This window comes from Pinus tabuliformis, chromosome Q, assembly GCF_031772625.1.
Source record: "Pinus tabuliformis cultivar Carrire ecotype Pingquan chromosome Q, CPIR1, whole genome shotgun sequence".
Lineage (NCBI taxonomy): Eukaryota > Viridiplantae > Streptophyta > Pinopsida > Pinales > Pinaceae > Pinus > Pinus tabuliformis.
In genome coordinates, this window is record NC_142296.1 from 75,112,505 (window position 1) to 75,184,593 (window position 72,089).

The window sequence follows — 72,089 nt, forward strand, 5'->3', positions numbered from 1 at the left end:
TTGAATAAATGAATTTATTAAAAGAAAAAAAACCTTTTAAATTAAGTGCAAGAGTGATATGCATTGCATATCAAGTCCTGATCTTGTTCCCTATAAGTTAGTTGTCTCTAGTGTCATAGGATTCATTGTTGGATCTAAAGAAAATATGAGTTAAATTCAAAACATGCTTATGATTTGGTCGAAAGTAAGTTCCAAGTGCTACCTTGTCTAGGTTCGAATGGTAGTCTTCAACATCTTAAAAATATAATTTGAATAATCGAGGAATCCAAGAAGAAAAAGGTATTTTGACTTTATTGTTGGTATGTACACATAGCCTTTATTACTTCCAGCTCCATTGCAATCGATCTCTCTCCAAAAAAATGGAGAGAAACATTCTCGAAAATGGAAAAACATATTATTGATTTCCCCACATCATAAACATAAAAAATGTCCTTGAAAATTCCAAAACATTTTTCTTTAGTATGGCTCTATAGCCTTGCAAAAAATTGTGTTTGCATACACTGTTGTCGACCCCAATTCCTCCTAAATTCGTAAGAGCTAAAACCGTGACAATGAATATTGTAAATAAAAGTGAGAAAAATAATTGATTCCACAAAAATAAAAATAAAAACCAAATTATAAAAGAACCTAATTATATTTGGCAAGTCGCTCAGACCTACAAGGGGCACCTGTCTTGATTTGGCCCTGATGATGCAGACACACAACCCTTATAGATCAGAAGTGAATTTATACCTTAATTGCTTCATGATAATCGTAAACCTGCAATCCTCAAGTATATAACAAAACAAGGATTAAACACTCAACTCGACACTCGCTAAGGTTTCACATTTAACACATCTTGAACTCACTAATCTCTCTCCATAGCTTAAAGCAACCAAATACTGAAAAATGAACATTACCGTGGCCAAGCCCACTGTCAGATCTGCAATAAATGTGTCTCTTGTTTCACCACTGCATACACACAATGAGAGAAACATTAAAAAATACACATAAATATCACAGATCTCTCTCTCTTTCTACATTTTCCACTCCAGTGTTATTATTCTCCTCTTTTTTCAATTCATGCTTCTTACCATCAATACCGAGTTACTCTTCTAAAAATGAAAGAAGATACAATGAAGAGTATAAGACATGAAATCTGATGAACACTGGAATATAAAATAAATTAGACTATAAAGGATTTATACAATGTATACCTCAACATTAGCAATGTCAATGCCATTTCCCCCGGCAGAAAAACAAGAAACTTGAACATGTTTTCTCCAGTTGGGCGATAGTGGCCACTATGTGGCCAAATGACCTGTATAAACAAAGTAAATAAAATGTCATCATAAAAAATAACAACTTAGGAACTTAGTATTCAACCTTCAAGAAAAACTTATCCATAATCATGTCAACTAAGTTACATGCTAAAAATCTTAGGTTGTAGATAACTTGTGAAAACAAATGGAAAAAAAAAAGACAACATATAATAAATAATGTATGACAATTGGTTGGCAATTTGCATCATTGAAGAAAAAAATCCTCTATATGGTTACCCATACATGTGGGTGGGTAACATGCCCCAATATTCCATGATCCTTAGGGTCTAGAGGAAGTAAACCTCCTACTAACATAATGATTGATTGGTTACATCTTCGCCTTGCCTCTCCTTTGTGAGTCCAAAAAATAAAAATTCAAACCTCCTCAAAGAAATGTCTAAAAGCATGGGGTGTAATCTTCTCTTTTCCAGAAATTCAATCCACAATATGTTGACTAGGTCACCTCTTAAATAAGGTGCTCATGCTTTTAAATGTAGGCTAGAAATGTCAACCAATTAGCTGAAAAGAAAACAAAGGAAATGGAAAGCCTCTATCAAATTAATTTTGGATCTGAAAGTATGAAAAGGTGGAGGGTTGATCTGCTTCACAAGGTCTAGGAATAATATTGTTGTTGAGTGCCTTTCTTATGTCAATCTCACCCTACTATCATAGAGCATGTTTCATTTTTTGGACAGAGTTTGATCTCATTATTGTTTCTTCTTGTTCATTCATCAATTTGCCTCACTAATGGAATAAGTGACAATACAATGTCTTTGTGTTGCTGCTATAGGTGTACTTTCAAACTTGTGCTGGAAGAAATAGGCCTAAAACCAATAATAATTCTATAGTTGCTCCATTTTAGTCATGGTCTTCAAAGAACTCTGCAAACTGTGAGTTCCAACTACACTTCAGGGATTGAGTAATGCCACGAATCATCAATGTGGTGTATTTTTGCACTGAGGAGGCATCAAATGTGCCCAAACAAGCATATAAATGATTTCTATTTGGAATATGAAGAGGGTTCAACCCTAACATGGGTCTAGGAATAAGTCCACCCTAGAAATTCTTGGAAGAAATTGGCCCTTGATCAAATTCCTCCTTCAAAATAACACATTTAAGAGTGTAAAAACCTCCATTCTAGGCTAAATATAAGTGATGCACATGGTTTGTAGAAACTCCCATACAACCCTCAATGGATTGAGCCATTCTACTCATACGTACTCTAACATTGAAGTAGGATGGCTCTCCTTCACCTACAAAAGGCTTAATGATTTCAGAAACAAATGCACACTCAAAATATAAGGATATGGAAACAACTCTTTCCATCTATGTCATACTTCTTCAACTTCTGAATTTGCATGCAAGGCCATCTTGTAATCATTTGGTACTATTTTGAATTGTTTGTTTGCCACTTGAAAGGCTCCATTTGGGATATAATAGACCTTTCCCAATTCAAACTCATTCTAAAACTTCTCTGCAACTTCCTTAAACATAGTTCCCTGAATATGCTCAATTATTAGCCTAGAATTCTTGAAAAACAACAACCATAGGGACTGCATAAATCACCCTTTCCATACACCCCTTAACAAGTCTGATAATGTTGTAAATAATCTGGAGTATGTTGATTAATAATTAAGCAAAAAATGCAAAGAAAAACGTTGTCTTGATGTTGTCAATACAGATCTAAAAATATTCAATCAAGAAATGCACAAGGTACACACCAATAATGAGGATGTTCTAATCCAAATATGTTTATAAGAGAGAAGAAGAAATATGTCGATGATGTAATGTTATAGTTGAACTTTCCCTGTTTTCTTGAGTAGAGTAATGACCTCCTGGTATATATAGAGTGTCCCAGTGGTGGTCAGGCCAGAGAATATGGATGGAGGGACCATAGGAAATCTTACAACCTTTATATCATTCATCTCTACTACCAATACACTCCAATATCTTCTTGAATACAAATTCCTTTTGCATCTCCAAAATGTCATCAATTTGCATCTAGAATTTTCATATCATCTTACTCACAAAAATACTGAAATGTTTCTTTCACCTGTTGTCTTAACTTCTTGAAGCTTCTCAGTCTTAATTTTCAATCTTAGTGTTGTAGATGATGGTATTCCTATGGGTTTATGGGCTGCAATGTTCATTTACGATGTCTAAAGGTGTCTTCTTTAACTACTAGTATAAATGCTTCCACCAAGATGATCCTGAGAAATATATATTTTATAGAGTTGCTACTACATTTTCTGCACCTTATCATTTGTTTTATTATGAGTACCTCACATTAAATCTAGGAATGCCAGATGAATTTAACTTGTAAAAGTGTGAAAAAATATATGTAGATGTGGGATTATGAATATAGGGGAGAGACAACCATATAAGGTCACACCTTACCACTAAATGCCTAAGAAAAGTAAGAGCATGAATTACAGAATGAAGATTGGCATCAATTAATAATAACACCAGTCATCATTATGAAAACCTAGTATATCAAGGACATGAGAATCAAAACAACTAAAGACAAACTTAGGTGTTTGTCTTTAGGTGGAAGAAGAAGAAGGAAAAATACCAAAACAGTTCCAACTAGAGTATGTTTAGATTCTAGAATATTAAACTGGCAACTTAGAATTCCAATTTATTTTGTATTTACAAATTTGTGAAAGAAAAATAAGAAGGCATGAATGGAAATGAACAACTTGCAAAAATAAAAATATTATATAATAGAATATGTTTGCAAGACTAGAGGTTGGACTACTACATTATTTACAAAGAAAAATGTTGAATTTTGATTAAGAAATATTAAATAGAGTGACAATAATTTCAAAAAAAAACTCCCAAAAAAAACCACTTTGAAAAGTGAAATCAATTGTTCATTTTCAATACAATATTTAAAATAAATCAAATAAATTCACAATACGCAGAAACAATGTTCCAAAGACCAACCATGTTGTGGTGCCTTAAGAAGTCAAGAATGAAATTAAATAGGATCAAGAGACAATACACAAATACACAATCCACCAACAATATTATATCAACTTAAATGGACGAGAAGGGATGGTTATTGCCAATAAGTAATTTATTGAAAGTTATACCATGCAAAACATGTTGGAGCGTTGGTCATCTTGCATTGGAGCCCACCTTGAATCAAGTCCTTCTTATGGAGGTTCCTTAGACCACCTATAACAAAGAATTGGTTACATAATGTAGGTGTTAAATAGGGCGTTGTCTATTGAGCATCAATTTTGTTCAAAGAGCCAAAAATCTTCGAAATCCGACTAATTGTTTTCAAAAAATCTGACAATTGTGCTTGAATCATGTTTTTAATGATGGAAATGGATTTAGCACCATCAAAAACCCCTAGGGCACCCAAAATCTTGAAACTTGAGAATTGTAACCCGGATTTCCAAAAATTCCATTGAATTTTATCAAAATCATGTGGAATTTCCATTGTTTTCCGAGAAAAAATGATGCCTCGTTAGACTACAATGTTAAATATTAATGGAGCACGTAATTTTATCTTCATTGTAGCCCTGACCTTGGTTTTCATTAAAGTTTTTCAAGTGAGTTTCATAATAATTCTTTTTCAATAATATTAATAATTACATTTATACACTCTTTTTAGAGGTGTATATTTTGGAATGGGTATTTCATAATTAACTTGTGGATGGTAAGTATTTAATATTTACAAAATATTTTTAGTAATAGTTATAAATAGAGGATTGAGATCCATGGTATTGGCCCATGGTATTATAACAAATCCTTTTACAAGTTAAGAATCTCCATGTTAAAGGGGTATGCCTTTGATAATGCCTTGAGAACTCTTGCTCTAAAGAAGGTGATCTAGCACTTTTGTTAGCATCACAAAAAGGGAAAACAAAAGATGGAACCTTTGCAAATTTCCCTGAACAAGCTAATTTCCTCTAACCTAACCTAGTTAGTGGACAAGGAAATAACATCAATAAAAAAGGTTTCTGTCACTTTAAATTGAGAAAGGGAAAAACCCCAAGGCCTTCAACATAGAAAGAACAAATGGCCATCACATGATATCATGTGCCTTTTCAAAGTTAGTATTAATGAACATAGCTTCTAACCCAGTGTACTAGCCTTTTTAATTCCATGTTAAATTACAATGACATTGAGTATAATATAACACCCATTAGTGAAACTTGTTTGACCATGTCTAATGATCTTTGGAAAATATGTCTCAAACTCTGTGCCAATGCTTCGACTATGATTTTAAATGTGACATCGAATAACATTATCAAGTGCCCATTGGTGATTAACTCAAAATATTCAAGTGTTGGAATGAACATGATCAAACCTTTGTTGAAGGAACTCCTAAATGATTGTCACTAAAGTGCTTCATTATACCCCTGTCACGGGTCAGGTTTGAAAAAATCTCATGTAGCCTTCTAAAATTCACACGAGTAGTCATTAATCCCTCGAGACTTATCATTGGCCATTTTTCCAATGCAATGATTAACTCATTTAAAATTAAACCATGATCACATAGCCTTTGTTGTTCATTAGAAAACCATCAAGGAACTACACCAATAGACATTTGCATGGCCACTTTTCTTTTGTATATCAACTTGTGTTTGAAAAGTAATCTTATAATGATTTCAAACACTTTTTTGATATCTACTTCATTAACCCTCCCTTCAATATTGTTAATAACTTTGATCTGTTTCATTGCTTCCTTTGATACAAGGAATCTAAAGAAAGCTTTGGTTGGCCCATCTCCCATCTTTAGCTAGTGCAAGAAAGCTTGAATTTAAGCCTCTTAACCTATAGAATTTTTCAATTTTAAGAGAGTATCTCAACTTTGTTTCCCTAACTTGAGTCTATTAAAAGAGTTTCCTTGCAATTGTGTAAACCCTTGTTACAACTGCTTCATTATAGCCTTGTGCTTTTTTATTTTAAAAGTTAATATCAAACCTCACATAGCCTTGCACTCAAACAATGACTCTTGTCTTAACATCTATCTTAAGTGTATACAACTTTCGTTTTCTCTAGGTCAAGGCATCAAATTCCAAATACACTTAATAATGTCAAGAAGGTTGCTTCTTTTGAGATATATTCAACATAAGTCCTAAATTTTGAATCTTTTCCTTCATTAGAATCCAAGAAATGGGAAAAAAAATATTTTGGTGATTCGAAAGGGTGAGCTCACGTAAACCTTGCATCGGCTTTATATGCCCATGGTTGAAGAAGGAAAAAAAATTTCTTTGATAGTGTGGCTCTATCTAGCCTTTTCAAACTCTTTTAGACCAAGTGAACCATGTTGTAGGTGAGTCCTTATAACATTACAATCATACACGTTGAGTATAACCTTAAGGACATTATATGCCATATGTTCCCTTGGTGGCATGAAATTAGATAGTATATCATTTTTATGGTCTCTATTTTTCCACTAGTGTCTAAACATTATGGGGATCCCGAAGACAGTGCCATTCGACCTCTTGAAACTGTTGAATTTAAGGTGTTGTCTTGAGACTATCAGTACAGTTTCACACTTCTCTCAAACAACCACAAAATTCATATCTATGATGTTGCTTTCATCTCTTGAAAGTTGGTATCAGATACGTTGTATGTGTTTCTTGTGAGTTGTCCAAGTAATCGACCTCTAAATCATGATTCTATAACTTCATTTAAAAAGAAATACATTCATTGAGACAACATCATGCTTGTTTTGCAACAATTCAGATTGGGTGAGGTCAATTTTGAAGCCCTATATAAGTCACCAATTGATGATGAGGCATGATACTCTTTTGATAGAATCAGGGATCAGAATTATCATTATCATTGGATAGTAACAACCATAACTTTCCATAGAAATTAGGGTAGATTGTGGATAAAGGTGTAACAGGGTTCTTCATAATATGAATACCCTTGTTCTACATAATATGAATCACATTTTCGACTTTTATCGATCAATAATAATCTCCAAATTGGGATCCACCCCAAGAAGGACATTACTATTTAGAAAAAAACGCAAGAAAACTAGTGAACAAAGAAGCAAGTAAACACAGATCACCATTCTCCACACACCAAATGCCACCAACATGTTCATCGGTACTTTTATAAATCATTTTTAATAGAAGCTTATCGTGACAAAACACGCCTCAATAATAACACTAATTACCTGCATTGGTTCACCATCCTTATCACTAGATTTTGGGCCCTTTCCAAAGTACACAACACCATTAGCATATACAAATGTATTACCATCATCACTAGATACTATTTCAACTGTACTTGTAATATCTATTTCTTTTTTCCCTCTCATTTTGGCCATTGCTGATGTTGAAACAACATTGGTTTGAAACTTTGTAGTTGAGGTGGTTGTTGGAGGTGCCATTGGATGAGGATACTCAAACAATGAAGGTTTTGCATCAAATATAAATTCAAACTTTGGGGTCTTCAAGTCATAGTTAAGCCCAATAAAATAAGTTGGTGCAAAAGACAAGCTCAAAAAGTAGATGAGCCGATACCAATACCAAAACTGTGTGAAGACTGCCATTCCAATAACTGTAGTCATTCTATCATACTTATACCTAGAAAGTACTTTAATAGTTACATTCCTGCCACCTACATCTAAAATACTAGAAGCCAAAATTGCACCCATCTTACTCATGGTATCCTCATGCTTATCGAGAATTATTTTCTCCAGTTGAGACCTGAAACAATATCAAGGAATCATTTCAGCTTTGTTGAAATTGAATAAATATATATACCGGCATTTTGAAAAGAATTTGGTAAGCAATGGAAATGTTTGCTTTTAAAATTTCAACTTCCATGAAGTACTCCCAGGCCATTGTAAAGTCCAAGAGACAACATACCTGAAGTTACCTACACGTGATTCACATGATTCATTTGTTTGAACAAGAACCATAACCATTGTTATTAAATCTCCTGGAACAAAATAAACTACTTTTTATGTCAAAGGCTCTAGAAATGAAATGGATTCACTCAATCCTATACCAACACAATAAAAACCCACTGCTATAATTGTTCCATACCTAACATGTGGATTGTAAGACTTGGAAAAAAAAGATACAACCTGTGGTGTCTGTGAAAATACAGGAAAATTGTCAAATCAACACAGGAAAATAGAAACAATAGTAATGTTGCCGACATATTTATGCAAAACATTCCACTTATGATTCTGACCAAAAAAAGATAATTCTATCGAGATGCGTAGACAAAATTAACCTGCTCAGGTTCTGAGTATAAAACAAACCCAAGGGCCAACACTGCAGTTTTTCTCACATCATCACTGACATCTGAGACAACAAAGTGGAGAAGGCATCAGATAGCCTTGTTATTGGTTGTTCCACAGTATGCCAAGATGAGTGCATACATTCCACCATATCACAAAATAGGATCTTGATCCCATGTTATTTGTTCAATATGTGTCTATGCCTCCTCTTCTCTTCCATAAACACTAAGGGCTATTCCAAGTGACAAACCCCTATATGTCATTTCTAAATTGGAATCATATCTTCCAGGTAGACCGAGAAAAAATAAGAAAATTTAACAACTTCAAGTAAAAAAATTATTTGAAAGTAGAGTTCTTTGTTATATAAAAAAAATTAATACCCGATAATCTTCTCATGTTGTGTCATGTGCATATGCAAGCATTTTACTATATTTTTCACTTGCAGTCCCAACCATAAGGAGACCTATGCTAATACCTACAACTTCCCTAGTAACTACACTATCTAAATAGAGAATATTCTTGATATCCTCATAAATTTCTTCATTGGCAGTTCCTAAAGCTGCCAATCCCAAACCCAAGCATGCACCATGTTGAATTACCCGTAGAAATTATAGCACACATCTATAATGGCTCCCTTCAGAGAAAAACATGCTGGAAAAATAGGGTGAATCAACTTTTTTATTATAAAATAGTGCATATTTGCAATGGAATGAGATACTTCAATATTTGCACTACGTAAGCTTTCACGAAGAAAATGTTTGATCCCTTCTCCATGATTTGCATGTATAAGTCCCAAGGCATATAGGGCTCCACCCTCAAAAAAGGGACTTCCACCTCCACTAGCACCATTCTAAGGAAGATAAGAAGCCATCAAAGAACATCCTTGTTGAATATGACCCCTATGAATGACTCCCAAGCCATCCGTAGCACTAAATTTTTCCCAATTTGTGGCTTTGCTTACCCATTCCTGGTAACACGACAGGTCAAAACCATAAAATACCATAATATAAAAACAAAATTCTACAAGAAATAGTTAAATGTGAACACAAAATTATTGTAAATATAATAGCACAACAGTTGAGTCACCAAGTTTTCCCTGAGGAAAGTGTCTTCAGTTGTTCCAACATGCATGAATGCATTGACATAAATGGTTGCATTGTGGCATACACTATTGTACATTTCAATATATTGTTTTATGGTTTAAATTATGAGGAGATATTACGTGCACAAAATAAATATTGATTTGGGTTAGAAAAATATCTTTCATTTAGAAGTAGTAACATTGGCATATCTAAACTTTCAATTTTAATTTTAAATTTAAAAAAATAAATTAAAAAAAATGTAAATAATCCAAGTAGTAGTAAAAATAGAAACCTATCCATCAGTATCCCTTCCCTTGGAAAAATAAAATTACAAAACTAATTGGAGTATTTCCAATATCGAAGGTATTTAAACAACAGTGAACTATATTATATGATTTACAGAAGAAAATTGATTCACCAAGGCCAACAAGGATACAATACTTTGAGGTGGTATTTAAGTAAATGGGCTTGTTATTAAATAGCTAGTCACTTTAATCTAGAAGATGAAGTTCCCAACATGACATGATTACTTAAAGAGAATATCATCTCTCTTGTGTTGGCCTACAAGCGCTTGTAAGGGCTAAGGCCCACATTGAATTGTTGGCCTCTCTTATCTCTCATATAAATAGAGGAAGGAGAGTTTTTCCATTAAAATATGTTCATTCACACTGGTGCACATTGCACACAAGGAGCATCCTACAGGTATAGGGTTAAGTTTTATCCCTTGGAGATTGGAAATTAGGGTTTTGTAATCAAACTTTAGGGTGGAATTGTGAAGAAGAGAATGAAGAGAGGACCTCTTGATTCAGAGGATGTGTTAGAGTGATGCTTGCATATTGGATCTTCTTGGTTGCTAGGGTTTTATCGATTCACCCTAGCTAGGGTTTGGAGCATAGGGAGGGGATTTGTACCAAACTTGAGAGAAATCCATGATGTGTACATGTACTTCATCTTGAGCATGTTAATTAAGTTTGCAGTTGTCCAAAAACTTGTGCAATTTCCAAATTTGATTCAGTTACATATGTTCTTTATGCATTGTTATTTACAGCCATATATGTCTTGTTGATTTGACACAAGTAAAAGAATAACTGTGAAGTTATTTGACATCTGAGTGAAGAGTATAAGCTGCTTATTTTACTTTTTCCATGCTGCCATTATTACTGTTGTGAAAGGGTATTTTCAGATTTGGCTATTGGCATATGAGTTTCCTTAAAATGGATTGAAACTTAACCCTTTGATTTGGTATCTTTTCTCCTTGAATTTCCAAGAAGTTTGGGGTGTTCTAAAGTGAAACATTGTACTCTTTCCACTATTGTTTCATACAGGGTTGAGATCCGAGAAACCTTCTAGGATATAGGTAAAATTTTTTATTTACATTAAATTTTGAATTCCAAGAGATATCCAATTTCCAAAGGTGAGTTCCAAGTAATATCGATGTAACATTTGTAGACGTCCTCTCTAATGGCCCAATTCAAATATTTTGTAGTCTGCAAGGGATGGCTTGGCACATCTAGAGAGTACCTAAAGTGGGAAAGGTGCTCTAGGGAGAAGGTCATCCACTGGAGAAGTCAAGAGGCCTCTTAAAACCAATCTTGGGGATTTATAATTGATTGTGGATGCCATTAAAATACACCACTTTGTCCAAAATCATAGAATCAATAGGATAATAAAAAGGTGTCAATTCACCTTGTAAAAATTTTCAAGTATTGATATCAGACATGTGATGAGAAACGTAAAGATAAGATTATTTGAATTCTGCAACAGGTAAAATAATGTCCTCAGATCCACGTAGCAGTGGTATCTTTGGGTGGGTTAAATATCAAGACAATAATATATCAATGTTTGATGGAGCATCTAGAAGGAATTCCATCCCTTCTGAATCTGGAGTAATTTATGACACAGAAGAGTCCAAGTGTAAAGTTGCATGAAATGTAAGTATTCAATCAAGTAATATGGAAGAACCTCTGGCAGCCATGACAGGGCTTTAATTGTCAATTGATTACACAAGCAAGCAATAATTTTCATACAGTACTCAAATTGATTGTGGAAGCCATTTAAGTACACCATTTTGTCCAAAATCACAAGATCAACAGGATAATATAGATGTGCAAATTTACCATGGAGAAATTTTCAAACACTAAGTTAAACATCTGATAAGAAGCATGAAAAAAAGGTTCATGTGATGGAAAATTAGGCCATTGACCCAATGGGAGAACTAGATAACCATTTTCCTGATAATGATTTCAACATCTTAGTCTTGAGTATTCCCTAGCACCACAACCAAGATAAATTCTTTTCAAAAGTTGAGATTGGACTAGTGATGAGAAATAGTGAAAGCATATCAAATAGGTTGATAGGATGGAAAATGAGGTCATCGCTAACACCAATGGGGAAACTAGAGATCCATTTTCACCATAGTGACATCAATATCTCAGCTCCAAACATTCCTTAGTACCACAACCAATCCAAATGATTTACAGTAGATATCTTGTTACAAGCTGTATATGTATGCAATCCCAAAATTTCCAATAGCTACAGCTTCTAAATTCTCAGCTATTAGGTTGATTAGCTTTCATTCTTTTCAGAAGCTTAAAGGACAAGGGAAGCATGAATATCTAGCTATAGAGTTCTACTCTTGTTTCTTGGTTGTAAAGTTTAATAGTGGTATTTTTCATGTCCAAGTAAAGGGTGCTTCGTGTTTCCCTCAACTTATATATGTAATCTATAGTTACAGTATTAATATAAATCTTTGTCACTCTTAAGAGAAAAACAATATAAGAACTGTGACCATTTGAATTCAATGCTTAAGCTCCCCACTATGTTCCTAGCTATCTCTGTAATGATTCTTTTGGACAAAATCCTAATATAATATACTCACAACATTCATTGATAGAACTTAGAACAATATTATCTTCTCATTATTTTAACATGGTTGCATACTAGTTTCATTAAAAAATCCAACTACAAGTTAAAGCACACAAAAGTCATAAATGTAGATCAGGGAATACTAAATCAAATAGCAAAAAAAAAATTGACATTCAAAAACATTGCACAAGATGAGACTTCAAACTTGTTGTGACTATACAAAAATTGCAATATTAGAAGTATAGACATTTCGCCACACAAAATTCCTTTAATCTTTGTTATTCTTTCTGCATAAATGGCTTCTATTATATCCAATTCATTATTAGCTCCATCGGAATAGTAGCATCATCTATCATTTCGACACCATCAGAGGTATCCATTGCAATAGTTGTTTAAGCCAAAGTATTTTTGCAATTATTAGAAACATCAACTTGAACAACTGAAGATTCTCCAACATCTACACTTCTAGTGCCTTGCTACTTGAGCTCGGGAAGTTATTTTTTAACATTTATTAGGAAAGCCCGATCCTCATTTTCAAGTAAATCAAATGCTATCTAAAAGGCCAACAATGCATCATCATACAAAAAAGGGAGAAGAAATATTGGTTTCAATTCTAAACAATGAACATGCAACCCAATATAATTTTAAGTTCATCCATTATCAAAATTTCCTTAAACAGAGAAACATGCAACCACTATCAGTATTTCCTAAATAGTTACCTTCTACCCTCTTAGGAGTTTCTCCAATATACTTGCAACAATTCTAGGCTCCTTTAGAAGCATGAGACACTGACAAATGCTTAAATAATCACATGAGGGTAGTTTTGATATATTTTAGCAAGGAGTGAAAGAATCTACAAAACCAACATAGATTTTATAAGTCAAGTAACTTGTTTCATGTCCTATAGAGTGGTTATATGACTCTAGATAGTTAGGGGCAATGAGAACATTAAATTGACTTAACATATATGAGTCCAAAAATGGAATAACTTTAGATGATGAACATCAAAAGAAAAACATGACATTTACTCCAAATAAAGTGAATTTGTAGTGGCTAAGACTGAAATTATAAAATAAAATCCAAGCATGTTGATTCTTTCTAAACATGGGTTGTGATTTACCAATATAAAACGATAGATTTAAAATGGTGCCATAGGTTTTTGAATGTACCACCTTTCCATGTTTTTATAAATAAATTTCCTCTGCTAATTACCATAGGAAAACCGTGCAAATGTCATGGAAACTTCCCAATGCAAAAAATGCCAATAATTAACTAGGGATATTCATTTCTAGGTACCACCTTTACCTGTTTTATAAATAAAGTTTATTTGCTAATTACCATAGGAAAGCCATGCAAATAAGATAACTTCAAACAACAAAAAATGCCAATAATTCATTTCTTGAAAAATAGATACATGAAATGTTTAAAGACACTTGTAATTCTCTCTTAGTACTTTTCTTAATATTTGAGAAACAATAATATAGGAAGAAAGAAATACAGTGCAATAAGACTGCCTCTTCCAATCTTAACCAATATCTGGAGTATTCATCAATGCTTGTAAAAGTTTGTGTCCTAAATTCCTAATTACTAGTAAAGTCCCATGCAAATGATTATAGATTAGTGAAAAACACTAGAAGGTTTAACAATCAACTAAGAAAACATATAATTTCTTCGTAGATGCACAAAACTGTTAGATATATTTACCTCATGTCGACACTCTCTTCTACCAACAAATCCATGAGAAACATTAATGTAGTATGAAAGAATCTGAGAAACAATATCACAGTAGTAGGACCCAAATATAAAGGAATAGTATGTTTCCATTATCACAAGAGAAACCCAATAGCTACTTTCTCACACCATACATATTGTGCTCCAGTCTGAATTACATTCAAAACAAAATTGTTAGTACTAGTAGTTGTATTTGAACTAGAAATGATTGGGGGCTACAACAATTCTTATACAACTTGAGACAAGAGAGCTAAGTTGAGTTGACAAAATCCTATCTCTCCCCTTCCCCAAGCCAAATCAGGGAGAAGGACTAATTTTTTTACTTGAACTTTTTTCACTGTCATGATTGGTACCTGTTGAAGCCCCGAAAATTGGGTCTACAACAAGGGGGATACCCACCCGGTCCGGACCTTGAAAGCAACTCCTTTTCCGTTTGGGATGCTGGGTCCGACTCGGGATAATGGGACCAGTTTCCCAGTTTGTGTGTGTGTGTGTTGAGAATTGATATTTCCTTTATAATAATTCCTAAGTAAAATTCTTTTATTCTAAATCTAATTTTCACAACGTGCAATTTTATTCTAATGAATAGAAATATCTAATTCTAAGAGTAACCGAGGATTTAATCTTTCAATTATGAGATCTAAAATAATTTCTAACAACAATTGGTAATAAAGATCATTCAATTGCTATGAGAAAATAATTCAATAAAAATGAACCGTTTTGTATAAAACTTTAGCTGAAACAATTGTGAGAAGCATATCACATAATAAGTCATTCATATATTAAGCATAAATAGAATAGCCATCACCCTACAAAAGTGCCAAATGATAACTCAAACATTCAAGCATTCATATATAAATAACTGAACATAAATATCACTTTAACACATAAACAGAAATCGTTAAGAGATAAAAGTACCATTGATAACAAGTTCTACTCATGAGCTTCAACAATAATGATTTATCTCTTCTTAATTCAACATCTACTAAGAGTACAAAAGTGCATTTCAGTAGCAGATATTAAACACATATATCAATAAATCTTATTCCATTCATTCATCAAAACCTCCTCCGAGGGTGTGGAAGTGCATGTTCTGAGGAAAAGTTTTTGACAAATTTCAGGAACCTTCTCTAAATGCATGAGAAGGGTTGAAATACTACTAGCTAAATTCTAAAAATAGTCTATTACAAAAATATAGGAGGAGGTTTAAATGACCGTCCTCATCTAAGGCAAAAATAAATCAAAAATAAAACTAAAACTGAATCTAGAAATTAACTATCTATGTATCTGTTCAAGCATTCAGCATCGGCTTAAGGAGAGTTGGTTGACTGACCTCCAATTTTAGTTGCCCTGCGAAAATAGAATCGGCAAGTGCTGGCGCTATCTTTTCGGCATAGTTAGTGAGGCATTTGAGAGTCATGCATTCACTGTGTGGTTTAACCAAGTACTACCAATAAGAATCCCAATTCAACTTGGTTAACTTCTTGATAGACTCTGCTCTTTCTTCAGCCTTTTGTCTCCAGCTGGTGTGTAGATGCTAAATCAAATGATCAACTATTTACATACCACTTAAGGATATTCTTTGTTTATCCACTTTTAGTGGTTCTTCCCTTGCGACCAATCCTTGGTGCATTCCGCCAAATCCTCGTTTTCTTTAGTGAACTTCTCCATGTACTACTTATTGTAGGTTACCTGTGGCTCTGGTAGATGATACATGAGCCTTAAATCTTGTGAAGTTAATGACCCAATGAGTTCTTGGCTCTGAGTCTTAAATTGTCCGTCTGTTATATCAGCACTATCCAGTACCCATTTGATCATGTCCGTGTATGGAAGAATCTTGGGTCTCACCGCTATCCAGTGCAAGAACGAACATGCAAGTTCTATAATTGACGCCTCAGACGACCTGCATGAGTCTGCAGTTGCTGTAACCTCCATTACTCTGGGATTTTCTTCCTCGAGTAAACTGTACATGCCTTCCCAAGTAGTGATGCCGACGTCTTTGTTACAGGTGGTTTCTGTGTATAAGGGCATCATTTCTTTGTCTTCAGAAGTTAGAAATTTTCCCTTCTTTCCCATTATACTCTAAACACTGCTACGTATACATTTCTGCTTTTGTTCCTGCAATTTACAAACAAGGAAAGGATAAGGATAAGAAATAAGGTGACGAGAAATCTTTAAATGCCAAAATCATATAAAATATACCACCCTACGTGAAATGACCTTTCGATCAAATCTAAACCTTATCTGATTAATGATCATCAACTAACTCATTAAATTAACATTAATGCACATAACTTGGCATCGAATTAAGAAAAAAAATTTGAACGATGAGCCCTGCAGATCTGCGATAATGTGATTTTGTGGTTTGCTTCATAATATCGCTAATCCATTGTGTCTAACAATCATCTATCACCACATGTTTCTGCGAGATGCATTATCAGATATCACCGGTTTGAGATACTTCACCTTAAGTGATACTTGAGGCATATGAAAACTGTGACGCGTGATGAGCTTCTTCGGTGTGCGATCTCGCATCGCGATTTCACAAATCTTAAGAGTTTTCTTATATGGTGTCATCCATTACCTTTTTTTGATGCGACGCTTTATTATTGAGAGAACGATTTTGTTTGAACTTATCATAAAACTTAAGTCCTTTTGGATTTTTTGCGGTTGTTATCCTAAGTTTATGATAGTAAGATTTATTCAAAAAGGGAATACAAGTTCTAATTTATTTTTTATTTTTTAGATAAGGGTCCCCACTTATTTAGTATTAGTAATAAAACTAAATAAGAAGGGGGCTTGTTGCTGGCCACAACAATTGGCAACCCACTTGGAAGAACCAGTTATCTCTGATTTTCTTTTGAATTTTCTAAACTTCCAAAACATAATGGTTTTTTGGAAAATCAAACTTTATTATAGAAAGATAAAGTACATCATGCTTTCAGCTGTTAATGCTAGTTTGTTTCTTCTATGTTAACTTTGATTTTTCACTTCCTAAAGCTAGTCATCATATTTACATCAGCCACTACTTGGTTTGTAAAGATAAAAACAAAGTCTCCTCTGTAAATCAGTTTTAAATATGCTCATTTGTTGTAGGTAGACCCTCTACTTCCAACAGGCATTTATAGCCTCGACAGGGTTACCTGTTACCCAGCAATGATCCTATATCCTACTTGGAGAAATATACGATTTTCAAAGGGAAATCCATATCCACACTTATTGCTTTTATTTTCTTTTAATTCTTAAAGAACAATGTCTTGGTTTGGTAGCCAAATTATGACAGTGCCACTCACTTGATTTATAACTTTGCTGAACAAGCTGGCTCGTGATGAGACCCCTTGTCTTTTGATTGTTACAATTTTGAGTCATTGCCCTATTGTGGTATGCAATTTTGGCAAAGTCAACAAGCTATAATATCTATGATCATGATAAGTCGGCTCGTGATGAGACCTCTTATTCTTTAAGTTTAAAGTGTATCACTGGATTATTCCTTGAAGCTCGTAATTCTCTAGGTGGGGAGGAAATCATTGGTTCCTTAAGAATAGCTCTGGACGACAATGGTAGAGTTTTTGGAAAGATATTTTCTACAGAGAATCTTCGTTTTTTGTTATTTATGCTTTTCATTCACTGATATAAAACAAATTCCCACTAAGTGTTGCTTTTCAAAATTCTCAAGGTTGAAACTAGTATCATTTCCAGGCTTATAGCCTTTTACTGTAGCTTTTAATAATAATGACCAATTTTCCAAATCAGTTCTATTTATGCAAGCAAAAAAACAAAATCTAAAAGAAATATTAGTCTTTTTTGTGAATTCCAAGCGTAACCATTTACAACTGGTTTTATTATCAAAATAAAAGGAAAAACTAATTTACAAAAAAAAAAAAAAATGATCTTCTATGGAAAGTATTTTTTGAGGATCTACCCATTAATAGGTAAAGATTCTTTTTTCCCTATAAATCCTGCAGCATAAAAGTGGATGGACCTATGATTTCCACAATTTGGAATGGGCCAAGCCACATTCATTGGAATTTTGTATGTTTTCCTTTTTCTTCGTGAGCCTTATCCCATTTTAAAACTAAATCTCCAATTTGAAAGTCCTTTCTGGATACCATGTTTGAATCAAAAGAAGCCTTTACTAATGCTTGATGATGAGCATGAGTTATTTTAGACTATTCTCGTTGCTCTTCTAGCTTAAGAATTTGTAGCTGTCTTAGCTGTAAGGATGAATTTGGTGTTTCGTCAATAAATTGAACTAAGGCCAAAGAAGGAATTACTAGGTGAGTTGGGAGAACCACTTCTTTCCCATAAACTAAATTAAAGGGAGAAGTGCCAATGGAATTTTTTTGCATTATTCGGTCTGCCCATAGAGCATACATCAAAGATTTGTGCCAATTCTTATGATTTTGATTGATAGTTCGCTTAATGATTCTGCTCAAGTTTTTATTCATTGATTCGGCTAACCCATTCCCCTGTGGGTAATAATTGGTAGAGTATTTAAGCTTAAAACCTCTTTTGAGTGCAAATTCAGTCATAGCATTGCCATAAAAATATGATGCATTGTCAAACATTAAAGCAGAGGGTAAACCAAACCTGCTGATTATGAACTGATCTATGAAATCAATGATGTGTTCAGCATTAGCTATCTTGAGAGGAACTATTTCTACCCATTTAGTAAAATAATCTGTAGCTGTAAGGATATACCTATGCTGTTTAGAAGAGTGAGGAACGATCTCACCTATTATATCCAATCCCCATTGATCAAAGGGTTGATCGATATTGACTAGTTGCAAAGGCAATGACGGTTTATTTTATCTTCCAGCAACAGTTTGACAAACTTGACATTTCCTTACATAGCTATGTGCATCTTTAAATAGTGTAGGCCAATAGTACCCTGCGTGCAAGATCTTATGTGTTGTAGCATCTCCAGCATAATGTCCACCTGCCAGTCCATCATGGAGTTCCTGCAACACTTTTTCAGCTTCAGATTTCTCAAGACATCGAAGGAGAACAGAATCATAATTCATCCTAAAAAGTACATCATTTACGAGTTGATATTGCTTAGCCTTCAATCTTAGGGCTCTTTTCTTTGTATAATCCAGGTTTGAAGGAGCATATCCGTTCTTTAGATAAAATATGATATCAGCATATAATGATTCAATATCGTTTAGGATTACCTCATGCATTTGTACTTCTGAAGATGGTATTTCGGAAATAAGTGATGCTCCAGCCAGCATTTTGCAAAAGCCTTGACCTTTTACAATATTTTCTGGTTTCATTTCAGCGTCGTATTCTTGTAAGGCAGTAACCCAATTTTCTCTTTTCTCACCCATGGCTTTCTGTACTAGGAGATTTCTTACCACTGGAAACGATACTATGATTTTTGTATGGGTTTTAAGAAGGAAGAATCTGAAGTGCTTGATCACTTTGAAAACAACATAAGCTTGTTTCTCGATGTCAAAATAATTTAATTTGGCCCCTTGTAGATTTGAACTGAAAAAGGAAATTGGGGCTTCTACCTTGTCTTGATTTGCTTGAGTGAGTATCGCAGCATATGATCTATCAGAGGCAAATGTATACAAAATGAAAGGATCGGAAAAATTTGGAGTTGCTAAGGATGGGGCATTTACAATCACTTGCTTAATCATATTGAATGCTTCATATTCCTCTTGGCCCCATTTGAAGATTGAATTCTTTTTAATCATTGCTTGTAAGGGAGATACAATCCTTGAGAAGTCAGGAACAAATCTCTTAACAAAATTAATTTTGCCAAGGAAGGATTGCATGGCTTTCTTGTTGTGAGGCAAGGGTATTTCAGAAATCTCTTTAATTCTATCGGGATCAATATGGATTCCATATTTTGATACTATAAATCCAAGAAGTTTTCCTTCACTTAATGCAAAATATGGCTTTTTTGGATTAAGTGAAATCCCATACCTTTGGCAACGTTGGAAGATCTTATTTAAGTCTCTGAGATGATTACCACGTTTTCTAGAATATACAGTTATATCATCCAAGTAGATTACTACTGATTTGTTTACTAATCCCTTAAATGTGATGTCCATGGCCCTTGGCACCAGCGTTGATCAAACCAAAAGGCATCTTTTGATATGCATAAGTACCCCATTTGGTTTTGAATGTGGTCTTTAGTTGATCATCAGGATGGACCAAAATTTGGTTGTAGCTGGAGAAACCATCTAGAAAGGACATTAATTCTAATCCTGTAACTGATTGCAATATTTGCTCCATAGGAGGCAGGGGAAAATTATCCTTTTGGCAGGCTTTGTTAAGGTTTCGAAAGTCAATACAAATTCTAATGTCTCCGTTTTTCTTTCTGACGGGAACCAAGTTGGAAACCCATCTAGAATGTCGAACGGGAAAAATAATTTTGGCTTTCAATAATTTATTGAGATCAGACTTAATCTGGATTTCTAGATTAGGATGGATCTTCCTCAGCTTTTGTTGGACAGGTTTTTCATCGCTTATCATTGGGATAGTATGTTGAATGATAGAAGTGTAGTAAGTCTTAAGGTCATCGTAGTTATAGGCAAAGACACTTTTGTATTGTTTCAGGAGATGAACATAAGCTAATCTTTCTTCAGGGGCTAGGCCAAGACCTAGGTTGATATTCTGCAGCTTGGTATCAGTTCCTAGATTTACTAATTCATAGTTCAGAGTTGAACTCTGAAGTTTTGAATTGGTAGATCTCTTGAATCGGTCTTTCAAATCATATAGTTCTTCCAACTTGACTACTGATTTTGGCATAGCATTATTAGTGCTTTCTTATTGCAACTGTTTGTCATGTTGGTCCTCATAAATTATCTGATTAGTGTAAGATCCCTCTGATGTGAGGAAGCTTACAATATCAGGATCATCGTTGAAAATTCTCTAGTTTGTAGCATTGTCAAGAATCGAGGGTCTAAAGATAAATTCGATTGAGAATCTATCTGGACTATAGTCTTCTGAGGGAATGAGCTTGGAAGCTACGTTTGCCAAGAGGTCAGCACTAGCATTTTGGAGTCTGGGAATTGGTGAAATATTGAATGCTATAAAATGTTAAGTTAGATCTTGCACTAAAGATTGATAATGCTTTAAATGACGTGATAGATAATGTATAGTATTTCGTACCTGTCTAATAACAATTTCAGAATCTCTGAAGACTTGTAGATACTTGATATCTAATCCAATTGCCTTGTATAATTCTTGGACTAAAGCCTTATATTCTGCAGTGTTATTGGTGCAATCGAACTTGAGTCTATAGGTTAGCATAGTTTTGTTTCCCTGTAGACTAACTAATATGCATCCTGCTCCTGCTCCATCGTTAGACTTAGAACCATAAAAAAATAACTTCCAAAATAAAGATTTATCTACAGGACTATCTATAAAATTAATACATTTAGAACTATCTGTTTGAGAAAAGTTTTTTACTTGCGACAAAAAAGAATGTTATAAGTAAGGCGAAGTATGATCATTAAAATTTCCTAAGAAAGAGTCAACAAAATAGTTGCCAATTATATTGTTGTTGTATGCTATAGGTTCATTTTCTCCTTCCAATTTTGTCACTATGTATTTTTTATGTCTTTCTCGCTCAACCTTTATCTGATTCGGTTTACCATTGTAAGGGAGCCACATATGTGACCAATCAGTTGAAAAGTATCTGTGAAGCATTTTATACCAATCCCTACTAAGAATTAAGCCATAAAATTCTGGAATGTCTACGACTAAAATATCAATAACTTGACATACCTTTGGATTAGATGACAACCTTATGGTAACCTGATTTAGTTCACTGATCACTTCAACCTGCGACTGGTCCAACTGAACTATGCATACTGCAGATTTTTGAGGTTGAACGTTCAACTTTGCACATATGAATTTAGTTAAGATATTAGATGAAGCTCCTGAATCTACCAAACAATTATGCAAGTTTTTGTTGAAAACTTCATAAGTAAGAAGAAATGGGGGAGTGTGAGATCTTGACCTTCCTCCAATTAAAGTGATATTGTTTGGATCAATTTTAGTAGTCACATTAGTTGGAGGTCTTCCCATCTCATGAGAAGCTTGCGAGATTACAGCGGCAAGCAGAGGTACAACAGGTATTGCGTGTAACTCTTTCAAAAGTAGCTTTTGTTGATGTTTTAATTTGCTCAATTCATGAAAAGTAATGTTAGCCCTAGTCTTCTTCATGTCTTCTACGATATTATACTCCATATCATCAAAAACAATCAATGTTTTAGATAGAGTTGGTGAATCGGATTAGGCTGGGCTTGTTTGAGTCGCTTTGGGTGATGATTTCTTACCTGCGACTTTATCTTTAGATATCGAGCTTGCGCTCTTCTGTTTAGGAGTTGGTTGTGGAGGATTGAGTTGATTTCTACTTCTGGTCTGACTGGTGATGCCTCTTGATCCTCTTCGGCTGGGAGAATGAAGTCCCACATTCCTTGTACTTCTACAACTTCTTCTTCATCAACAGGTTCTTCGTTAGAAACTTCTTCTTCTTCTTCTTCTAATTCTGCATTTGTAATAGCATTGGGAGGATTTGAATCGATTGAAGGATTTTTTCTATAAGGCCTATAAGGCTTTTTAGAAGAAGTCTCTGCTACTTGTTTCTTAATGTCAACCATTTCGTTAGACATAGTTTTCAAAACTTTCTGCAATCCTTCTAAATCAAATGGGTCTTTTGATTATTTTTTCTTGGGATCTTCTTTAAAAGTGACCTTCTTAGATTTTTGTTCATCGACAATGTTTTTCTTTTCTAAGGCTATGATACATTTTTCTACCGCTATTGCTTCCTTCATATTATCAGCCAAAGTTGTTTTGGCAGCCCTATCAACAAAGATCGCTATGTTTGATGGTAGAGTAGATATGTACCATTCACTTCGAACTTCTTCGCTAGGCTTGGAAGCGGTAGGAATTTTATTCAAAAGTTTATTGAAATGCGAGTTAAAATCTTTGATAGGTTCCCTTGATTCAGTTTTAAGATTCAACAGATCATTGATCAATGTTGCAGTAGACCTATCATCACTGAACTTAGTCAAGAATTGCTCTTGAAAAATATCCCAACTAGTGATGGATCTTGATGGTAATGAAAAATACCAGGATTCGACTGCTCCTTGCAAAGCGTAAGGAAAGAGCCGGACAACAACATCTTCATTAGTAACTCCATTGAGATTTATAGATAACATAAAGTTGTTTATGTGTTCTTCTGCTAGCATACCTATTTCAAGATTAAACTTAGGCAACCATTTTTCGGGATGGGCCGGTAATTGACTCAAGGGCACAGGCATTAAGACTGCCCCTGGGTTATTCCATGGGTTTTGGGCCATCGTTGAACTACTAACAGAGGAAAGCGCAGAAGATGTTCCTTGCGGTTGGGAAGATGACGATATTACAGTTCCAGATGATTATGAAGTAGATGTTGAAGTTCCAGTAGTCTAGTTGACAACAATTTGAAGTGGAGGGGTGGATGGTTGACTTCGCAGTGGAGAGGTCAAGATGGATGATGATGACGAAAGAGTCTCACTATCAGACCCTTTAGGTGACTTCCTTGCTATTTTCCTTTTAGGTAGAGGTAATTCAGTTGGTTCGATACCAAACTTTTCACTTTGCAATCTGGTAAGAGGATGAGAAGGGTTATATTGCGAAGTCACACTACCTTGAGATATTTTAGATTTTTGGGGTGATATAGAAAATCTTTGAAGTTTATGTATCAAAGATTCAACTTTAGGAGGTTCAATAGTAGATTTCTTTGAAATGTTCATGTTTGTGGCAATGGTTGTTATTTTATCGACTTCTCACTCAAGGTTTAAAGATTCCAAGTGCGACGAAGAATTCAGGGGAGATGTTGAGGGTGATTTACTCTCAGAATGGTATTTAGATTTAGATTTACTAGCCATTCATAGTTCGGGCCCTCCTTCTAGCACCAAATATGTTGAAGCCCCGAAAATTAGGTCTACAACAAGGGGGATACCCACCCGGTCCGGACCTTAAAAGCAGCTCCTTTTCCGTTTCGGATGGTGGGTCCGACTAGGGATAATTGGACCAGTTTCCCAATTTGTGTGTGTGTGTTGAGAATTGATATTTCCTTTATAATAATTCCTAAGTAAAATTCTTTTATTCTAAATCTAATTTTAACAACGTGCAATTGTATTCTAATGAATAGAAATATCTAATTCTAAAACTAACCCAGGATTTAATCTTTCAATTATGCGATCTAAAATAATTTCTAACAGCAATTGGTAATAAAGATCATTCAATTGCTATGAGAAAAGAATTCAATAAAAATGAACCGTTTCGTATAAAAAGTTAGCCGAAACAATTGTGAGAAGTATATCGCATAATAAGTCATTCATATATTAAGCATAAATAGAATAGCCATCACCGTACAAAAGTGCCAAATGATAACTCAAACATTCAAGCATTCATATATAAATAACTAAACATAAATATCACTTTAACACATAAGCAGAAATCGTTAAGAGATAAAAGTACCATTGATAACAAGTTCTACTCATGAGCTATAGCAATAATGATTTATCTCTTCTTAATTCAACATCTACTAAGAGTACAAAAGTGCATTTCAGTAGCAGATATTAAACACAAATATCAATAAATCTTGTTCCATTCATTCATGAAAACCTCCTCAGAGGGTGCAAAAGTGCATGTTCTGAGGAAACGTTTTTGACAAATTTCAGGACCCTTCTCTAAATGCATGAGAAGGGTTGAAATACTACTATCTAAATTCTAAAAATAGTTTATTACAAAAATATAGGAGGAGGTTTAAATGACCATCCTCATCTAAGGCAAAAATAAATCAAAACTAAAACTAAAACTGAATCTCGAAATTAACCATCTATGTATCTGTTCTCTGTGGTCGCAAGAATTCAGCATCGGCTTGAGGAGATTTGGTTGGCTGACCTCTGATTTTAGTTGCCCTATGAAAACAAAATCGGCAAGTGTTGGCGCTATCTTTTCGACAGAGTTAGTGAGGCATTTGAGAGTCATGCATTGACTATGTGGTTTAACCAAGTATTGCCAGTAAGAATCCCAATTCAACTTGGTTAACTTCTTGATAGACTCCACTCTTTCTTTAGCCTTTTGTCTCCAGCTGGTGTGTAGATGCTAAATCAAATGACCAGTCCTTGGTGCATTCCGCCAAATCCTCATTTTCTTTAGTGAACTTCTCCATGAATTACTTATTGTAGGTTACCTGTGGCTCTAGTAGATGATACATAAGCCTTAAATCTTGTGAAGTGAACGATCCAATGAGTTCTTGGCTCTGAGTATTAAATTTTATGTCTGTTATATCAGCACTATCCAGTACCCATTTGATCATGTCAGTGTATGGAAGAATCTTGGGTCTCGCTACTATCCAGTGCAAGAACAGACATCCAAGTTCTGTAATTGATGCCTCAGACGACCTACGTAAGTTTGCAGTTGCTGTAACCTCCATTACTCTGGCATTTTCTTCCTCAAGTAAACTATGCATGCCTTCCCAAGTAATGATGCCAGCATCTCTGTTATAGGTGGTGTCTTTGTATAAGGGCATCATTTCTTTGTCTTCAGAAGTCAGAACTTTCCCCTTCTTTCCCATTATAATCTGAACACTGCTATGTATACCTTTCTGCTTTCCGCTCCTGCAATTTACAAACAAGGAAAGGATAGTGATAAGAAATAAGGTGACGGGAAAGCTTTAAATGCCGAAATCATATAAAATATACCACCCTACGTGAAATGACCTTTTGATTAGATCTAAACCTTATCTCATTAATGATCATCAACTAACTCATTAAATTAACATTAATGTGCATAACTTGGCATCGGATTATGAAAAACTTTTTGAATGACGAGCCCTGCAGATCTGCGATAATGTGATTTTGTGATTTGCTTTGCAATATCGTATATCACAATATTGCTAATCCATTGTGTTTAACAATCATCTATCACCACATGTTTCTGCGAGATGCGATTTGCGAGACATGTTATCGCATATTGCCGGTTTGAGGTACTTCACCTTAAGTGATACTTGAGGCATATGAAAACTGCGACGCACAATGAGCTTCTTCAGTGTGGAATCTTGCATCACAATTTTGCAAATCTTAGGAGTTTGCTTATATGGTGTCATCCATTACCTTTTTGCGATGCGATGCTTTATTATTGAGAGAACAATTTTGTTTGAACTTATCATAAAACTTAAGTCCTTTTGGATTTTTTGGGGGTGTTTTCCTAATTTTATGATAGTAAGATTTATTCAAAAAGGGAATACAAGTTCTAATTTATTTTTTATTTTTTATTTAAGGGTCCCCACTTATTTAGCATTAGTAATAAAACTAAATAAGAAGGGGGGTTGTTGCTGGCCACAACAGTACCACATGAGTACTTTCTAAGAAATTGATTACATAGAAAGATACATTGATAAAAAATACCTAATACACAGAGCCTAGTAAAGAATAGTCGAACTTGGCAAGAAAACACTAGGAAACCAATGTTTTATTCCACTCATCTTCTCTTTTGTGTGATTCTTTTATTTTTCTTCTTCTTCTCATGACAGGTAGGGTACTAGTGGTCTATTTAACCACTCTTTCATATGAAGAAGTCCTCTCAATACCCTAGACGGGAGGATCCTCCTTTGGTGGCTTGGCATCATAATTCAAATCCTGTTCAACTTAAATATTCTCTGTCCCCTCTAGATCCTTTCATTTTTCTCATGGACCACCCAAGACTCAACTTCTACTTCTTCTCCTTGTTACTGCTCACCTGATACCTTGAAATTATGGTAGGCTGAGCGCAAAACCAACAATTTGGTTTCATTGGATTGCAATAAAGGTTGTTGACATCTCCTCCTAGTCATTGTTCGCATCAGTTTCTCTTTTTATTGAGTCTAGGTCACTAACCTTTCTTATAATCTCTTTCGAAATGACCATTTTCATGGAAAATGTTGCATTTGAAAAGTAGTTGTTTGTAACCTAGTCTACGAAGGTGACACCAATGGTTTGAGTTCAATTGAATGGCTTCAGGCAAACCTTTTGCCATCTATTAAAAAGTATTTGGGACTACTCTATACACTAATCTCCCATTGTTTTTTCATATAAGCTAGTAGGTCAAGTCATCCAAAAAGTGAATGAAAAGTGCAAGATGTGAAGCCACATTAGAAGTATCTTAGGGATGTCCTCTTCTGAATTGAAGTCCAAAGACAAATGATTTAGATACAAACCTTTTGATCACAATAAATAAGGACCATTCCAAAATATCAGATCTCTATCCTCACTTAGTTGGAACAAGAGGATGATAAAGCCAATAACCATGAACAAAGAAACGCATTGACCCCTTCATCAGTGGAAGACAACATAGAGCTCAAGAAATTGGAAATATTTCATGGACCAAATAGGGGCGTAAGGGATTCAAAATTACTTAGGTTTTAACAATCAGTGTCATTTCCACGATTTAATGTATGTAGTAGAGGGAATACCGTCTTCCTTTAGGTTTCTTATATATGTTATCAAACCCATCCTTCAAAATTCTATTACTGTTTACTTGTAATTACCAAGTTGATATTAAGTAATGCAGTCTCCCTTTGATTTCTTAGAGATTCCGCACTTTTCAGAAGAAGGGAAACAAGCTTGCCTTGATGCCCAAGGAACTGTGTTAGTAGCTAAATGCCTTGGCAAGTACTACTATGACATTGTCTTAAAAATCCTATGAACATCCATGGCATCTTTGATCCTTCCAGAATTTGTGGCATAATTAGCCGAGTCGAAACCTTTAGATTATCTAGATCCAATTTTCATAGCATAATGTGGCAGGTTGCAGGCTTGGAAGTTTCTATCTATGCAGTTGCATTTGGATTCTCTGGACTATTCTCAGCAATATAGAGTTTCTCCAGTGATTGAGGATAGCTTGGGTAACTTCCCTCTTTTACCAACAAATGCCTAATGAAAAATGGATTTCATATGTGGCATGAATTGTGGGATATGAACAAAGTGAAATGGCTATACGGGTAAGAACAAATAATTATCATTAGCTTCAACTTTTTGAACACCTATCCTTTACTAAAATATGCTAGCTAATTCCATAAACTATTAGTTTAAGCTGACATTCGATGTTCATGGGCTCATTTGGAAGGGATTGGTTATGGTCTTATGGGAGGACTTGGTGAACTATGAAATCGAAGATCAGTGGTGCTAAAGCCAGGTGAATGCAGGGTATATTGAGGTGGTTGACTTTTCATAAAAAATTTGTAGTCAAGGATGATGACATCACTCTAATCTTACTGATTGATATGGTTTGGTTTGTGGAAACATGAAAAAATCGAGTATGTGTTAATGAATGGTTCAATTTCTTGAACATTCAAGGCTTGAGTAGTTATCGATTATAGCATTCTCTTAGTTTCTCCCCTCCATTGGAAGGGAGTTCTGTTTGACCACTAGTTGATGGCCTGGCAGGTTGGCAGGTACATGTGAGATGTGATCAGAATGACAGAGATTTTTTTTCTTGTGTAGACACCACTGTCATGTAACATTTCATGAGGTGAAATATTTGATCAGCTTGTGTGAAAATTTTACATTCCAATCAAATTTGCCTCTCTAGCCTTTGGGATAGGATTTACATGCTTAGAAGGGATATAGATTCTCTAATGAATGGAGCCAAAGAAGATATGTTAGAGATCCCAACCTATGTAGGCTGGTGATTCCACTATATTGGATTTGTTAATTTTGATGTACAGTTTATTGATTTTTTTTATGAAAAGTATGTTGTATTTTCAACCAATAATTTTTTTTTGCATTTCTAGCTCAACACTTACTATATAATTGTAGTAATTAGGGAAATATGCAAATCCATGTTTAACAAATCCTCACAATCTTTCAATGAACTTTTTAATTATTTTTTCTTATTGGATTGACTAACTAAAAAGTTAATCTAAGGACTCAAATCAAATATAAGGTTGATGACTAGCAACTACATGCACTAGTAGATGTATGCCAATAGCTACAACCATATTTTATAACTAAATCCCTGCACATTTATTTTCTCACATTAAATGTGGTGGCATTAGAAAATGGAAAATAATTGACAGATACCTCTCACACAAAATAGAAATAAACTTAAAACTATTGTTAAAAATCCACATGTTGGGCCATGGGATGATAAGTAATGTAACTTACAAAATGCTATGGTTCAAGTGATACTACAATTTAATTATACACAATTAAAAAAACTCCAAAATTCACAATAATAGTACATACCATGGATGGTATCAAAAATAATGATATGTAGTCATTAGCATTTATTGTTTGTCTTTGCCATACACAAGTTAGAAAAATAATAACTATATAGAGTCCCCTTCTTTAGAAAAGTGATTACATATGATCTGCATTTTATTTTTCGATGTATGCAGATTAGAGGATTGTAGAAAAGCATCATTTTTGTCTTCTGACAAGATAAATAAGTGCATGTTCCTAGAAATGTAAGTCTATTTGTTTGAAGTTTTGGAGGATTTCTGGTTTATTTTCTGATCTAATTTGTCCAGAATCCAACAGGATTTGTTGGAATCATGAGTTTGAGTAGTGAACACTCCACAATCCAAGTGTCCTAGTGGTTTTTCAGGGTGCTGAATCTATATATATGCAGTCAAAAACCTCAGTTTAAACAACACAAATAAAAAATTGACCAATTTTTTTTAACAGATTCTAGCCAAAAACTCCAAAACATCTAATAATTAGACAACACCAATAGCCTTAGCCCTACAAAAATGATGTTGATACGCATTCTGAGGAAGAGAGTGGGTTTATTTGTAGGAGTTAAAATAACGTCATCTATATTGAAATATTGTTTCCCTATATCTCTGCCAACAATAAAATTGACAATAACAATTGTCAAGCAAAAGTGAGTTAATAGCGTCAACCCTACAAAAATGTCCTTAAGACTCGTTCTCAATGCCTTAGTAAATCTGCAATAACTTTTTCCTTTCTAGCTAGAGAAGATGCAATTCCAACCTCCTTTCAATTAGTTTTAGAGTGGTCTAACTAAAAAGACATAAACCAAACTCCTTAATCACCTTTGGAATGGTATCATACAAAGTGACATCCAAATTGATACGCAAATTGAGATATGTTGCCACCAATGAAACCTTTTAAATAGTACATTAGATTTGAGAACATTGTGTAGCATATGGGAAAAGTGTATATATTCTATGGAATTACTAAAACCCTTGCAACCTAGATGTTTAAATAATAATAGAGAAGGTGCACCAATGGTTCACTATATTTCTTCCTTTTCTGCATATATATGTTTTAACTATCCGATTCTTTTCCATTCTTTCATACAAAATACCAACTTCCTTCCTCTTTTGACTATAGGGAAAGTCAACCTTGGATTATATGAGGGTAGTGTGTGACTGAGGAGAAAAGAGAGCTGGTGATTGGGATGGTTGGTTGAGTGGGTATCACGAGTATCTGTTTGTCCTTGGGATGAGAGCAGAGTCATAGGTTGCCCTTGTGATGTCCTATGTCACATGGTGTGCTTTATATGATGTATTTACATTGCTATTTTTATGTGTTTAATGATTGTTTATCTATGTTGTTCTCCTTCTATAAGATAAAATGTGTTATGCATGGTGAATATTATGGTATTCCATAATATTTTCTCATCTACAGGGGATGGTCAATGCATAGTATTAGAAATATTAATGATTATATGAGTATTAGATATTAATGCATGGTATTTTGTATTTGATAGGTGTCTGACAAAATAACCAAAAAGAGATGAGGATTCATTGATTGTCATAATTGTAGGATACACACAAAATTGGTATTGGGAAAAGACATTGAAAAACGTTGGCCAAATGCTACAAGAAATAATGAAGCCAAATTGGGTGACCAAGGCCATCCCTAATTAGAATAAATAGCAAAGGCGACAGTGAGCATCCCTGACAAAATCCCCTTCCAACATTGAAGAACTTTGTGGCATATCCATTAATAATAACTGCAAATATTTAACTGATGAAACACATGGCATAATCCATTCAATGTTTTGCATCTCCATTTCGATCCTATGTAGAATGATAGAGAGGAAAGCTCATTCTACATAGTCATAAGATTTTTTTAGATCCACCTTTATGAAAAAAATTTCCATTTTCTTAGTGTGAATGGAATGCAGGCATTCCTTTGCTGTAGAAACCGCATCATGGATCAGTTTGCCCTATAAAAAACCATATTTCATGTAGTCTTTGAAGGACCCCAATTCACTATGTTTTGGCATAAGTGCAATGAACATGGAGTTGTTAGCCCCTATAATATGTCCTCCAATCCTAGATTCTTCAACTGTCTACACGAAATCCAATCCTATTAGATCAAAAAAATGTAAGAAAATTTTGATTGTCCAACCATCTAGTCTAGGGCATTTATCTTTCATAAAATATTTTAGGACCAAGTGTACTTCCTCCAGATTTACCGGCTTGTATAATTCCTCATTTTTTTCCTGGTCGAGCATAGTGGGATAAGATTCCAACCCCAAATCTGGTCCTCAATACTTCATCCCCCTGTGCTCTGTAAGCATATTCAAAAAAGGTAACTGTCACCTGCTAAATCTCTAGGAATATATGTACCATGTTACCACTTGAGTATTTTATACTCTATATGGTGTTGGAATTCCTCATATAATTTTCATATCTGTGGAAAAAGTTAGTATTCTTGTCCCCCTCTTTTAGCCACAACACCCTACTTCTCAATCTGTATGAGACCTCTTGCATATGTAGGATCCTTTGTTCTTTTCCTCCAACTATTTTAGGTTCTTAATGATATCTGGGAAAGGGTTCCCAGCATCTAGGATCATACCATATTTTTCCAACTCCATTTTTATGTCAGCTAACTCCTTAATCACGTTCCTTTTCTTCTTGTGCTCCCATTTTCTTACTTTCTATTTTAAGGCATGTAGCTTCCCATAAATAACATGCATGGGAGGATAATATGTAGCCCTCTAATGTATCAAGAAATCCTGAATCAGAGTATTAAAGTCTGCATCCTTGAGCCTAATTTGATTTAACTTGAAATACATTCCCGAACGCATCTCTTCCCTCCTCCATAGTAATTAGATGGACAGGTTCTCACATATATATGTTTTCAGAACATACGATTGTAGGAATCCCATTCTCTCAATCAGATATTCATGGAACAAGTATCTATAAATTGGCTTGGAAATATGTTGTGACTCAGCTCTGCCATTGTGCCAAGTGAGAACATTTATTTGGGTTCGAATGTCCATCAGATTTTTATCACAGAATAACGATTAGAGTCGATCCACAAGTGGATCCATCTTTCGAACCAAGGCCCAGCATTCCCCTAGTGTTACCATGGAATTTAAATCTCCCGCCACAATGAGGGATCCAATTTTAAGGATGTATAATGACTCCAGTCTGTCCGAAAAAGTTTCCCCATCCTGATATGGAGCATATATGTTTAGAATGCAGAAACAACCAGAGAGTCCCTTGAGTCATCCAGTAACCAGTATACTAAAAAAACATATATAAGCTCGGAAAGTTGCCCATCCCAGATTCCATAGTGCCGCCAAACCCCCATAAATACCTAGGGAGTCAACTACCACCATATTCCAATCTGAAAGCATTTTTCTAAAGTATTCTAACACCCGTTTAGAAATCTTCATGGATTCTGGCATAAAGATGATATGTGGATTAACATAAGAGAATAGTTCTCTGAGGGAGAGGAATTTTTTCGAGTCCCCCAAACCCCACATATTGAGGAAAGGTAGAGAGTCATGACACAAGGATGCGTGGTGATGTTGCTCTAAGGGCCCGAGGTTCAAAAGAGGTACCAATAGGGATACCAATAAGGGAGGAAGAATAAAAAAAAGAGATCGACTTAAATTTGGGCCTCCCTCGAAAACATATGCTTCCCCTCTTCTCCCAGTGTCAAATGGTGATGTTAAGAACTGATTTAGGGCTGATAGTCTGAAAGGTTTGAGGATGTTCCCGATATATGGGTAGGGTTTTCAGGTCAAGTGTCTGGTTCATGAGCAGAAATTATAAGTCATTGTCCACCGAGTTTCTAGGGGATGGTATAGGTGACCAGGAGAAGGGGGGGGGGAGCTGTGGGGAGCCGAAATGGTAGGATGTGGGGGATTATTTGGTGTTCTCAGAAGAGAAGGACAATATTGGGATATGAAATTTTCAGGGGTCATTAAGGAGGCAGAGGGTGGGGGAGGAAAAATCCTTAGAATCGAGGGAGGGGAAATGTGTGGGGATATATGGGTATGTTCAGGTGGTTGTGGTGAGGTAAAAAATTGTATAGTACTCAAGTGTGACGAAATAATAGGGGAGGTGTGAGGGGAGGATGCTCAAACAATGGGGGAAATGGAAGATGGGTACTCCTTAGACATCAAACTAGAAGATGAGGGGCGGGTGAAAGGTGAGGTACCTAAATGTTGTTGATGATATTTGTGATATTTTCGACTAGTACCATCATTCCCTCGACCATGATGATGTACAACGTCCCGTTTGGCACCATTGAAAACTAGATCTGCACTACCCACAACCCCCTTATTCCTGTGACTCTGAGGGAATTGTGCCATAAGATGTCCAGTGTGGTGGAAAATTAGACAGCGAAATGGTATACACGAAAAATCTAGCCTTTGATGTATATGGATTTTATCCCAAACCAGATCTATATGTGTAGCAAGGCCCCTAGAGAATCCACATTTAATTAAAATCCAAGCAACCCTTTTCTCTCTAGCTCCCAAGCACTTTATACCCGCATAGATGATAATTTACCAATGGAATTTCCAATGTCTATAAACACCCTTTTGGTCGAGAACTCAATGGGAAGTCCTAAAAGATTCACCTAAATTAGATTGTTGTAAGGGGTGTCCTTGAGTGGGTCAAAACCAATATACCATGGGTGAAGTGATAAAAATTCACATCCTATAACCCACAACAGCTTGTGAATTTTCTCTAGGTCCTCCTGGTGTAAGAAGTGGAAGTTGTACCAAAAATTTATGAGTCGATTGACTGTGGGAGTGTAACCAAGGAGAGATTTCCACTAAGTCACAACCCATGTTCTCATCTCCTCTTCTTGCATATTTGAGAAGTACCAGCGACCCACCAGTGCTCTTTTTTGTAGGCTGATCACTTGTCTAAGAGAACATCATAACCAAAACTCAACAAATGCATCTGAGGAGAAGTCCTAATGGCCCAATGTAATTTTCTGGACTTAGGGGCCCATGAGGAGTCATGTCAACTCTAAAAATGTGGTTGATCCTCTTATGAGACAGTTGGATAGTCCCCCTCAGGGAAGTGTAACTAGATAGTCTTCTCGTGAGGTAGTACACTTGCTGCATGGATCGCCGATGACATATGAGAATTTCGTTGAGCAGGCTATGGGGCTAGAGAAGGGCCAGGTGGATGTGCTAATTCAACCTCTAGGGTGGCTCTGATGTAAGCTTCATGTTCCGATGTCTCTGATTTGAAAAGATTTGATAGGTCCATAGGCCCCCAGGTGGAAACAATTGATGTAGGGTGACCAGTCCAACGTGAAGTGACATAGTAGGTAGCAAGGTTCCGATCCAACTTCTTCCATTCTTCATCGGAAACTCCCGTTGGTTTAGTATCTGAATCTACCGTGATCCACTAATATTTATCCAGTAATAGATCCTCCATATTGAGTTTCCACAACTCAAAACTTTGACCATTAAATTTCTCGATCTCTATCTTTCCACTGCTCGCCATCTTCTCTCACCACCAGAATCAATCTCACAGATCTCCCACTGAACAACGTCTACCACAGGCCCAAGCAAAACCCCTTAGCAACAAAGGTGTCCCCTTGAAGCCAAAATAGCTCTGATACCAAATGAAGGTTTTAACCCCGTACAGAAATTACCTGCATACGAATTCTTAAACACAGAAAATAAACAATGTGAGAGCATAACACATAAAACACATATACATAGAGATTTTCCCCTGGATCCCAAAACCGGGACTACCAGCTTGATTTCTCATTATATTCCTTTCAATATTAAAATACATATTTATACATGCCGAAGCATCCAATACCATGGACCGAAAACCATCACATCCAAAACCATGGACCGAAAACCATAGGTAGGTTCGCCCAACCTAATATAGGGTCCAAATTTTTTTTTCCCAGGGCACTACCCCAAACCCCGTAGAGGGGGGCTACCCACCCCCCTCAAACCCCCCGGACAAGGGTTAGTCATGGAAATAATATAACACAACCCAACTGGCATGACAAAGACCATTGCCTGATCTTTGCAAACTATATTGCAAGAGGAGGATTGATTCCTTTGAGGCCAGAAGCCCAATGTTATAGCTCTAATACCACTTGTTATAGCTCTGATTCCACTTGTTATAGCTCTGATACCACTTGTTATAGCTCTGATTCCACTTGTTATAGCTCTGATACCACTTGTTATAGATCTAACCCGTAGATATTATGATAATAGAAATAACCCAAGAATAACAAGATAGAAATAGATAGAAATGCTTCTTTATTGATTAAACCCTTAAGGTAGGGCAACACCATACATTCACTCCTTAAGGAAGGAGAGCACTCCACAAGCCATATGCTTATTCATACCATAATCCTTGACTCTTTCTCCATGTGGAGTCTTTAGCCTCTATATAGGCCTCATACATATAATACCATGGATCATTACCATGGTTCCCTCATACCATCAAACTAATACCATGGGCCCATTACATTATTATTAACTACTTGTGGTCCCTTACATGATATGGGTTAACCACCTTATTATTACTATGGCCCATCCCATTATTACATTATTACCTTGGGTACCTCCCTTGGTACCCCATATTATCCCCCCTAGGTATATAACATTCCACTCCCCTAAGCATGTTTCGTCCCCGAAACATGGGAAGAACAAAAATAATAAGATCTACTCGAAAGAGTAGTCCATTGGTACCATGAATGTGCATCTAGCCATCCAAGCGAAAGGTGAAGCCTCGATCTCGTTGGTGCCTCGCTCGCTTGAGATGGAAGTTGACTGTGGTAGCTCTTCTGTGTGGATGTGTAGTAGGTGGATCTTTGCTCCTCTCTATCTGTCCTGCGGGGGTTATTGTCCATGTGGCTAATTGGTTTCCATCTTGCTGGTTGTCTTGTGGGGTGATGTGGGTGATGATATGTTGAATTTTGAATCCACGATGGCTTTTTCTTTAATTCACCCCTTATGGGAGGCTGACTGTTATCTGGGGCATGTTGTGGTGCCTGTTGTGGTGTCTTATCTTTCAATATTACTTCAACCACTGAGCCCTCCTTTGATGTATCAGCACCTATAACCTTTTCTGCTTCAGCCTCTGTTTGTGTTTGATTGTCTATCATCACTGGCTCATCATCTAATATGTCAGACCCTGGAACATCTTCTGCTTCAGCCTCCTTGGACTCTACCTGTTTATTAATGGAAATATCCTGTAATGTAATTTTCTTCTTTTTATACCAGAGCTTTAGGAATTTCTTATGTACATTAATATTGATAGTACCCACTAATTCCATCCAAGGGTATCCCAAAACAACATCTATGTTATCCATATCTAAAGCATAAAAATCACCATCAAACACATAGTTATCCATAGAAAGCTTCAAATGCTTATAAATTTGAACATCCTCATCATCAACCTGTGTATTTTCAATTTGTTTTGCTAGAACTTGCAATTTTTTTGCCAAGTTGACATTTATGAGATTTTTCTTGCAACTCGAATTTATAGACACAATGATTTTCTCCTTCTGAATCAATCCATGAACCTGTAATACAGAGATACCAGCAAAAAATAACCCTTTTGGTTCCTTGGTTTCCTTCTTTCCTGTAAAAATAAAATCTTTGCTAGGCTGTGTGTCTGTCTGTGTGAGCTTATCCAAAAGATTAGATTTATAGTCAAAGCGCTCTATAAGAGCTTTTTTGAAGGCATCCCAAGTCAAAAACCTTCCATTGGAACGTTGATGCTCTTGCCACCATTGTCGTCTTTCATTGTCCAAGTACATGCTTCCCACCATAAGCCGAGTCTCATTATCATAGACATGATCCAAATATTTCTCCATTTGTGCTATCCATCTAGCTAGATGAGAGCCATCAAAATTATACAAGTCCCTCAAATTCCGATCTAGGCCCGCCATCGCAAAAAATATTGGCGAAAATTTGAAATGGTCACAATTCCTTCAATATTGCTCAGAATCCCTATTATAACCTATTTTTAGAAATGGAAAAATCATTTTGCATCTGCCCATGTGGTAGAAATATTGATCCAGGCACTTGGAATTTCAGATCTGTGCTGCAACTCTCCCGTCGTCACCAAAATTTCTGCAAAAAAGAGCTGATTTTAAATAAGCGATATCTCCCTCATCCGGACTCCAATTCGACTAATTTTTTTTTTTGAAATTGGGTATTTTTTCACAAAGAATCCAGATCTACAATTATATTTTACAGATATTTCACCAAAACATACAGATCTGATCTGCAAACTCGCCGCCCCCGAAATCCTGCAAAAAAAAAAATTTCTCCCCTTGTGCCCAAGAAAGTGCTATGATTCCACTTGTTATAGCTGTGATACCACTTGTTATAGATCTAACCCATAGATATTATGATAATAGAAATAACCCAAGAATAACAAGATAGAAATAGATAGAAATGCTTCTTTATTGATCAAACCCTTAAGGTAGGGCAACACCATACATTCACTCCTTAAGGAAGGAGAGCACTCCACAAGCCATATGCCTGTTCATACAATAATCCTTGACTCTTTCTCCATGTGGAGTCTCTAGCCTCTATATAGTCCTCATACATACAATACCATGGATCATTACCATGGTTCCCTCATACCATCAAACTAATACCATGGGCCCATTACATTATTATTAACTACTTGTGGTCCCTTACATGATATGGGTTAACCACCTTATTTATTACTATGGCCCATCCCATTATTACATTATTACCTTGGGTACCTCCCTTGGTACCCCATATTATCCCCCCTAGGTATATAACACCCAAGCAGGACCAAGCGCGGGGTCTGCATTGTGGTGCGCTATATGTCAGGTAGCAGGGAAACATACAATTGATAATTGCCATTTTCTACAGAAGTTTGTACAAACATCACAACAAATGTTCTACAACTTCTGCAGGTTGGTAGGGCATGATGAGCGCAACTGCTAAAGTTAGGAATTGATGATGGACAGAACACCCACCTATAGAGTTTAGGTAGAAATGTGGTCCCCTGACCAGAGCGTTGGGATGGCGCGAACAGGCTTTCAGGGGCGCAGACGAGGCCGAGGCGGAGGAGGACATGGCAGAGGTCACAGACAGCTAATTTGTTACAATTGCTTAGGACTAGGACACTATGCCCGTGAATGCACTAACCCAACGCGTCCGTCATGCAAATATTGTAATCAGTTTGATCATGAGACAGAGGACTATAATGCGGTGATACCAAGGATACACAACAAATGGGTGCTACCACCACAGCCGACTCAGGCCCTGCAGATGATGAGGGTTGAGCCTCACAAAGAGGATCTGAATGTGAATATAGTGCTCCGACGTGGAATTGAAATGGGTGATGATGAGGGGAAACAACCCAAAGAAAATGCATGGGTTTACAAAGCTCGGGCGAAAGAGGTTCAATTGATTTGGAGTGCGCATGCGAAATGTTCATGGAAGAAAAGAAGAGCTTCACTAAGGCCTCTACCTCAGGTAGCAGGGATAGGCCTGATCAGGAAATGGACCCTTCTATGCTTACAACCTTTCTAGAGACCTGCATGAAGCTATTGCGCGATAGCAAGGTTGTGAAATGGTTACAGAAACTTATAAATAGATGCATTGGAAACACTCTGGGTGAACCGCGCATGGTGTTAGGTTCCTATACCAATAGGAGTCATAATTTTTGAATGGTTGAGATTGTACATACCTTTGCTTTTTGCAAATGTTTTCCATATTCAAAAAATTAAAAAATGTAAAGAGGGTATGTCCTAAAAGAAAATCAAAGGACAAAAAGATTAAAAAGGTCAAAAAAGATGAAAATCTGAACCCCAAGGAAAAAAGAAAAAATTTCCATGAAAGTGTGCTAGTCAAAATGCCACCACTATTTACTTTTTATGCAGAATAAATGATTGTGTGGAATTTGCAACCTACTCCACAATCCTTGATAGTCAAAATGTCTAAACTTGGCTATTTCATGTTTCAATTTCATGTTTATAGATAGAGAATAAAAATCTGACCAAACAATGTAATCTTGGCAGAAAAGTAGATTAGGTAAAGTAAATAAAAGGAGCTCAATTGTTTAATCTGGGCCCTTGGATGTAATAAGTTTAGATTTAGCTAAATTACCATTGCAAAGAAAATAAAATATTTGATAAGGGTTTGCTAGCTTAAATGCACCCTAATAAAGAGAAGTAAAAATGGTAGGATGAGTAGATGGGTAAGTAGAAGAAAGGTTGCATAATTGTGATGATTTTTAGATAAAAGCATATTAATCAGCCTCATCATGAAAATTCTAAGTACGAATGAGAAATTGGATTGGCATAAACTCACAAAGTCAAATTAACTAATTTTCCTCACTCATTTCACCCTTTACTTAACTAATTTCCCATAATAAGTTTGAAGTACCCAAAATCTTAAGTCAAAGGGGCTCAAAGCATTTCTCTGACTTCTAGAGGGATCGGACCCTCAGCCCAATGACTTATAGATCTTAAGTACTAAAATCCCCTCATAAACATTCACCCCCTTCAAATCATTCATTTTCCCCTAATAAATCCCTTTCCTAAGGTTAAAACACCATTTTCCTAAGGAAAAGAAATCACCCCCATGGATACCCCTTTTTATGAAAAACCCACAAAAATTAGCCTAAGTTATAATGTTCTATGTAAAAAGAAATAAAATTAAAAAACCACATTATGCTTAGCGCACTTCATTTTCTCCCACAATTTTCATATTAACATTTAACATTATTTATATGTTAATTCCTGAAGAAAAAACCCCTTTTCTCATATTTTTATTAAACCCCTTTAATATTAATATCCCCACCCCGAAGTTTGAAATATAAACTTTATGTTACCCAACCCCGACAAATGATATAATTAATTGATCTGCGATTAATTATAGTCAACCCATTCACCAATAAAATTTCACCCAATACCTTAATCCCCGCTTTAATCCCTCATTAAATTAAAACCACCATGTTTAAATGCAAGTCAGGCCCCTCCATTACCCTCCATGCAACTCCCGCGCACGATCACTGCATGATCTCCCCCCTCCCCATCCGACGGCCCACATTGATTTCGGAAGGTTCCGAAGTCTGAACGATACCCGCTCGAAATGGGTTGTTTTTCGTCGAGCCCCCGGGGCGACGTGGCTCTTGATGAGTGGAATTGGGCAACCTCCCCCAATACCGCCAAGCACCCAAAGGCTGTGCGAAGTAAACCGCTTACTGCCAGCCTGCTACCCGCCAAAACTATCACTATTCATCCCGCTACATGACAAACGGTCACTATTCGTCGTACCCACCAAATTGACTTTTTGCGCATAAATCCAAAAAACCCCAAATCATTATTTTTATCATTTTAACTATAATTTTCCATGCACGCGCTTGTGAACATTGAAAAGTCATTAACCCACATACACCTACACTCTGAAGACGCCGAAAGCTCCCAAATTTCCTTCCAACCTGATTGAAGCCTTTTCAACCGTTCAGAATTTCCAGTTACCTGGTTCATACCCCATTTTCATCAATTCCAGGTATCTAAGCTAGAATCCATTGAAAGCCCTATTAATTTCCGAACTAGTCTCTAAATATTTCTTAATTGAAATTAAAGGGAACGTTAGTAACATAAAACCCACCTGGAATTGAACCCCCATTATCTCAAAAACTGAAAATTTACTTTCCCCTCATTATTAAATCGACAAGAACTAAGAATGGCTACCCGAATTGCCATGGATGTCAGGGCAATTACCACTCCTCACCTGGGCCTACACTGCCTTCCTCCTGCTGATAAAGACTTCCAAATCAAGGACACCTATTTCCATGAATCCCCTTTAAAACTGTATTGTCGATACAGAGACCAATACCTCAACCAAGATGATAAAATAGGTCTGTGGGAATCTAATTTGCCCAAATACCAATTCCCTGAGGTGCACATCTTTCCAGAGATTGTCTATTATTGCCATGCAAACTACATTCCCAGTCAAAGAGCAATGATGTCCCCTGATCACACCATACTTTTCACCATCACTTCCAAGTCAATCAATGAAATCTTGTAACTAAAACCAGGGCAGAACTTAACTCCTATTTCAATTGGTGACCTATTAGACAAATTTCCCAAGCTTACCACCACCAAGCTTGCTCAAATTTTCCAAACCTTTATTGCAGAAGAAAATCCCCACAAGAACCTCCCCCATATATGTATACCATATTTTCTCAGTTTGGCCAAGACATTGTGTCAATGATATCCAATATCTTAGGCTATACAATCAATGAATACATAGATGAAATCATCTTAGCCTTCATGTCCTTTTTTACTCCAGGACAGCCCCCTGCTGTCATGTATGATTATGCCAAGTACATAGCTGATAGGATGCATGAACAATTTTTGAGAATGAGTAATGAAGGAGTGTTTAAGTATTCTTCAGTTTTGTACCACCTTTTCTTTTACTACCAAGCTGACAAGTTCCCATTCACTCTCCAAAAGCTTGACACTAAAGGTCATCCTAGGTCAGTAAATTTTTGGACTCCTTTGATACAAAAGTATGATTCCCCATATCCATGCATAGATTTCATTGATCATTTTGTACATCCAGTAGTGACCATGTTGTTAGGAAGTCCTCCTCCAAGAATCATTTCAGATATCAGGAGGATCCTGCAACTATCAAAACAACACAAAGTGGGAGATTGGTACTTGTACCAAAATCACACAAAAATTAGGATCTATGGCTGTGAATTGGCCACATACAAGCTGCCTAGGTACCTCCCAATGAGGCTATTTTCTCCAGAGTACTACAGGAAAATAATCAACTCAGATGAGGTACATTTTGTTAAGGCCAAAAAGAAGGCCCAACTCAGAATCAAGGATCAACTAGGCCCCTTTGTATGTAATAGTAGAGAAGCTGGAAGAGAAGCAGAAGAAATCCTTCAGAGACTTAAACTAAAACAAAGCTTCATGTGGAGATATGACCCTGTGACTTGATCTGCAATAGAAGACAGAAAAACAAGATGGCTCCCTACATTCACCACCGAATCCCTGAGATAGAGAAATATGCAAACCAATTGGAATGGGTCGAGAATACTCTAGTAGAAAGGGACAGCACTGAAGTTGCAGTTGAAAACGCTCTGATTGATTTAGAGAAAATGCTTGATGAGGTTTCTTTCCTGTAGGTTCCAGGAGAATCTCAAGCCCAAGGATAGTCCCAAATCCAATAAGAATCATAGGCATAGGGAGAATCTCAAGCACCAAGTGAATCACAAATAGAAGAAGAATCCCAAGTGCAGGAAGAGTCAGAGCAGCTAGACCTATCAGAGGAATTAGGTCAAACAAGTATATAGTAGCCCACTATGAGTACTCCCCCTCACTTGCAAACTCCTCTAAATGAGGAGAAAAGCGTCAAAAGGAATAGGGAAGAGGCCACTACATCATTCAGAGAAACTACACAAACATATGCAGAAACCAGCCTAGTCAAAAGGCAAAGGTTGAATCTAGTTTCAGAATAGGAATTCACAGAACAAACAGTGGGGGCCACCAGCACAGAAAGAGAAAGAAGTAGGCCTGCCACTCCTTCTGGGAGCACACTAGAAACTTCACATCAAACACTCAGATGTTGGAAAGGCAACAGAGTGTTGAAGTGTCCTCCTTTAGGATGCCAGCTGACAAAGATCAAGACATTAGAGAAAGGTACAAGGATATAAAAGCTAGGAATGAGAGGCTAAAAGCCCAGACTTATGCACAGTACCTCAAGATGGCACCTACAAACCAAAAAAGGCTTATGTCAGCCTATGATGTCAAAGAAGGAAGGATGCAAATGACATTTGTCAAACCTACCACTCAGCAACCAAGAACATCAACTGACTTTAAGAAAATAGATTTTGAAGTGCTAGCAAAGGACATACATCCTATTGACCAGATTGAGTTGCACAAACAGACAGGGGAGATGATTTACTCCACCTTAACAGGGAAAGCCATCATAGTTCACCAATCACAGAATTCCCTAAATAACATATCAGCTCAATTGCAATTAGAAAAGGCCTCTTCACAAGCAAAGGACACCAGAATAAAGTCCTTAGAGGACTTAATCATTGTGTTGGGACATGATCCCAAAGATGTGAAGGCCACTAAAAGACTGATCAAGAAGAAAAATGATGACATAGCTGCTTTGAAGAAGCAACTTAAGATTCCACCACTACATCACCCACAAACAATAGAGGTCCTAGAGACCCAAAAAGGACAAGAGGAGCTTATGGACTTGGTCCTAAAGCTAAATGACTAGTTGTAAGAAATAGAGAAAGAATTGGACACATTGGTTCAGTCCAAAGAAAGTGAACTGGCCACCACTTCTACAACTGCCATTCCCATAGTAACAACTGTAGTTCCCCCAACACTAGCAGCATCCTTGGCACCAACAGCTCCACCTGCCACAGCACTTCCAGTCACAACTGAGTCTACAACAGTAGGTACTTCAACAGACAAGATAGCAGAGTTAGTGAAAGCCATGGAGGAAATGTCCATCTAGGCAACAGAGCTTAAGAGGCTTAAGGAGAAAGTAACAAGCCTAGACACTAACTGCAAGCTTGCCTAAATACAATAGAGAGAAGGATCACAGAAAGCCCTAAGGATGGGTTAAAAAATTAAGGTCCTAGAGAAGGATCTAACATTACAAAAGCCACTAGGACAGACTAAGGAGATGCTTTGGGCCAATATAATTGACTCTATTAATGATATTTGGCCATCAATTCATGTAATATTTGAGCAGACAGAACTGGTGAAAGTGGCCACCGAAGCAATACAAAAGGTAAAAGAAGACCTAGGAGACCAGCTTAAGGATGCTAATCGACTCATCCATTTTTTTAACAGCAAAAACAAGCATGAACTAAATGAGCTTGGTGTGGAGGGAAAAACTGAAGCCATCATAGAAGTCAAAAAGGTTCTTTCTAAAAGAAACCTTATGCTTAACCTGGAGGAAAAATGCCATAACATGCAGGTTGGCATTGACAGATTCATGGCAAAGTTTCAAATTTTGAGGGATAAAGGCCTTCCAACCCCCATGGTCATCCATGACAAACTTATGACCCAATTGGAATATGTTGATAAATTAAAGAAATTGTCCAAGGAATAGGCAAGCACTTTAGCAATCAAAGCATTGCCAACAGGGAGAGTATTGTATGATACTTTAGAAAATCTATTTTTCCTAGAGCATGAGGTGAAACATCTATTTGTCACCAAGCCAAATTTTTCCAAATACACTGAGGCAGACGAGATATATAGAAGGATGCTCAAAGTAAAATTACCTGAAGATGAATGGTGGGAAAAGATGACATATTTACTATAAATTACCACGGTAAATCTAAATGGTAGCTAGATGAAACAAGTAAACAGGGTCAAAGAGTAATAGGTTAAAGAGTATCAATAAAAGACCAAAGATAAATATGATTCCAACATACAAATACTAGCCAACCTAAAAGGACTCAAGTTCAACTACAACAGCCATCACTACCACAATAAGAGGGACAGCATGATGTAGTTTTCCATCTGTCTCTATTTTAATGCTTGAAGATATTTTTATTTCTTTAATTAAATCTCAAACTGTTATGAGATATTTTGTAATATTTTTTGTATAAATACTTCCCATTTCAAAGTATTTAGGGTGGATTCAAAGACATTTCTATAGATTTGTATCTAAAATCAAAGTGTTATTATATCAAGACTGGATTGGCTTACTGGATCATGGAATAAAGTTCAAAAATTTTACAAGATTCTTGTGTTAAGAGAAAATAAAATAAGTATTCTCTCATGTGTATTATTGTTTTTCCTTATGTTTATTAATAATCATATGTGTTTCTATGAAATATGAATGGTAAACTAGGAATGATATTTCAGAACTTGCTTTAGTGGACTCCGTTTTGACTGTTTACCTTCCTAATGTTTTCAGCTAAACTATCTTAGTTAGGGAATTCTTAAATTCTCCCTTTCTTTCGTAGTTTCTCCCTGTGGTCTATGTAGCAAAGAATTCTTAATTGCTCCTTGTTGATGATCACCCTCTACTCCTCATTCTAATCCTGGTCTAAGGATTATTCATTGCCATTTTACCCTAGTTAGAATCATTCCATCCATCAGCCCTTTGAAGATTTGCCCTTTTCTTTACTAGTCTGCCCTGTAAACAATCCCTTTAATGATCTGGTCTAGTTAAGCTATCCTTTGATTGACTCCATAGCCCAATGGCTTAAAAACCTAGCTCTATCCATCTGTTCCAAGAATTCCACCACCCAACTTTCAATCAAAATCAAAATCCTCATGAACATTAAGAACTAGCCTAAAATCTAATAAAAACAAAGTTAAATTATAAAGAGAGAGCCCTCTCTGGACTTAGGTTGGCTAGAACCTGAGTCTAAAAGATTTGGTTTGTGGTTACCTCAGATTATTCCTTCTTTTAATAACTTCTAGGGAAAACTTCTGAGTGATAACATAGTGGCGACCATACTGGGGAATCAATCCTTAGTCTTATTAAACCTTTGAGAAATTTCAAATCTTTATTTCAAGCCTCTTGAAGGGTTTATTAGAATTTATTTATAAAAATTTCATAAAAAAAAAAGTAACTAGAAAAGTTTGAAACTCTGGCTTCAAGGAGAACTCACTATACTAGGGCCAATCCTGATCAAAACCCTCCCCAAGTATTTGATAATCCTAATCTGATTTCAAGAATATCCAGAAGACAAGGAAGTTCAGTGAGTCCTACACTCTCAATTAAAGTAGATTCATGCCCTGATGAGTGGTTTTTTTTAGAAGACCTCCCCTTTGAAGAGTCTTTTGACCTTTCCCTATTTAGAACCAAGTCTGAAAGTGCACTTGATGACATAGTTTTAGATCCAAAATTTACAGCAGAACTTCAAGTCCAAAGGGCAAACTTGTCAATTGATCAATATATTCTAAATTCCCCTCTGTCATCCCTCACTGCTATTAAGATCCCTGAGCTTTCTGAAACAGTTTCAATTCCCTTTAGTTCACCATTATTCCCTTTCATATCTGAAGTTCATTCCTCACCTCCATTTATACCTTCACTTCCCCACCAACCTACCATTACACAACAGCCACCCATTACTCCCAGTTCTCCATCATGCACTATATCATCTCCTGGTACCCAAACTCCACCTCTTAGTCCTGCCCAGCTTAGAGCCATGGAAAATAAATATGCTCCTCTTGTGTTGCTTGCTCCATGAGGTGCCATGCCACAATATTACCAAAACAAAATTGTCCAATTTGATGGCATAGGTACTTACACAGCACAACAACACACAAACAAAATGATAGATTTCTTTGAATTACATGGAATTGATATTGGAGATGTCCAAATGAGACTGTTTGCTCAAACTTTAGCTGGTGATGTAAGAACATGGTTTAGATCTTTACATGCTTATAGCATAGACACTTTAGAAGTATTTTATCAGAAATTTTTAAATAGATGGGAAAAGAAAAAGAACCATCTGCATATCCTTTCAAAATATTGAAACATCAAGAGAGGACCAAATGAAACAGTCCAGGATTACTGTACTAGATTCAACAACATATATAATGCAATACCAGTCAATCTTAGACCCCCACCCGACTTAGCTTTGATAAAGTTTCCTGATGGGTTTGACACTAATATGGCCTTCCAACTTAGAGAGAGAAATCCTCCAACTTTAGAAGACATGTAGAGTGTGGCAGTTAGTGTAGAAGCTAATTTGCTAGCAAAAAGAGCTAGGGTTAGGAATTAAAGGAGAGGACCCTTGAAAGATGAAGCCTCATCCTCTAACCTTAAAATAGATTCCCTAGCCAAAGGAATGGAAAAACAGATGGATAGGATAGAGAACATTGAAAGAAAGCGTCACTGGGATAATCAACAGACACCGCCAATGAGAAATCCAAACTTTAGAAAGAATCAAAATCAGAACACTGGAAAAAATGGACATGATCAAAATATTAGGCCTCCTTTTCAAGAAAACTATGCTGAAACTTCCCATGTAGAAGACCCTAAACAAGACACCCAAATTAACTTAATGGGATTAGATGAGGAGGAAATTGTCTTCTTGACTCAAGATTATCAGGAATTACACATGCTTTAGCAATTACAGACCCAATCAGGGGAATCATTCGATTACAAGCAAGGGTATTATTCTACTATCTTCGAAGTGCACAAATAGTATAATTTGAGGAGTAAAAAGAACATTGATACTCCTGACCAAAACAAGAAAGCAGTACCAAATCAACCTAAGAAAATCGAAGCAATTCCAGTTACAAAAACACTCCAAATCCTCTTTGGACCAAATCATAATCCTTTTGGTCCCACCATTGTAGATATAGCCAATGACCAACCCCCTGATAATCAATCATCTGCTTCAATCCCCTCCAAGGAGACAGTGGAAGAAACTGCAAACATCACCTTAGAAAATCCACAGAAAAAGACTTCAAATATAGAAAAAGAAGACCAACCTACTCCAAATCCTGCCATGAAAATTCTAAATCCTCAAACAGAGAAAGTCCCTTTGCCTTTCAATTTGGGAGTGGAGGTGGCTAAGCTAAAAATTTCAGTCCCCTTAACAAAATTGATAAAAAATGAAACTTACAAATCTCAAATATGAAAATCTTTAAACTTCGTTGAGAATGAAAACTCTGTTAACTTATTTGATGATCAACCTGAGCTTATTTTCAGTCCTGATGTTAATATCAAACCATTAGAAGGAGGGATACTGCCCTTTTATATTATCCTTAACATTCATGATAAGATCTTACACAATGCAATGTTAGATTCTGCGGCTTCACACAATTTAATGCCTAAACCTGTTATGGAAAAATTGAACATAGACATCACAAGGCCTTACAAAGACTTGCTTTCATTTGATTCTAGTCAAGTAAAATGCCTAGGGCTAATCAAAGACCTGTGTGTTTCCCTAGTACAATACCTTGCTAAGACTATTCTCATGGATATTGTTGTTGTTTATATACCACCTAAATATGGCATGCTGTTGTCTAGATCATGGGGGACTAAGCTCCAAGGATCTTTGCAAATTGACATGTCATATGCCACAATTTCAGTCTTTGGACATCCTAAAAAATTGTACAGAGAGACCCTAATGAAATATGTAGTGAGTAGTTAGGCTAAGCCTCAAAACTTTCCTATCTATTCCATGAATTCTGACATCGATTCTTTTATTCTGTACAATGCTGAACAAACACAAGAAACTGCTTCAAACAACATTATTTTAGAACCAAAAGAAATTGTAGTTACAATTCAAATTCAAATTGTCCAAACTCAAGAGCTTTTAGATAGAAAATATGATCAAGATTCCTTAATTAAAGAAGATTTTGTTCCCCCAGGCAGTAAGAATTATGAACATGAAATATTATGGCATCTTGAATTTGATGGATCAGTGAACAAATTAGGAGTAGGAGCAGGAGTGTGGATATACAATTTAGAGAATGATTACTCAGAGGACCATGTCTATAGACTGAATTTCAAATGCACCAACAACATGGCTGAGTATGAAGCCATTCTTTTAGGTCTCAAATTGGTTAAAAAGTTAGGAGCTATAAGAGTTTCTATTATGTGAGATTCTAAGTTGGTTATGAAACAAATTAATGTTGTATATATGACTAAAGACCCTAGATTATGTTTTTATAGAGGAACAATTGTAGAAATATTGAAAACTTTTCTAGAAACTAAGCTTGCAGTGATTCCAAGGAAACATAATATGCAGGCTCATAGTCTAGCAATGTTTTCCAACACTTGTAAGTTGCCATTTCAACCTAACCATCAATACACTGTTGAGGTTAAGCACAGACCAGCTATCCCAAACAACTTAAAAAACTGGAAAGTATTCACTAATGACCAACAAATAAACAATTTTTTAACTTTAGAGGAAGAATTTGTAGATGGCAACATAGATACTGACATAACATTAGATCTTGATTTTATAGATAAAATAGAAATTAACAAATTAGAAGATGAAGAGATAGATAGATTCCATCCCACAAAGATTACAAAATCAGATATTCAAAACCTAAAGAAAGTTGAAATTGAAGAGACAATTAACGAAGATTTTGAAATCATTAATCTCAAAGACAACTTTTTGCCCAAAGGGTTGACCCCTTTGGAAGACTTGTTTGATTCAAATGATGTCCCTAGAAAACCAAAGATGGAACTGTTAAAATCTGATATAGAGGAGTGCAACATAGGGACTGAGGAAAATCCACAATTGATTAAACTTTCAAAGTCTTTACCTCCTGTTGAAAAGGTGAAATACATAGAACTGCTAAAGGAATTCCAAGATGTCTTTGGTTGGATTTATGAGGACCTCAAGTCCTATGACACCAGCATAATACAACACACTATCCCCATAAAAGAAAACCAGAAACCTTTTAGACAAAAGCTTAGGAGGATTAATCCTATTCTATTGCCTTCTATTGAAAAGGAAATCAAAAGAATGTATGAAGTCAAGATAATAGCACCAATTAGATTCTCTAATTGGGTTTCAAATTTGGTGCCCAAAAGGAAAGAGAGTGGTGAGATTAGACTGTGTGTTGATCTTAAGAATCTCAATAAAGTTTCACTCAAAGACAATTACCCTCTCCCTAAAGGATCACATATTACAAAGGGTAGTAGGGTCAACCAGGATCTCATTACTGGATGGGTTTTCTGGTTACAATCAGATTTTAGTTCACCCAGATGACTAGTCAAAAACTGCATTCACTACTCCTTGGGGCACATTCATGTATGTGAAGATTCCTTTTGGGTTAAAGAATGTAGGGGCCACCTTTCAAAGAGCTATGGATATAGCTTTTGCTAAGGAGATTCATGACTTCCTAGTAATATACTTGGATGATATCACTGTATTCTCAAAATCTGATAAACAACACTTAGATCATCTAAGGTTTTCATCAAATGTAGGAAGTATGGAATTTCTTTGAATCCTAAAAAATATTTATTTGGGTTAGGATAGGGTAAATTGTTAGGCCACATAATCTCTAAAGATGGTATCCGAATAGACCCTACAAGAATTGAAGCCATCCTACTGATACAACATCCTAGGAGAATTAGGGAATTACAAGACTTTTTAGGAAAAATAAACTTTCCTAGGAGATTTATTTCTAACTTAGCAGAATTAATCAGGTCACTGAATAACATGTTGAAGAAAGATTTGAGCATAAAGTGGACATTTGAGGCTAAGAAGTCCTTTGAAGATATTAGACTAGCCTTAACAAAACACCAGTTTTGATCAGTCCAAAGTTTGATAGGATTCCATTATTTTTTCTTTTGCCTCAGAGCACACAATTGCTACAGTCCTACTGCAGAAGAATGATGAGGGTTACGAACAAACTATTGCCTTCTTTAGCAAAGCCCTGAGAGATGCCTCTTTAAAATACAATATAATGGAAAAGCAAGCTTTTTCTTTGGTCAAAGCTATCAAAGATTTTAGAGTTTACATTTTATATTCCCATATAATAGCCTATGTCCCTAATGTAGTAGTCAAGGATATTCTAACACGGGATGGTCCAGAAGGAAAGAGAGGGAAATTGATTGCTACTATATTAGAATATGACCTAGAAATCAAGCCAACAAAGTTAATCAAAGGCCAAGGTTTAGCCAAACTCATGGCTGAATCAAACTGTCAGGCCTTAGATATAAATTTTATTGCAGAAATGGATAATGGAGAGGAGATGGCGACTCCACCAATCAGCCAGGCTTTTATTGAATCACCATGGTATGCTGACATCATATATGTTTTACAAAATTTATAAGCTCCTCTTGAATTATCCAGGACCAAAAGCAGGTTTTTAAAAATGAAATCTTTAAAGTTTTTCATAATTGACAATGCTCTGTTTTGGAGGAATCATGAAGGTATCCTTCTTAACTGTTTATTAAAAGAAGAATATGACAAGGTGTTACAAGAGTTTCATGCAGGTGACTGTGGGGGACATCTTTACTAGAAAACCATTGCTGACAAGATTCTTAGAGCTGGTTTCTATTGGCCCACTTTGTTTTCTAATGTAAAGAAATTTGTAACCTCATGTGATAAATGCCAAATTTTTGAAGGAAAGAAAAATCTTTTACCCCTGCCCCTAAAACCAATATTTGCTGAAGCACCTTTTCAGCAATGGGGTCTTAACTTCATTGGTGAAATCCACCCACCTTCCTTTTCTCAGCACAAATGGATTCTCACTGCTACATATTGCTTTACCAAATGGATAGAAGCCATACCATCAAGGCAAGCCACTGATATTGTTATAATAACCTTCCTTGAATCCAACATCCTATCTAGATTTGGGTGCCCAACCAATATCATCATTGATAATGTAGCAGCCTTCAAATCTAAGAAAATGGTTGATTTATGTAACAAGTACCATATAACTTTGGGCCATTCCACAGCTTATTACCCATAAGGAAATGGACTAGTAGAGTCCTCAAATAAAATTTTGGTGAACATCATCAAAAAATTGTTAGAAGATAACAAGAAAACATGGAACAAGAAGCTAGTGAATGCCTTATGGGCAAACATGATAACCACAAAGAAATCTATTGGTACAAGTCAATTAGTTTATGGAATGGAAGTTGTTTTCCCTTCTTCTTTGGGAACACCAGTAATGAAATTTCTCCAAGAGTTGCAGTTGGAACCAAATGACATCGAAAGGAGAATCAACCAAACTATTCACATGCAGCAGACCAGGGAAGAAGTGTATATCATATCTCAAGTTGTGCAGGAAAGGATCAAGAAGGCTTTTGATAGAAGGACTAAGGCAGAATATTTTTACCTAGGAGACAAAGTTTTGAAATGGGACTCAAGAAGAGAGGATAAAGGTAAACATGGGAAGTTTGATTTCCTATCGAAAGGCCCATATATCATCTATGCATTCAGAGGTAATAATTCTTTCTTCCTTAGAGAAATCGATGGCACAGAGGTAGAAGGAGGACCAGTTAATGGTTGAATGCTTAAACACTTCATTGAACCTAGTTACTGATTCCACTAATCATTTGTACATATTTTGTTTTCAAAGTCTAAAGTTGATTGGATAGTGGATTTTTGGAGTTGAAGCCCAAAGAGAAGGCCCTAAGCTTCAAAGGTTTTACTGTCATAAATAACAATAAGGAAAAAAAGTGAAAGGGAAAAAGTTGTAGAAGAACATCACAACAATTCAAAAGGCCATTGATCTACAAGTTCTTGACATTTCACGAGGAAATGTCATCCCCAAGTGGAACCACTGTTAGGTTCCTATACCAATAGGAGTCATAATTTTTGAATGGCTGAGATTAAACCTGTAATATGTACATACCTTTGCTTTCTGCAAATGTTTTCCATATTCAAAAAATTAAAAAATGTAAAGAGGGTATGTCCTAAAATAAAATCAAAGGAAAAAAAGAATAAAAAGGTCAAAAAAGATGAAAATATGAACCCCAAGGAAAAAAGAAAAGACCATGAAAGTGTGCTAGTCAAAATGCCACTACTATTTACTTTTTATGCAGAATAAATGATTGTGTGCAATTTGTAACCTATGCCACAATCCATGATAGTCAAAATGTTTAAACTTGGCTATTTCATGTTTCAATTTCATGTTTATAGATAGAGAATAAAAATCTGACCAAACAGTGTAATCTTGGCAGATAAGTAGATTAGGTAGAGTAAATAAAAGAAGCTCAACTTTTTAATCTGAGCCCTTGGATGTAATAAGGTTAGATTTAGCTAGATTACCATTGTAAAGAAAATAAAATATTTGATAAGGGTTTGCTAGCTTAAATGCACCCTAATAAAGAGAAGTAAAAATGGTAGGATGAGTAGATGGGTAAGTAGAAGAAAGGTTGCAGAATTGTGATGATTGTTAGATAAAAGCATATTACTCACCCTCATCATGAAAATTCAAAGTATGAATGAGAAATTGGAATGGCATAAACTCACAAAGTCAAATTAATTAATTTCCCCTCACTCATTTCACCCTTTACTTAATTAATTTCCCACAATAAGTTTGAAGTACCCAAAATCTTAAGTCAAAGGGGCTCAGAGCATTTCTCTGACTTCTGGAGGGACTAGATGCTTAGTCCAATGACTTATAGATCTTAAGTACTAAAATCCCCTCATAAACATTCACCCCCTTTAACTCATTCATTTTCCCCTAATAAATCCCTTTTCTAAGGTTAAAACACCATTTTCCTAAGGAAAAGAAATCACCCCCATGGATACCCCTTTTAATGTAAAACCCGCAAAAATGCACTTAGCCTAAGTTATAATGTTCTATGTAAAAAGCAATAAAATTACAAAAACACATTATGCTTAGCGCACTTCATTTATCTTTGCAATTTTCATATTAACATTTAACATTATTTATATGTTAATTCCCGAAGAAAAAACCCCTTTTCTCGTATATTTTATAAAACCCTTTTAATATTAATATCCCCACCCCTAGGTTTGAAATATAATTTTTATGTTACCAAACCCCGACAAATGACATAATTAATCGATCTATGATTAATTAAAGTCAACCCATTCACCAATCAAATTTCACCCAATACCTTAATCCCCGCTTTAATCCTTCATTAAACTAAAACCACCATGTTTAAATGCCCATCGGGCCCCTCCATTACCCTTCGTGCAACTCCCATGCCCGATCACCACACGATCTCCCCCCTCTCCATCCGACGACCCACGTTGATTTCGGAAGGGCCAGAAGTCTGAATGATACCCTCTTGAAATGGGTTGTTTTCAGCCGGGCCCCCAAGGTGATGTGGCACTCAATGAGTGGAATCGGGCAGCCTCCCCCCAATACTGCGAAGCGCCCAAAAGCTGTGTGAAGTAAACCACTTACTGCCAGCCTGCTACCCGCCAAAACTGTCACTGTTCATCCCGCTATGCGACAAATGGTCACTATTCACCCGTACCTTCCAAATTGACTTTTTGTGCATAAATCCAAAAAAGCTCCAAATCATTATTTTTATTGTTTAACTATAATTTTACATGCACGTGCCTGTGAATGTTGAAAAGCCATCAACCCATGTACACCTGCACTCTGAAGATGCCAAAAGTTCCTAGATTGCCTTCCAGCCTGATTGAAGCCTTTTCAAAAATTCAGAATTGCCAGTTACCTGGTTCATACCACATTTTCATCAATTCCAGGTATTTAAGCCAGAAACCTTTGAGAGCCCTGTTAATTTCCGAACCAGTCTCTAAATATTTCTCATTTGAAATTAAAGGGAACTTTAGTGACATAAAACACACCTGGAATTGAACCCCCATTATCTCAAAAACTAAAAATTTTCTTTCCCCCCATTCTTAAATCCACAAGAACTAAGAATGGTTGCCCAAATTTCCATGGATGTCAAGATAATTACCACTCCTCACCTGGACCTTGACCACCTTCCTCTTGCTGATAAAGACTTCCAAATCAAGGACACCTCTATCCATGAATCCCCTTTAAAACTGTACTACCGATACAGAGACCAATACCTCAACCAAGATGATAAAATAGATATGTGGGAATCTAATTTTCCCAAATACCAATTCCCTGAGGTGCACATCTTTCCAGAGATTGTCCATTATTGCCATCCAAACTACATTCCCAGTCAAAGAGCAATGATGTCCCCTGATAACACCATACTTTTCACCATCACTGCTGAGTCAATCAATGAAATGCTACAACTACAACTAGGGCAGAACTTAACTCCTATTTCAATTGGTGACCTACTAGACAAATTTCCCAAGCTCACCACTACCAAGCTTGCTAAAATGTTCCAAACTTTTATTGTAGAAGAAAAGCATACCCCACAAGAACCTCCTCCATATATGTATACCATATTTTGTTAGTTTGGCCAAGACATTGTGTCAATGATATCCAGTATCTTAGGCTATACAACCAGTGAATACATAGATGAAATCATCTTAGCCTTCATGTCCATTTTTACTCCAAGATAGCCCCCCGTTGTCATGTATGATTATGCCAAGTACATAGCTGATAGGATGCATGACATTTTTTTGAGAATGAGTAATGAAAGAGTTTTTAAGTATTCTTCAATTTTGTACCACCTTTTCTTATACTACCAAGCTGACAAGTTCCCATTAAATCTCCAAAAGCTTGACACTAAAGGTCATCCTAGGTTAGTAATTTTTTGGACTCCTTTGATACATAAGTATGATTCCCCATATCCATACACAGATTTCATTGATCTTTTTGCACATCTAATAGTGACCATGCTGTTAGGAAGTCCTCCAAGAATCAGTTTAGATATCTTGAGGATCCTCAAGCTGTCAAAACAACACAAAGTGGGAGATTGGTACTTGTACCAAAATCACACAAAAATTAGGATCTATGGTTGTGAGTTGGCCTCATACAAACTGCCCAGGTACCTCCCAATGAGGTTATTTGCTCTAGAGTACTACATGCAAATAATCAACTCAGATGAAGTACATTTTGTTAAGGCTAAAAAGAAGGCCCAGCTCAGAATCAAGGATCAAATAGGCCCCTTTGTATGTAATAGAAGAGAAGCTGGAAGAGAAGCAGAATAAATCCTTCAGAAACTTAAACTAAAACAAAGCTTCATGTGGAGATATGACCCCTGTGACTTGATTTGCAATAAAAGAAAGAAAAACAAGATGGCTCCCTACATTCACCACCGAATCCCTGAGATAGAGAAATATGCAAACCAATTGGAATGGGTGGAGAATACTCTAGTAGTTAGGGACAACACTGAAGTCGCAGTTGAAAACACTCTAATTGATTTAGAGAAAAGGCTTGATGAGGGTTCTTTTCTACCGGTACCAAGAGAATCTCAAGCCCAAGGACAATCCCAAATCCAAGAAGAATCACAAGCACAGGGAGAATCTCAGGCACCAAGTGAATCACAAATAGAAGAAGAATCCCAAGTGCAAGAAGATTCGGAGTAGGCATACCTATCAGAGGAATTAGGTCAAACAGGTATACAGCAACCCACTATGATTACTCCCCTAAATTCCAAACTCCTCTAAATGAGGAGGAAAGCATCAAAAGGAATAGGGAAGAGGCCACTACATCAGGCAGAGAAACTACACATACATATGTAGAAACCAACCTAAGTCAAAAGGCATAGGTTGAATCCTGTTTCAGAACAGAAATTCACAGAAGAGATAGTGGGGGCGACCAGCACAAGAAGAGAAAGAAGCAAGCTTGCCACTCCTTCTGGAGGCACACTAGAACCTTCCACATCAAACACTCAGATGTTGGAAAGGCAACAAAGTGTTGAAGTGTCCTCCTTTAGGATGTCAACTGATAGAGATCAAGACATTAGAGAAAGGTACACAGATATAAAAGCCAGGAATGAGAGGCTAAAAGCCCAGACTTATGCACAGTACCTCAAGATGGCACCTACAAACCAAATAAGGCTTATCTCAGCCTATGATGTCAAAGAAGGCAAGATGCACATGACATTTGTCAAACCTACCACTCAGCAACCAAGAATAGTAGCTGACTTTAAGAAAATAGATTTTGAAGTGCTAGCAAAGGAAATACATCCTATTGACTAGATTAAGCTACACAAATAGACAGGGGAGATGATTTACTCCACCTTGACAGGGAAAGCCATCGCAGCTCACCAATTGCAGAATTCCCTAAATAACATATCAACTCAATTTCAATTGGAAAAGGCCTCTTCATAGGCAAAGGACACTAAAATCAAGTCCTTAGAGGACTTAATCATTGAGTTGGGACATGATCCCAAAGATGTGAAGGCCACTGAAAGACTGATCAAGAAGAAAAATGATGACATAGCTGCTTTGAAGAAGCAACTTAAGATTCCACCACTACATCACCCACAGATAGTAGAGGTCCTAGAGACCCAAAAAGGACAAGAGGAGCTTATGGACTTGGTCCTAAATCTATATGACAAATTGAAAGAAACAGAGAAAGAATTGGACACATTGATTCAGTCCAAACAAAGTGAACTGGCCACCACTTCTACAACTGCCATTCCCACAGTAACAACTGCAGTTCCCTCAACACTGGCAGCATCCTTGGCACCAACAACTCCACCTGCCACAGCATTGTCAATCACAACTGAGTCTACAACAGCAGGTACTTCAACAGAAAAGACAGTAGAGTTAGTGAAAGCCATGGAGGAAATGTCCATCCAGACAATAGATATTAAGAGGCTTAAGGAGAAAGTAGCAAGCCTAGAAACTAACTGCAAGCTTACCCAAATACAACAAAGAGAAGAAACACAGAAAACCCTAAGGATGGGTGAAAAAATTAAGGTCCTAGAGAAGGATCTAACATTACAAAAGCCACTAGGACAGACTAAGGAGATGCTCTGGGCCAATATCATTGACTCTATCAATGATATTTGGCCATCAATTCAAGTAATATTTGAGCAGAGAGAACTGGTGAGAGTGGCCACTGAAGCAATACAAAAGGTAAAAGAAGACCTAGGAGACCAGCCTGAGGATGCTAATCGACTCATCCATTTTTTGAACAGCAAAAATAGGAGGACAAAATTGAAGCCATCATAGAAGTCAAAAAGGTTCTTTCTAAAAGAAACCTTATGCTTAACTTGGAGGAAAAATTCCATAACATGTAGGTTGGAATTGACAGATTCATGGCAAAGTTTCAAATTTCGAGGGATAAAGGCCTTCCAAGCCCCATGGTCATCCATGACAAACTTATGACCCGATTGGACTATGTTGACAGATTAAAGAAATTGTCCAAGGAATAGGCAAGCACTTCAGGAATCAAAGTATTGCCAACAGGGAAAGTACTGTATGATACTTTAGAAAACCTATTTTTCCTAGAGCATGAGGTGAAACATCTATTTGTCACCAAGCCAAATTTTTCCAAATACACTGAGGCAAATGAGATATATAGAAGGATGCTCAAATTAAAATTACCTAAAGATGAATGGTGGGAAAAGATGACAGATTTACTATAAATTACCACGGTAAATCTAAATGGTAGCCAGATGAAACAAGTAAACAACGTAAAATAGTAACAGGTTAAAGAGTACAGTAAAGGACCAAAGATAAAGATGATTCCAGCGTACAAATATTAGCTAGCCTAAAAGGGCTCAAGTTCAACTGCAACAGCCAACACTACCTGAATAAGAGGGACAACATGATGTAGTTTTCCATCTGTCTTTATCTTCATGCTTGAAGATATTTTTATTTCTTTAATTAAATCTCAAATTGTTATGAGATATTTTGTAATATTTTTTGTATAAATACTTCCTATTTTGAAGTATTTAGGGTGGATTCAAAGAAATTTCTGTAGACTTGTATCTAAAATCAAAGTGCTATTGTATCAAGACTAGATTGGCTTGCTGGATCATGGAATAAAGTTCATAAATTTTACAAGATTCTTGTGTTAAGCGAAAATCAAATAAGTATTCTCTCATGTGTATTATTGTTTTTCCTTATGTTTATTAATAATCATATGTGTTTCTATGAAATCGGAATGGTAAACTAGGAATGATATTTTAGAACTTGCTTTAGCGCACTCTGTTTTGATTGTTTACCTTATTAATGTTTTCTACTAAACTATCTTTGTTAGTGAATTCTTAAATTCTCCCTTACTTCCATAGTTTCACCCTGTGGTCTATGTAGAAAAGAATTATTAATTGTTCCTTGTTGATGATCACCCTCTGCTCCTCATTCTGATCCCGGTCTAAGGATTCTTCATTGCCCTTTTACCCTGGTTAGAATCATTCCATCCATCAGCCCTTTGAAAATTTGCCTTTTGCTTTGCTAGCTTGCCCTATAAACAATCCCTTTAATGATTTGGTCTAGTTACGTTATCCTTTGATTGAATCCATAGCCCAATGGCTTAAAAACCTAGCTCTATCCATCTGTTCCAAGAATTCCACCACCCAACTTTCAATCAAAATCAAAATCCTCATGAACACTAAGAACTAGCCTAAAATATAATAAAAACAAAGTTAAATTATAAAGAGAGAGCCCTCTCTGGACTTAGGTTGGCTAGAACCTGAGTCTAAAATATTTGGTTTGTGGTTACCTTGGATTATTCCTTATTTTAATAACCTCTAGGGAAAACTTCTGAGGGATAACACATGGTAGAGAAGATTGGTAAGCGTAAATCGAGGACAGGGCATAAGATGAGACTAACCATGCAGATAGGAGAATATGAAATGTATTAGGTTATTTTGGATCTGGGGTCAGATGCAAATGTTTTACCAAAGTAGACTTGGGAGTGGATGGGGAGACATGTGCTGCAATGGTCTCTAATTTAGTTAGGGATGGAAAATCAGCAGAAGATCATCCCCATGGGACGACTGCAAGGAGTAACTATAGATATTGAAGGCGTGAGCGCATTGGTTGAATTTGAAGTGATAGAAATTGTGGATGACAACAACCCCTACCTTGCGCTCCTTGGAATTTATTGGGCGATTGACATGAACGGGTTAATCAACCTCAAGAAGAGAAAGATGATATTCAAAAATAAATTTCTTTGTGTAATAGTCCCCCTTGATTTTGCTGAAGGATCTCACTATACTGAACCAATCCGCGATTATAAGAGCGATGACGATTTGGACTGCATATATAAGATAACAACACGAGACCAAGATTGGGTGAATCTGACAGTGGATGGACGAATTACATGGGATCGCAAGCATTCCTGCACCTCAGACTCTTATGAAGAATTAGAGCGCTGGCAGAATTAGCTACATGAAGTAACCATGCTAAGTTGTAACATGATGACTCAATCGTTGCACTGTGTATCATCAGAGGTAAGAGATATGCCCACTTACAATGGATTGAATGATGTAGATGTTTTTTTGGATGCATTTGAGAGGGAAGTACTAGACAAGTAGCACTTCCAAGCTTTGGACTAGGCACTGCATGCTACACCCATGAGATGGTGGGGTACGCACAAGGGTAGTTTTGACGATTGGCGTGATTGTAGGAGGATGATGAGAACATGCTTTAGGAAGCCAAAGGTATGAATGACCGACAAATATGATGGGAAGGATGATCGTGTGCACGCTTGGCCAAATGGGCTAAGGCTTATGGAGCGAAGCCCCAACCTGAATGGGTGCACTTGTTCTTTCATACCTTGGATGTCATCCTGATGAATTGCTACTTGGAGATAGAGCTCCGCCATTGTACAAGTGAATGGGATATTCTGGGTGAAGGATTCATAATAACATTCAGCTTCAAAGATGGGTTTGACTGTATTAACGAAGCACTATAAGAAGTTAAAGCAGAAATATTTAGGATGCCACGGAATCCTTTGGATCTGATTCAACCCGATTGGACTACTTAGTTGAGCCACGCGCTGGAATGCTATAACGTGACTATTGAAGAAGAAGACAAGGATCCACAAAAGATTAATATCCCTAAAATCGAGGGTCACAACGACATCGAGGGACTGCAGATCGAGAATCTTGATATAACCATGCCACTGAAAACGAAACAGGTAAATATTGGTATGAAGGCAGAGCCCGAATTCGTGAAGATTGGAGATTACTTAGATCACGCAATGGTAGATAAGGTCGTCGAATTGCTCCACAAATACCAGGATTTTTTCCCTACCAAGTTTACGAAGCTAAAGGGGATAATAGGAGACCTGGGCATTATGAAGATCACGTTAAAACCCGATGCGAAGCCGGTTAAGCAAAGACCTTACCATCTCAATCCGAAGTATAAGGAGAAGGTCTACTTAGAGCTAGACAGGATGCTCACGTTAGGAATCATTGAACCTATAGAAGAATCTGACTGGATGAGCCCAATGGTGGTATAGGAAAAGAAGCAGAAGGATGAGGTATTGGATAATGTAGGCGGCCAGGAAGCGTACTCCTTCACTGATGGGTTCTCTGGGTACCATCAAATTAAAATCGCGCTTGAAGATAGAAGCAAGATGACCTTCGCGACTGAGTGGGGATGTTTTCAATACACTATAATGCCTTTCATATTGAAGAATTCACCTGTGATTTTTTCGCATGTAGTCATTGCTGCATTCAAATAATTCATTCATAAGTTTTTGGAGGTGTACTTTGATGACTGGACTGTGTTTGGTTTGATAAAACGACATGTGGCAAGTTTGCGCCTAATGTTAGATACTTGTCAAAGATACCAGATTGCGCTCAATTTGAAGAAATGTCTATTTTGTGTGCCTTTTGGGACTCTGGTGGGTCATGTGGTTTGTAAATATGGATTGATGGTAAATTCCACGAAGATCGGAATGGTACTTAACTTGGAGGTGCCAAGGAGTGTAAAACAACTTCATGCAACCTTAATACATACTGGGTATTACAGGAAGTTTATCAAGGGCTATGCCCAGATCACTGCACCTATGGAGAAGTTGTTGAAAAAGGATGTCACGTTCTGTTGGAATGAGGACAGTTAGAAGAGCTTGGATGTATTGAAAGCAAAAATGGCCGTCACGCCAATTTTAGTCTTCCTGGATTGGAAGAAGGAGTTTCATGTACATGTAGATGCGTCATGTATAGCACTGGGAGTAGTACTGACACAGGTTGGCGGAGGAGAATTGGAGCATCCTATAGCATTTGCAAGCAAGAGGTTATCCAAGGTTGAGAAGAACTATTCCACCACCGAGTGCGAAGGGTTAGCCATGGTATATGCGCTCTAGAAGTTTATACACTATTTACTGGGTGGACATTTTAAGATGTATACAGATCATTCTGCATTGAAATACCTAGTCAATAAGCCTGTGTTAGGGGGAAGAATCTGTAGGTGGTTTTTATTATTCTAGGAGTATGATTTTGAAGTTAGTGTGAAGCCTGGATGACTGAATGTGGGACCAGACCATCTGTTGTGCATCGATACGGGGGAGGAGCCCACTAATTTGGAGGAGGGATTGCTTGACATGCAGCTATTATTGTGGATGGACACTTTGAAGACATCATACACTTCCTAACGATAGGAATTGCCCCGGAAGGCTACACCATCCAGTAGAAAAAGGAGTTAGTGGTGCAAGCGGCAAACTTTTATGTCAATGACAGGCATCTGTACAAAATGGGGTCTGGTGAAGTATTATGATGATATGTACCAGAGTTTGAAAGGAGTAGTATCCTCACGGATGCTCATGGGGGCACCACGGGAGGCCATTATGCAGGAAGAGAAACCACACAAAAGATTCTACGTGTAGGATTATGGTGGCCAACCCTCCATCAGGATTCAAAAGCTTAATGCAAGGCATGTGATGTGTGTCAAAGGACTGGTAGGCCATTGCATAGATATGTGCTGCCTATGAACCCATAGATAACATTACAACCTTTCGAGAAATGGGCGATAGATTTTATGGGACCCATTCAACCCCAAGGGAAGAAGACGGGAGCGCGGTACATTATCACCATGACTGAGTATTTGACTCGATGGGTTGAGGTATAGCATGTGAAGGACTACATAGGCATGACCACTACGAAGTTCGTCTTAGAGTATGTGCTAACGCGATATGGGTGTCCAAATATTTTGATGAGTGATTGTGGTACACACTTTTTGAATGAAATGATTAGCACGCTAGAGGAGGAATTTCAGGTATATCACTAAAAAATCACACCTTATCACCTACAAGCTAATCGGATGGTAGAAGCATTCAATAAGGTGCTGGAAAATCGCTGACCAAGGTTTGCAACACTCGGAAAAGTGATTGGGAGCTACTCATACCCACAATACTATGGGCCTATCGGACGACATGCAAAAAGTTGACTAGACAAACACCCTTTAGGCTTGTATATGGTGTTGAAGCAGTGATGCCCATGGAATACGTTGTGCCTAGTCTATGCATAGCAGCACTCACGGGTATGACAAATCATGGAGCCTTGGAAGAGAGGCTCATGTAGCTCGCTGAGCTTCAGGAAGAGAGATTTATAGCTGGATTTCACCAACAAGTCCAAAAGCAGCGCGAAAAAGCATGGCATGATTGACACATTAAGCTGCACACCTTTAAGGTAAATGATCTGGTTTTGTTATATGATAGTAGGTTTGATAAATTTCCAGGGAAATTCAGAATACATTGGTTAGGGCCCTATGTCATTAAGGATATTACCGATGATGGAGCAGTTCAGTTGGTTAAATGGAATGGAGATCCCTTCCTAGGAAAGGTGAATGGCAGCCGATTGAATCCATACACCAGTGATCCGGCCAAGTGACTATATGAGGGTAGCATAGTCTTAGCACTCCATGCAGCCAAAAGGAGGCGCGAGACTATAAAATACACTACCCGGGTTAGGGAACTACGCAATTGGAGGATTGTGCGGAACGAAGAAATGTCACAAGGTTCACAACAGCGTGAAGAAAGCTACGCTACCTAGGGAGAAATTGTGTAGGTCAGCTGGGAAGTGACCGTTAAAGTCACTATTCGTGATTTGATGGTAAGGATGCAGCCAAATGGAGTAGGCGGCCGGCATTTAAGACAAACTTTATGGGTAATATACTTGGAAATCTGCCACCAACCCAGTATTAATGAACCGATTTTGGGGGGAATGGTTGGCTTTGAACTTGAAAGTGCCTATAAATTATAGGTAGCTTCCTAGCGAAAAACACTTGGCATTTTGATAATTGAGTTGTTGAGCTCTCAGGTGCACTTGAACTATGAAAACTACTAAGTTTTTCTAGCAAGTTCAGTATTTGAGACGTTGTCAAAGGAGACATAGGAGTTGTTGCATAGCATCATGTCGATGCCCACAGAAGATATTAGCACCGAAGTAGTGACAGCCGAGGGGGTTGTGTCGAAGGTTGTTAGGGAGGCAGAGGTAGCTTCTCCAGAGGTTGCAGAGGTATTAGCTAAAGTTACCAAATCACCATAGACACCTAGACCGAAGCCGACCCCAACCAAGGAGAGTGTGAAGGATAAGAAGGGAAAGCACACTGTGATACCGGTGTGCACGTCGCCCAAAAGAAACCCACAGAAGGACAAGCCCATAGCATAGGAAAAGGGAAAAACCATTAACCTGGAGCTGGAGGAGGAAGAAATTGAGGACATCTCAGTGGATGATGAGGATTTGGGGGTAGAAGTGGAGGAAGTTGAAGTGTAGGGTTTTGAACCTATCACTAAGTTTCTTGAATACATCCCTCCGCACAAGAGCAAGACCAAGGTGCCAAAGGACATCAACGAGAGAAAGGTTTCCTTACACACCCCGCTGCTGCTGGATGAGATTATCTTTGAAGGACCACGCTTGGGCAGGTTCCTTTGTTAAAACTAGAAGATTGGGACATAGATGACCATGAAAAGTTCCCGCACTTGGCGACAGAATAGCTAATGCGCCGTGTCGTTGACACAACCACTGGGATGACTGCATTAGAACTGCGGAAGTGGCTCAGGGGAGTAGACAAGGAAGGTCTACTCAACCTACTCTGGGTGTCACACTACAATCGCACCCCCATTACAGTATTGGTCATCAAGCAGTTGCTCTGATTTGTGCACGATGGGTTTTTGTGGCTGGAGGAGTCGACACCTATCACCAACAGATTGATCCATAGGATCACGTTGCTGCCCTACATAGGGGAAAATCTGACCATGAAGTTTAGCGAAAAAAGGTGGCAAGTAGGCCCTCGCGGAGGCCATGAAGGAGAAATTCAAGCTCGTGAAGAAGCCTCGAGGCTATGCCATCTCGAGTATCTGTGACCCTGCGGTCAAGGTAGCTACGCAGATTTTGGCAAGAAAGGTTATGAGCAAGTGTCATGCAGATGAAGTGTCGGCACTAGTTATCGCTCTTGTAGCCCAATGCGCCGAAGGATTCCAATTTAATTGGGCACGTTATCTATGTGGTGAGTTCCTTGCAAACTACTATGAGGCACATGAGCTCAGCAAGACCTTCCACTATGTGTGGTTCTTATTGTCTATTATGCTGGTAGGCTGGGAGCTACCGGAAGATAGTCAATTCCCCTTGGTCACACGAAACCTGCCAGAAGTAGCGAAGTATGCTTCCCTATGGGTGATCAAGGATGCTTAGCGCATCAAGGATAGCAAGATCTTCTAGATCTTTATGGAAATGAACATTCACATGGCTATCAATCACAAACCACGATTGTCGCCTACTGTGTTTGCCAACTTGTAGGGGTACGTGGAGTTCAAGGTAGACTTTCACCATGTGTCGATCAGGGCATAGAAGGACCTTGAGCAAACATGGTATGTCTTTCCTTACTTGGCAGCGAACGACACAATTGATGCAGTACTTGATCGCTGGCCAAAAGAGTGGTGCACTACCTCAGAATTGGTGGTGGGGTCGAGAAAGTCCACCGCATAGCACAAAAAGGAGGAGGCCAAGCTCAAAATGGCATATCTGGCTGAGAAAAGGAAGAATGGGGCCACTGACAAGGCCTAGGCAAAGCGCGATGCCACCCAGCATGTAGAAATTCCCACTATAGATCAACATATTATGCAATATACTAAAGCAAAATACATGATCTACTTCTACAGCAAGCTTTGCAGAAGCTTAATCGAATTGAGCAAGATCAAATAGAACACATATAACAAATGAAGATAATTCAAACACACATGAACATAGAAGAATAACCCGGGGAATGCCTCACCCTAAAACCCCAATCTCTGTATTATCATACAAGTGGAAATATGTTCAGATTACAAAGAGAATCAGCTCACAAACTATCCTACTCTCTATGCAATCCAATTGTTGCTCACAGACAGTCAAAGGCTTCTCAGAAACCTTCTCCTTTGCCCTCCAAGCCTCCTATTTCCTTGCACAGTTTTCCTTGGGGTCCAGTGCTACCACCTATGTGAATTGGCCTCTTCACACACTCACTAACCTTTGATCTAACTGCGCAATCCTGAAGGAGATAATTCCTTCTGCATGGATGAGTTTCCTTTATAGGAAAAATCCTCCAACTGATAGTACAATGTCCCTTCCTCTGATCTCAACTGGGTCTCTAACTAAACTGGAATGCATGAGTTATTTATGAGAGAATATTTAGTTATCTGGAGAGAAGTAGTTACACAAGCATTAACTAACTGAACTCACAATTAATTCCACAAACTGTTGGAACTAATCTAACTAGACTTAACTCAGTTAATTGAGCTAACTAATTACAAATCAAATTACAACTCATCCTTATCTCTTTAACTGAGGGATAAATTCCTCAATCAATGGAGAAACTATTGCATGTCCTCACATAGACTCCATGTTTGATTTTCTACAACTAATTAACTCAAGATGAATTAATTAATTATTTTACAAACAGCTGCTAAGATCAAATTCGAATTTTACTTCTCAATTTTAGTTCAGGGACTAACTAAAATTGGAATCCATCCCAAAATGCTATTTATAGAAATTCTATTTTTAGCACTTCCATTTTTCATTCCTTGTTGCTATGTCCAACACTGGTACCTGAACTGCTATTTATATCAATGATATTTTTAGCATTTCTTGTTGCTATTTTCAACACTCCCTCTCAACAAGAAAGGCATTCAACTCAAACCCAATCTTGAACCTTTGGAATGTTCTACATGCAACACTTTTCCCAAGTGTTGTTGCTCCAACAACTCTAGAAACAAAAAAATCTCCCAATTGACCTCCCTGTTGGGCTAGAAACATCCTCTGATGCTGAAGCTCCCTCTATCGTTGAAATGTGCTCCCTTTCTGACCTCTACATTGCTGCAACAACTCCCTGCATCTCACACCATTTCACACCTCTCTGTACCATCCTACAATGGTGCAACACTCTTGTGCCTCTCGCATTGCTGCTGCCTGCTAGCTCTACACTGTCTTGGGATTCCTGCACTGTAGCTCTCTCTGCCACTCCATCCACATCTACCTCTACCCACTCAGCCAGTCCTGCTACTCCTCGTCGAGGCTCCTGTAGCAATGTCTAATCAAAGAGGTTGGGTACCTCAATGATCATGCCCTATTACAGCCTTCTTGGGACTATCACTCCAAATTGCCCCACCTCCTACCTAGAGGTATGGATGCATGTTCTCCCTCTATGCACTTGGCTCAATATTTCCCCCTACTAGAGGTCTCTGCATGAGTGGATGCCTCCACTCGATCTCCTCTCAGCTTATCTATCTGTGGCTGCTCCACAACCTCCTGAAGCTGCTTCACTAGTTGTGGCTCCTCCACAATTGTCTGAGACTTCTTTTGGCACTGCATGTTGAGAGGTAATGTACTCTCCCTCTCAACCACCAAGTCTCCATCAATTTCCTTGCTCCTCAAGGCTTTGCATGCTTCTTGAACCTCAAGAGCATACAGGTTCTTGACTTGTGAACCAATTTGCTTCACTTTTCTCGTGGTGATGTGTCCAAGGAAAACCTTTCCCTTACTAAAGACTACATCATAGCCTTTGTCTTCTAGCATTGCGATCGACACCTAATTTTTCTTCAGTCCTAGTACATACTTGACATCAATCAAGGTAATGCGAGCTCCATGCTCCCTCTGAAAAACAACCATGCCTACACCTGAGACACTATACTTTTCATCATTACCCATCGCTATGAGTATCTGGAGATCTTTCTCCTCCAAGGTACTAAACAAACTCTTGTCATTGTTCATGTGGAAAGAAGCTCCACTATCAAGAAACCAACCACATCCCACCATGGATGAAACCATGCATGCAATGAGGGTGAAATCCAACTCGAATTGTGAGGTCAGTGCCTCACCCTCTGATCCTTCTAAGGATCCCTTCTTGGATTCTTCTGTGGACAATTTGTTGCATAATGGCCCACCTCATGACAATGAAAGCATCACACTTTCGATTTTTCAAACTTCTTCCCACCATGGGAAGAAGTTGATTTGGGATGAGAATCCTTCTCCTTCCCTTTCTTCGCCTTACTCACTAAGGGGCAATTTTCTTCATCCTCCTTGGATGAAGAACCATCTCTAGTGCTTCTTCTTATCTCCTCTTGCATCAATCCGACCAAAGTCATTCTCAATATGGCAGTTTTTCTCTTCCATTTACCAAGTCTTGGTAGCTATGCCAGCTCTTAGGAAGACTGAGGAATGCAAGACTCACCATGTCATCATCGGCTATCATGATCCCTACACTTCCAAGCTCATCCCTGCAGGTGGTGAGCTTGTTCAGATATGTAGAGATTGTGTCCCCCTTTTCACACTTGATTTTCTGAAGCTTGTCTTTCAGCGCCAACTTCCTCTGATTGATGTTGTTCTGATATAGATATTTCAATGTTTTCCACATTGAAAACAGTGTCTCCTTCCCATGGAGACTCGAGACTATGTGGTCATGAACTCCCTCCAGAAGGATTCTCCTTGCTCTAGCCACACATTTCTTCCATTCCACCAATTTTGTAGCATCAGCCACTACAGGCTTGGGGACGTCTTGATCAATGAAGTCCTTTAGACCGTTATCCTCTAGTACTGCTTCCATGTGATCCTTCCAAGCTATATAATGCGAGCAGCCGTCAAGGGCATACTCGAGTCTTAAACCATTGAATGCCATTGGTGAAATTGAGATGTGATAAGAACTCGATTTCTATATTCAGGAACCTCAAACTTCGAACTTCTCCCTTCTTGTATATTTTTCTTCACTTTGATCACCTTTGCTCTAATACCATGTAGAAATTCCCACTATAGATCAACAGATTATGCAATATGCTAAAGCAAAAAACAAGATCTACTTCTACAAAAAACTTTGTCGAAGCTTAATCGAAATGAGCAAAGATCAAATAGAACACATATAACAGATGAAGAGAATTCAAACACACATGAACATAGAAGAATAACATGGGGAAAGCCTCAACCTAAAACCCCAATCTCTGTATTATCATACAAGTGGAAATATGTTCATATTACAAAAAGAATCAGCTCACAAGCTATCTTTCTCTCTCTGCAATCCAACTGCTGCTCATATAAATTCAAAGGCTTCTCAGAAACCTTCTCCTCTGCCCTCCAAACCTCCTATTTCCTTGTGCAGTTTTCCTTGGGGTCTAGTGCTGCCACCTATGTGAATTGGCCTCTTCACACACTCACTAACCTCTGATCTATCTGCAATCCTAAAGGAGATAATTCCTTCTGCATGGATGAGTTTCCTTTATAGGAAAAATCCTCCAACTAATAGTACACTATCCCTTCCTCTGATCTAAACTGGGTCTTTGACTAAATTGACATGCATGAGTTATTTATGAGAGAATATTCAATTATCTGGAGAGCAGTAGTTACATGCATGCAAGCATTAACTAACTGAACTCACAATTAATTCCACAAACTATTGGAACTAATCTAACTAGACTTAGTTAACTGAGCTAACTAATTACAACTCAAATTACAACTCATCCTTATCTCTTTAACTGAGGGATAAATTCCTCAATCAATGGAGAAACCGTTGCATGTCCTCACATATACTTCATGTTTGATTTTCTACAACTAATTAACTTAAGGTGAATTAATTAATTATTTTACAAACTACTACTAATATCAAATTCGAATTTTACTTCTCAATTTTAATTCAGGGACTAACTAAAATTGGAATCCATCACAAAATGCTACTTTTAGCAATGCTATTTTTAGCACTTCCATTTTTCATTCCTTGTTGCTATGCCCAACACTAGTACCTAAACTGCTATTTATAGAAATGCAATTTTTAGCATTTCTATTTTTAGCATTTCTTGTTGCTATTTTCAACACAGCAAATGGAAAACTAGACAGGCAAAACAGAGTATGGATCTGACAAAGGCAAGAGGTCGCCTTCACCCAAAACAGAGGAAGAAACGGACGAGAAAAGAGAGCAGCATGGCGCAAACCAACAGAAAACGTTAGACCGCATCAAGCGTCCAAGGGAACAAGAAAAAGTGGGGTCGAGGAAGAAATCCAAGGCCAGTAAGGTGTCGCTGGACCCAATCACCCTCATAGAGGGATATTTGAATGACATTGGAGACACGGTGTGGGATGTCACTATGGAGGCACTACAACAGTTCAAGCAGTGGCAACAGCTACTATTGGGGGCCATCTAAACGAGTCTACAGGAGCTGCAGACCCGCACATCATAGGCTAGCACGGTGTCCACTAGCCTCGCTATCGGTACTTCAGAAGCTGTCGAGATGATGTGTGAAAAGGTCTCCCACGCGATAGTGCTGCCAGATGGAGCACTAACCACAGAAAAGGAAGATGACAGGCCCATTGTCAGTGCCCTCAAGGGAGTGGGGTTGAACTTGGCAGCGCTCCTTGGCAAGGTGCTCCACCTATTGTAGGATGGAGTGGTCGCGGAGCTGAGGGCCCGTGAACACCACACTTTGCAGGTGTTCAGTGAGCAGAAGATTAATAATGAACAAATGGCCCTATAACGAGACTCTTCCATCGCCTCTATGACCGAGGTAACCGACCGAAACAAGCGCACAGTTCAGGTCATAGCGGAGGCATACTGAATGGTCCTGGAGTTGGCGATTCCTAAGAACCAGTCGAAGTGCATGTTCACAAGATTTCTACAAGGGTGCACGATGCTCGCACAGAGTTGGCTAAGGTTCAGCTAGAGATGAACCTACAAATTGAAAATTTACAATTGAAGGCCCAGCCTTCATCTCCATGAGAAGTAAAGGAGCAGCGTGCAACTGCTATCACAAAGGCAATAGCGGCTGTAGACAGTGCAGTAGTAGACTACACACAACTTTTTGTACAGTTGTTCGAGGTCTTGACGAGCCTGCAGGAGGACCCTAATGTATAGTGACTAGAGACAAAAGTGTGAGAACTGTAGTAGCGTTATGACAAAGGAAAAGGTACAACACAAACCGTTGCTTTCACGTAGAGACTGATGAAGCTACTTGAGGCCAAACAATTGAAAGTACAAGTAGATGCCGCGCAACACAAGGAGCCGATGCTGAAGGCTTGCTTAAAGGCCTGGTTGGATGTGGCTTATTCAGTCATGGACTCTATTGAAGGCAAGCTTTATCATCTACATGAAACTCAACAGAAGCTTTAGGCTAACAGTTCAGGACGAGCAACTAAGCAGTTGGTTGAAGAAGCGAAGTGGGCTGCCGCACAATGCACTGCGAAGGTTGTCGTCATGTAGGTCGAGCTGGGAGGCCTTTGCACCAAGATCTTCATGCCTGCAAAGTGACTTGAGCGTGAGTCATCATGTTTGTGTTGAGGGCCTGTTGGGAACGAGTTCCCCCAAGAACAGTGTTGGGGCTAAAAGCCCATGTCTTGGAACAATTTTGTAATAAAGTTGTAAAGTCTCTGCATTTTGTGGTAGCGGAGCACGAAGGTGTCAAGAGTCATAAAGGGTTATCCACCCTTATTTTGTAAAGTGTAAAGTCATATATAAAGATCTACCCATGGTCTGTAGACCATGGGATTGTATAAAAAGGAGCTATGTAAGTAAGCTTTAAGTAGTCTTTAGCGAGTAGCGAAGAATGAAGTGAGGAGTTAAGCATTGAGTCTAAGTGTTCTAGGGTCTTAGCGTAGGTAGAGGCTCTGCAGTTGAGTGTGTAGAGGCCTAGGGAGGAAGTCCATAGCTGAGTGCGCGGACCCCTGTAGCTGTGTGAATAGGGCGGATAGAGTTTATATTAATCTGAAGATATCAATAAAGAGAAGTATTCTGCAAATTATGTGTATTTATTTCTTGTTAATGCATCTGGTTATATTGTGTTTTGGGTTCAATTTACAATGTTCATGTGATGCATGAATGTATGTGATTGTATTGGTTAATTAAACACAAGTAAGGATATCAGTTTAAGCGACACTAATGGTGGTTGATCAGTAAGATAAGTAAAACACTTCAGATAACTTGGGAACCTA

General features: G+C 37.3%; 1 pseudogene; it reads right to left on the minus strand.

The window, feature by feature from the left end:
- Nucleotides 1-7,084: 7,084 nt before the first annotated feature.
- Nucleotides 7,085-57,533, minus strand: LOC149218332 (26S proteasome non-ATPase regulatory subunit 1 homolog A-like; annotated as a pseudogene).
- Nucleotides 57,534-72,089: the final 14,556 nt, after the last annotated feature.